We start from the raw sequence: 72,089 nt of genomic DNA, 5'->3' as shown, positions 1-72,089 counted from the left end.
TGGTTTTATAAATTTAGCTTGATTTATTTTCTTTTCACGATTCTCATGTTTTCTAACAAAATCCAGCATCTGCGCACATTCAAATAATGAATTTTTTTGTGATGCCATAACTTGGGAAACTGAATTTAGGAATTTGAATTTTTGTACAAAAGTTGTTATCATATGTTGTACTTTTCCATTTTTGATGAGAGCTTTGTACAACCGTTCAAATATGGACATGAATGTATATGTACATTCCTTCCTACCAATCCTTAGTTTCTGCAGATCTTCTATGTTGGGAAAATCCTTTGTGACACAATAAATCAAATATCTTAATCTGTCCGAATCATTTTCCCATCCATTAGGAGAGTCATTTTCACAGGGCATTAAATGTAAATGTCTGGACAATGTCACAGGAATCCATATTTTAAATAATTGATTCCTCTCCTCATTGGATAAATCAAACTTATCAGAGAAGCTCTCAAATGTCTCTGAATTTCTACAGGCATGGATTTTGACATCACATTTTGGCATGATTTTGTATAATTTCAGCAAATTTTTCCTCATTTTAATTTTGAGTTGCGCCTGGGTAATTCCAGAATTCTCTGATATTTTTAGTGGCTCTTGTACGTCCTTTCCTCCTACGTCACTCACGTCTCCTCCCACATCACCTAGTATGTCGGTTTCTCGTATGTCAGTCATGTATCCTCCCATGTCAGGTTTCTGTATGTCTATCTCTTGGTCAGACCCAAGGTCACCTTCAGTTACAGACACGTGTCTTACTTCTTGTTCATTTTCCACATTACAGTCAGAATCAGTATCACCGTCTGACACTTCTACACTATTTTCCTGCTTAGAAATCTCTAACACAAGACTATGAAAAAAATCTACCAAATGTAGAATATTTCTCAATTTCTGTTTGTCTCTATTTACCAATTTAGAAGTTAACTGTAAATTCTGCAATTCACATTCTTTGTATAAACTGAGCCACAAAACTTCTATGTCATCTCCTACATTAACTTTGAAATTAATATTACTTTGTTTAGCAAAAGAAGAAATTATATCCATATTTTGCTTACCTTAAGATTCCTTGGCTTCTCTTTATCAGCACGTCCTGTCTTCAGTTCGTCTGATTCTTTTCCTGTGTGATTCTGTTCCTTGTTAGTACCTCTGCTTCCTGTCTTTCCTCAGTCTGTAGGTCCTTTCTGCTTACCGTGACAAACTAGTGAATTTACTGACACGTGAACAACAGCTGTTCAGCTCGTCAGGACTCCCTCCTTGTTCACGGAAGAAATTCACTTACTTAATTTAAAAAACAAAAAAACAGGACTGGCTGGCTCACCATTGTAAAATAATACTCTTTCTGTATTATTTTTTTCTACTGAGGACTTCTCAAAGTATCAATATCACGATATTCTTATAAAAAATGTATCTATTTATTCTTGGATTGTCCATTAAAAAGAATCAGATTGCAGCAGGTATATACAATAATTAGTTATAAAGTAATTGTCCATTTGTCCATAATTTGCTTAATTGTTGAGATTCACCCATCTTTCCTTGGATCCTGGCTGGTAAATCATGTCTTTGTCGAGCATGTGTCCAGGCCTACATGTCATCTACTTCTCAGCATGAAGATTCTGTGTCCTGTGGGGTGGGCAGAGCAAGAGAGCCCCCCCTTTCTGTACCATGGGCTTTTATAGCCAGTCGTATGGACACCTGTTCTACATATGGTAGTGAACCAAAAATACACACACAAATAGCGCATGTCAACTAGACACGATGGCTGAGGCATAGAACTCAGAAAAATGATTATCGATTAACATTCCATGAATTTCCATAATTAACCATTTAACAGAGACCGCCTGGGAATGCCAGGTGCTGTAGGCTTTTGCTTTTTCCTTCCTTCCACCAGCAGGGGGCACTCTCTTCTATGCCTTTTTTCCATTCCCTTTCACAAGTGCACTTATTCATTCTCTTTTCTTTTTTTCATTTGCTTTCTCTCTTGCGCTATTTCATCTCTGCAAAATACCAGCATCCTTCTGATCACCGTGGGCCTCCAGCATTGTTGCTTCTTTACTTTTAATACTAGGCTCCTTTTCAACAGGACCAGCGTCTCCCGGGTGGCTGGAGGCAACCACCGGTAACCCCAAGCAGAAGGCCTTTGCAGGCAACACGACCCTCCCCCCTGAAGAGCAGCTCAAAGTCACTGGCAACCATCTCACCCTCTTCCTTCATTCACCCCTGGACGTCTCGCTCAGCCCCCAAGTTACGGGTCCAGCTTGCTCTTTCTGTCACATTACCGAGATGAAGGGTTTAGCCTGCAGGAGACCCTGCGCCGAGCCATTTTTGAAGACACCTGATGCGGCGGGTGAATCACTGCTAAATAAACCACACCTGTAGGGACGGCACAGACTTTGCATGGACCCTTCGGAGCCCGCCCCGTCACGGCCAAATTGATGCCACCAAGCGATCCTGAGAAAGGCTGGCCGGGCGATGGATCGAGCAGCGTCTACTGGCCATACCACCTTGGATACGCCTGATCTTGTCTGATCTCGGAAGCAAAGCAGGGCTGGGCTTGGACAGTACTTGGATGGGAGACCTCCTGGGAACACCGGGTGCTGTAGACCATTTTGATGACGTTTTGCCCTACTGCCCAGCTCGGCTAGCATGGAATGGCGCCTTGCCGGACACTGACCTTAAGTAACTTAGATGATGGAAGCCCCAAGGCCTCTGAGCCAGTTGGCAGCTAAGTACGCTACCCCGCCGCCCTTCACGCAGGCCTGACACCGAGCTCCTTGCCACGGCTAGGAGTGCTTATTGACTCCGCAGCTCGCCGTGTGGAAATGATGGCGATAAAAGCACCCGTGGCCGTGAAGGGGCCAGGCTTTCAGCAGGTGCCCAGGGAAGGATTTGGATGCCGGCCGCCTAGCGAGGACCAGCAGAAGTAACATGTTTCTCTGCAAAGAAGCTTGTGCAACCAAGCCAGACGGCTGACAAAGAGCTAACCTCAGTGCAAGGAAGGCAAAGAAGGTGCGGAAGGAATTGGGGAGGGGGGGGTGATTCCTGCTAGGGCCGTGAAATCATAAAACAGGCAGGAGAGTCTGACGCATGGTGACGGAGAGGTTGTAGGGGCAGATAGGGGGTGTTGTGATGTGCGAGCACGTGTGCATGCTGGCTTGTGTGTGAGAGTGCTCTTCCTAGGTGTGGCGCGCTGCAGACAGTCAAAGGGATTGTTCCCTTTCATTAAAAGTTAATCCCCGGCTGCAGGCTATTAGAAAGCAACTAACCGCGCTCTACTCACCCTACGCGGGTCTACCGGTGAGTCTCGCCTCTGCTCCCGGCCTGTGGCATTGGCCGTGAAGCTGACGTTCCGTCGACAGCGCTGCAGCCGATCAGTGAGCTCAGTGGCTCTGAGTGGGGCGTTGTGTCTACAAGACCTTTTAAGGAAGCCAGCAAAAAAATTGAAGAGAAGGGAAAGCAAAAAAGGACCTGGTCTTGCTGAGCACTGGAAAGGGCAATCGGCAGCCAGCCTTCAAAGTAGAAAAGCAGCAAGTGAGAGGTTTGTCTGTGCCTACGGCCAAACCACCCTGAACACGCCCAATCTTGTCTGATCTTGGAAGATAAGCAGGGTTGGGCCTGGTTAGTACTTGGATGGGAGACCACCTGGGAATACCAGGTGCTGTAGGCTTTTGCTTTTTCCTTCCTTCCACCAGCAGGGGGCACTATCTTCTATGCCTTTTTTCCATTCCCTTTCACAAGTGCACACATTCATTTTCTTTTCTTTTTTTCATTTGCTTTCTCTCTTGCGCTATTTCATCTCTGCAAAATACCAGCATCCTTCTGATCACCGTGGGCCTCCAGCATTGTTGCTTATTTACTTTTAATACTAGGCTCCTTCTCGCCAGGACCAGCCTCTCTCACGTGGCTGGAGGCAACCACCGGTAACCCCAAGCAGAAGACCTTTGCAGGCAACACGACCCTCCCCCCTGAAGAGCAGCTCAAAGTCACTGGCAACCATCTCACCCTCTTCCTTCATTCACCCCTGGACATCTCGCTCCGCCCCCAAGTTACGGGTCCAGCTTGCTCTTTCTGTCACATTACCGCGATGAAGGGTTTAGCCTGCAGGAGACCCTGCGCCGAGACATTTTTGAAGACACATGATGCGGCGGGTGAATCACTGCTAAACAAACCACACTTGTAGGGACGGCACAGCCTTTGCATGGAACCTTCGGAGCCCGCCCCGTCACGGCCAGATTGCTCGCCACCAAGCGATCCTGAGAAAGGCTGGCCGGGAAATGGAACGAGCAGCATCTACTGGCCATACCACCTTGGATACGCCCAATCTCGGAAGCAAAGCAGGGCTGGGCTTGGACAGTACTTGGATGGGAGACCTCCTGGGAACACTGGGTGCTGTAGACCATTTTGATGACGTTTTGCCCTACTGCCCAGCTCGGCTAGCATGGAACGGCGCCTTGCCGGACACCGACCTTAAGTAACTTAGATGATGGAAGCCCCAAGGTCTCTGAGCCAGTTGGCAGCTAAGTACGCTACCACGCAGGCTTGACACCGAGCTCCTTGCCACGGCTAGGAGTGGTTATTGACTCCGCAGCTCGCCATGTGGAAATGATGGCGTTAAAAGCGCCCGGGGCCTTGAAGGGGCCAGGCTTTCAGCAGGTGCCCAGGAAAGGTTTTGGATGCCGGCCGCCTAGCGAGTGCCAGCAGAAGTAACATGTTTCTCTGCAAAGAAGCTTGTGTAACCAAGCCAGACGGCTGACAAAGAGCAAACCTCAGTGCAAGGAAGGCGAGGAAGGTGCGGAAGGAATTGGGGAGGGTTGGGGGTGATTCCTGCTAGTGCCCTGAAATCATAAAACAGGCAGGAGAGTCTGACGCATGGTGACGGAGAGGTTGTAGGGGCAGATAGGGGGTGTTGTCACGTGCGAGCACGTGTGCATGCTGGCTTCTGTGTGAGAGTGCGCTTCCTAGGTGTGGCGCGCTGCAGACAGTCAAAGGGATTGTTCCCTTTCATTAAAAGTTAATCCCCGGCTGCAGCCTATTAGAAAGCAACTAACCGCGCTCTACTCACCCTACCCGGGTCTACCGGTGAGTCTCGCCTCTGCTCCCGGCCTGTGGCATTAGCCGTGAAGCTGACGTTCCGTCGACAGCGCTGGAGCCGATCAGTGAGCTCAGCGGCTCTGAGTGGGGCGTTGTGTCTACAAGACCTTTTAAGGAAGCCAGCAAAAAATTTGAAGAGAAGGAAAAGCACAAAAGGACCTGGTCTTGCTGAGCATTGGAAAGGGCAGCCGGCAGCCAGACGTCAAAGTAGAAAAGCAGCAAGTGAGAGGCTTGTTTCTGCCTACGGCCACACCACCCTGAACACGCCCGATCTCATTTGATCTCGGAAGCTAAGCAGGGTCGGGCCTGGTTAGTACTTGGATGGGAGACTGTAAAATAATACTCTTCCTGTATTATTTTTTTCTACTGAGGACTTCTAAAAGTATCAATATCACGATATTCTTATAAAAAATGTATCTATTTATTCTTGGATTGTCCATTAAAAAGAATCAGATTGCAGCAGGTACATACAATAATTAGTTATAAAGTAATTGTCCATTTGTCCATAATTAGCTTAATTGTTGAGATTCACCCATCTTTCCTTGGATCCTGGCTGGTAAATCATCTTTTTGTCCAGCATGTGTCCAGGCCTACATGTCATCTGCTTCTCAGCATGAAGATTCTGTGTCTTGTGGGGTGGGCAGAGCAAGAGAGCCCCCCCTTTCTGTACCATGGGCTTTTATAGCCAGTCGTATGGACACCTGTTCTACATATGGTAGTGATCCAAAAATACACACACAAATAGCGCATGTCAACTAGACACGATGGCTGAGGCATAGAACTCAGAAAAATCAATATCGATTAACATTCCAAATGAATTTCCATAATTAAACATTTAACATTTCCCCCTTTTTTGAGAATAAAAGGACTTTAACTTCTCAAAAGAAGATACATTCATCAATCATTTTTTCTTTCCTTCTTCCTTGGCAATATCATTAAATTTCTATAATAATAATAATAATAGTAATAATAGTATCAATATCGGATTATTGTTATATAATGATGTGAATTCATGTTATGGTAAGCCGTGACTAATATTCATTTAATATGTATAATTATACTTCCCTATATCTAAAGTGAAGCAATCGCGGGTTCAATCATCATCATCTGATGTCATCGGGTCGTCGTCTCGTCTTCTTCTTGGTTCTTTTATAACACAGTCTTTAGATGAAAACTCCTTTGAAATAAATTACAGCATGTAGATATTGTACAGTCCATAATTGTGTTCATTATTGTTCAGTCCATAAACTGTACTCTTTATTAGAAAGATCATGTGTGTCAGTTGATAAGAAAACAAAGTCCATGGATGAAATGTAGCTTTAATATCTGTGCAGTGTCACCTGGACTTACGTTGGATCGTCTTTGGAATCTTCCGTGTGTCCGCACTGGTCTCGTGTCACTTTTGGAACAGATGTGACGTCTTTGGTCAGTAAAGCAAGGGTTAACTTGACACTTTCCTGCTTTATATAGCACCATAACCAGTACTCAGTCCTTTATATACAGGACACATATGCCAGGTATTACCTGTTCACCAGCTTTCATTGAAGCGTTGCAGGTGATAAGAAAGCACTGGAACGTGATGAAACTTAAACACAACACAGTACATATAGGATCATCGTCCTCTGCCGTCCTGGTGATCAGTGGTGTGAATTGTATTGTATGTAATGGACACAGTCTATTAAAACGCTCAGCATTCACACCTGTTACCTTCTGAGACGTCCGGATATCAGTTGCTTCTTCTTGTAACTTTTGAGAATCTCTTTGATTTATAAAAATTAAAAGTCTTTATTAAGATAGAATTCATAATTGCGATGTCTTGATTGAAGTCTTCATTCCCTAATCTGATACCAAATCTGGCAGTTTTTCCTAACATATAATATCACAGCGTACCATAGCAATCAGTAATATCCATCTAATTATTATCAAAATATTAAAATAAATTATGTTTGGAATAATAAACAATAATAGATAATAATTCATTATCAATCAAGTTCTCCATATGATAGAACATTTTTATGTCATAGGTGTAATTACCTTTTCCAACCCATAGGTGTCAGTGTATTTTGAAAAAACAAGTTTTTATATCTTTATTAAACCAATAATATCAAAGAATGTATACTCCTGAACCAAAATGAATAAATATATGAATGTATGAATGAATGAATGAATGAATAAATGAATGAATGAATTGTTGTGTTTACTCAGAAAATGTAAACATTTTTTTCCTTAGCAATATATATTTAATGAAGCAATACTCTTGTATTAGACATTACTTTATTAAATATTAATGTGTTTTCTCAATTGAGATATTGAACTGAAATAAAATCAAATGAGAATTAAAAAATGAAAAAATAGAAAAATAAGAAGTATAAAGTAAGAATAAAATTTTAAAAATGAAAAATAAAATTAAGAGTAAAAATAAGAATAAAAATAAAAATAAGGCCTTTAAATTTTAATGACAAATGCAGAGTAATTATATTCTCCATAAAAAATACCCTTATAGCTCCATTATCTGGATGATTTCATATTTGTCCTAACCTTGTACCACCAAAAAATATTAAATTATGCAACTTTGCATGTAATACCCTTCTTAATTATACCATAGTACCTTATTATTATTTCTTCTTTATTAAAATGTGTGGAAAATAAGTATTGATCAAAAGTGATTATGTAATCAGGATCAAAAACAAATTTTCCCCCTTAATACCAAAAATATTATTTTATAAAATTTATGTATATATCAGAACCAAATTAAAAATAATTATTCTTCTAGAAATATTGTGCATAAATTTCATATCGATGAGTAGCATAGATTTGACTAAAGAGAGGTGTGTACCTATTTAGGTAACCATTAAAAATAATATTATAGTTATTCAAGAATATTATCATGTGGAAAATTATTCTAAATTTAAATTTGCTTTGTAAACCATTTTGATGTGTGGTTGCCCTTATCCACTATTAGTTAAATCAAGAAATAATAATTATTAAAGAAATATAGAAATATATATATGTAGATAATACCTAATTATGTATTATAATTTCCTCAGAATTAAATATATTTTTGTACCTTCACATAAAGAAACATTTTTTTATTTTCAAACATACAAACATACGAGACCTCTGTCACATCAATCACACTTAGCAGCTGCTGATTTACTCATCTGTCACCTTCACTCTGACATTCACAGATCTGTTCAACTCAAACATTCCACATATGAAGTTTTAGATATACAGTACAGACCAAAAGTTTGGACACACCTTCTCATTTAAAGATTTTTCTGTATTTTCATGACTATGAAAAGTGTACATTCACACTGAAGGCTTCAAAACTATGAATTAACACATGTGGAATTATATACTTAACAAAAAAGTGTGAAATAACTGAAAATATGTCTTATATTCTAGGTTCTTCAAAGTAGCCACCTTTTTCATTGATGACTGCTTTGCACACTCTTGGCATTCTCTTGATGAGCTTCAAGAGGTAGTCACCGGAAATGGTTTTCACTTCACAGGTGTGCCCTGTCAGGTTTAATAAGTGGGATTTCTTGCCTTATAAATGGGGTTGGGACCTTCAATTGTGTTGTGCAGAAGTCTGGTGGATACACAGCTGATAGTTCTACTGAATAGACTGTTAGAATTTGTATTATGGCTAGAAAAAACCAGCTAAGTAAAGAAAAACGAGTGGCCATCATTACATTAAGAAATTAAGGTCAGTCAATCTGAAAAATTGGGCAAACTTTGAAAGTGTCCCCAAGTGCAGTTGCAAAAACCATCAAGCGCTACAAAGAAACTGGCTCACATGAGGACCGCCCCAGGAAAGGAAGACCAAGAGTCTCCTCTGCTTCTGAGGATAAGTTTATCCGAGTCACCAGCCTCAGAAATCGCAGGTTAACAGCAGCTCAGATTAGAGACCAGGTCAATGCCACACAGAGTTCTAGCAGCAGACACATCTCTTCAACTACTGTTAAGAGGAGACTTTGTGCAGCAGGCCTTCATGGTAAAATAGCTGCTAGGAAACCACTGCTAAGGACAGGCAACACGCAGAAGAGACTTGTTTGGGCTAAAGAACACAAGGAATGGACATTAGACCAGTGGAAATCTGTGCTTTGGTCTGATGAGTCCAAATTTGAGATCTTTGGTTTCAACCACCGTGTCTTTGTGCGACGCAGAAAAGGTGAACGGATGGACTCTACATGCCTGGTTCCCATCGTGAAGCATGGAGGAGGAGGTGTGATGGTGTTGGGGTGCTTTGATGGTGACACTGTTGGGGATTTAATCAAAATTGAAGGCATACTGAACCAGCATGGCTACCACAGCATCTTGCAGCGGCATGCTATTCCATCCTGTTTGCGCTTAGTTGGACCATCATTTATTTTTCAACAGGACAATGACCCCAAATACACCTCCAGGCTGTGTAAGGGCTATTTGACCAAGAAGGAGAGTGATGGGGTGCTAGGCCAGATGACCTGGCCTCCACAGTCACCAGACCTGAACCCAATCGAGATGGTTTGGGGTGAGCTGGACCGCAGAGTGAAGACAAAAGGGCCAACAAGTGCTTAGCATCTCTGGGAACTCCTTCAAGATTGACGGAAGACCATTTCTGGTGACTACCTCTTGAAGCTCATCAAGAGAATGCCAAGAGTGTGCAAATCAGTCATCAAAGCAAAAGGTGGCTACTTTGAAGAACCTAGAATATAAGACATATTTTCAGTTGTTTCACACTTTTTTGTTAAGTATATAATTCCACATGTGTTAATTCATAGTTTTGATGCCCTCAGTGTGAATGTACAATTTTCATAGTCAAGAAAATACAGAAAAATCTTTAAATGAGAATGTGTGTCGAAACTTTTGGTCTGTACTGTATATATATATATTTAACCCAAAATTGTTGTATCCCAATTTATTAATGCGCATTGCCATATCAATTGAATATCTTTATATTTCTTTGAATATTCCCCAAGTACATATTATATAATATGAGAGTAAGTCACTGGAATTTCAGACACTTGAAAAAACTCTTGTCTTAGATTCTTTTTTCACTGGCTGCCCGGTCTTAAGTTACATCAGTTGAAAATAGAATAAATGGGATCCTATACTATTAGCTCAAAGTTCAAAGGCCGCAGCTGTCACACGTCATGCTGTAAAGCTACTTTAATTTGCACGAACACTTCATGCACAGAAAATATTAGCAACACAAAAGAATTAATAAGTATTACATATATATTATAGTTCAACTAGATATATTGTTATTATTTTAAAAAGTTATACACATAAAATCATGCAATTTTTTCACTTCCTGTGTGAATAAAGAAATAAATCCATTTTAGAGTTCTTTGATCAAATCCTGCTTTGGAATGAAAATTCTAAGGAAATATAAGAAAATAAAATTAAATATCAAATTCATACAGAAACAGAATTATTTAAATATCTTATACATATATTGGATGGTTCTAATGTAATTCAAAATATTGCTACTTAAATTTATATATATGAAGTTCTAATTTATTAATTAATATATATATATATATTTTATAAACGTATATATAAATACAATTATGCGCAATCTCTACTTAGACAAGTGTATATATATATATATATATATATATATATATATATATATATATATATACAGTCATATGTAAAAGTTTGGGCACCCCTATTAATCTTAAGCTTAATGTTTTATAAAAATTGGTGTTTTTGCAACAGCTATTTCAGTTTGATATATGTAATAACTGTTGGACACAGTAATGTTTCTGCCTTGAAATGAGGTTTATTGTGCTAACAGAAAACTTGCAATCTGCATTCAAACAAAATTTGACCGGTGCATAAGCATGGGCACCCTTATCATTTTCTTGTTTTAAATACTCCTGCCTACTTTTTACTGACTTACTAAAGCACTTTTTTTGGTTTTGCAACCTCATTGAGCTTTGAACTTTATAGCCAGGTGTATGCAATCATGAGAAAAGCTACTTAAAGTGGCCACTTGCAAGTTGTTCTCCTGTTTGAATCTCCTCTGAAGAGTGGCATCATGGGCTCCTCAAAACAACTGTCAAATGATCTGAAAACAAAGATTATTCAACATAGTTGTTCAGGGGAAGGATACAAAAAGCTGTCTCAGAGATTTAACCTGTCAGTTTCCACTGTGAGGAACATAGTAAGGAAATGGAAGAACATAGGGACAGTTCTTGTTAAGGCCAGAAGTGTCAGGACAAGAAAAACATCAGAAAGGCAGAGAAGAAGAATGGTGAGATCAGTCAAGGACAATCCTCAGACCACCTCCAGAGAGCTGCAGCATCAACTTGCTGCAGATGGTGTCACTGTGCATCGGTCAACTATACAACGCACTTTGCACAAGGAGAAGCTGTATGGGAGAGTGATGCGAAAGAAGCCGTTTCTGCAAGTACGCACAAACAGAGTCGGCTGAGGTATGCAAAAGCACATTTGAAGAAGCCTATTTCTTTTTGGAAGAAGGTCCTGTGGACTGATGAAACCAAGATTGAGTTGTTTGGTCATACAAAAAGGCGTTATGCATGGTGGCAAAAAAACACAGCATTCCAAGAAAAACACTTGCTACCCACAGTAAAATTTGGTGGAGGTTCCATCATGCTTTGGGGCTGTGTGGTCAATGCCGGCACTGGGAATCTTGTTAAAGTTGAGGGACGCATGGATTCCACTCAGTATCAGCAGATTCTTGGCAATAGTGTTCAAGAATCAGTGATAAAGTTGAAGTTACGCAGTGGAAGGATCTTTCAGCAAGACAATGATCCAAAACACCGCTCCAAATCTACTCAGGCATTCATGCAGAGGAACAATTACAATGTTCTGGAATGGCCATCCCAGTCCCCAGACCTGAATATCATTGAACATCTGTGGGATCATTTGAAGAGGCTGTCCATGCTCGGCGACCATCAAACTTAACTGAACTGGAATTGTTTTGTAAAGAGGAATGGTCAAAAATACCTTCATCCAGGATCCAGGAACTCATTAAAAGCTACAGGAAGCGACTAGAGGCTGTTATTTTTGCAAAAGGAGGATCTACTAAATATTAATGTCACTTTTCTGGTGAGGTGCCCATACTTATGCACCTGTCAAATTTTGTTTGAATGCAGATTGCACATTTTCTGTTAGTACAATAAACCTCATTTCAAGGCAGAAACATTACTGTATCCAACAGTTATTACATATATCAAACTGAAATAGCTGTTGCAAAAACACCGATTTTTATAAAACATTAAGCTTAAGATTAATAGGGGTGCCCAAACTTTTTCATATGACTGTATATATATATGAACTATTAGAAACTATGTAACTACAATTTTACTGTATAAGATTATAAATAAATATTGAGACATTGTATTACATTTTGATACAACATTATAATTACAGTTTTTCCTTAGCCGCTCCCTAAACCAAATCTTCTGTCTCTCTCAAATATCTCCAGGAACGCCCTATTTAGGAAAGACAGTTTTCTATTCTTCAAAACCTCAGAGAACTGCCTGTTCTTCTGTCCACATTCCATGACGTCACTGTGAGTTGGTCGTCTCACCTGTCTCTGTCCATCAGTTTCAGCCATTTTCCTTTTTAGAGAATCACAGTTCTGACTGAGAATTAACTCATTCTGTGGAGAGATGGATCTTTGCACTGGCTGATATGGCTTATAACATATATGAAATCTTCTGCGTATTTGATAGAGTTCACTATGGGGATGACTCAGTCTAGGAGAGTTTGATATTGGCTTTTGGTAAGATTTTACCTTTAGTGGTTTTATAAATTTAGCTTGATTTATTTTCTTTTCACGATTCTCATGTTTTCTAACAAAATCCAGCATCTGCGCACATTCAAATAATGAATTTTTTTGTGATGCCATAACTTGGGAAACTGAATTTAGGAATTTGAATTTTTGTACAAAAGTTGTTATCATATGTTGTACTTTTCCATTTTTGATGAGAGCTTTGTACAACCGTTCAAATATGGACATGAATGTATATGTACATTCCTTCCTATCAATCCTTAGTTTCTGCAGATCTTCTATGTTGGGAAAATTCTTTGTGACACAATAAATCAAATATCTTTATCTGTCCGAATCATTTTCCCATCCATTAGGAGAGTCATTTTCACAGGGCATTAAATGTAAACGTCTGGACAATGTCACAGGAATCCATATTTTAAATAATTGATTCCTCTCCTCATTGGATAAATCAAACTTATCAGAGAAGCTCTCAAATGTCTCTGAATTTCTACAGGCATGGATTTTGACATCATATTTTGGCATGATTTTGTATAATTTCAGCAAATTTTTCCTCATTTTAATTTTGAGTTGAGCCTGGGTAATTCCAGAATTCTCTGATATTTTTAGTGGCTCTTGTACGTCCGTTCCTCCTACGTCACTCACGTCTCCTCCCACATCACCTAGTATATCGGTTTCTCGTATGTCAGTCATGTCTCCTCCCATGTCAGGTTTCTGTATGTCCGTCTCTTGGTCAGACCCAAGGTCACCTTCAGTTACAGACACGTGTCTTACTTCTTGTTCATTTTCCACATTACAGTCAGAATCAGTATCACCGTCTGACACTTCTACACTATTTTCCTGCTTAGAAATCTCTAACACAAGACTATGAAAAAAATCTACCAAATGTAGAATATTTCTCAATTTCTGTTTGTCTCTATTTACCAATTTAAAAGTTAACTGTAAATTTTGCAATTCACATTCTTTGTATAAACTGAGCCACAAAACTTCTATGTCATCTCCTACATTAACTTTGAAATTAATATTACTTTGTTTAGCAAAAGAAGAAATTATATCCATATTTTGCTTACCTTAAGATTCCTTGGCTTCTCTTTATCAGCACGTCCTGTCTTCAGTTCGTTTGATTCTTTTCCTGTGTGATTCTGTTCCTTGTTAGTACCTCTGCTTCCTGTCTTTCCTCAGTCTGTAGGTCCTTTCTGCTTCTCGTGACAAACTAGTGAATTTACTGACACGTGAACAACAGCTGTTCAGCTCGTCAGGACTCCCCCCTTGTTCACGGAAGAAATTCACTTACTTAATTTAAAAAACAAAAAAACAGGACTGGCTGGCTCACCATTGAAAAATAATACTCTTCCTGTATTATTTTTTTCTACTGAGGACTTCTCAAAGTATCAATATCACGATATTCTTATAAAAAAATGTATCTATTTATTCTTGGATTGTCCATTAAAAAGAATCAGATTGCAGCAGGTACATACAATAATTAGTTATAAAGTAATTGTCCATTTGTCTATAATTAGCTTAATTGTTGAGATTCACCCATCTTTCCTTGGATCCTGGCTGGTAAATCATGTTTTTGTCCAGCATGTGTCCAGGCCTACATGTCATCTGCTTCTCAGCATGAAGATTCTGTGTCTTGTGGGGTGGGCAGAACAAGAGAGCCCCCCCTTTCTGTACCATGGGCTTTTATAGCCAGTCGTATGGACACCTGTTCTACATATGGTAGTGAACCAAAAATACACACACAAATAGCGCATGTCAACTAGACACGATGGCTGAGGCATAGAACTCAGAAAAATGATTATCGATTAACATTCCAAATGAATTTCCATAATTAACCATTTAACATTTCCCCTTTTTTGAGAATAAAAGGACTTTAACTGAAAAATCTCAAAAGAAGATACATTCATCAATCATTTTTTCTTTCCTTCTTCCATGGCAATATCATTAAATTTCCATAATAATAATAATAGTAATAATAGTATTAATATCGGATTATTGTTATATAATGATGTGAATTCATGTTATGGTAAGCCGTGACTAATATTCATTTAATATGTATAATTATACTTCCCTATATCTAAATTGAAGCAATCGCGGGTTCAATCGTCATCATCTGATGTCATCGGGTCGTCGTCTCGTCTTCTTTTTGGTTCTTTTATAACACAGTCTTTAGATGAAAACTTCTTTGAAATAAATTACAGCATGTAGATATTGTACAGTCCATAATTGTGTTCATTATTGTTTAGTCCATAAACTGTACTCTTTATTAGAAAGATCATGTGTGTCAGTTGATAAGAAAACAAAGTCCATGGATGAAATGTAGCTTTAATATCTGTGCAGTGTCACCTGGACTTACGCTGGATCGTCTTTGGAATCTTCCGTGTGTCCGCGCTGGTCTCGTGTCACTTTTGGAACAGATGTGACGTCTTTGGTCAGTAAAGCAAGGGTTAACTTGACACTTTCCTGCTTTATATAGCACCATAACCAGTACTCAGTCCTTTATATACAGGACACATATGCCAGGTATTACCTGTTCACCAGCTTTCATTGAAGCGTTGCAGGTGATAAGAAACCAATGGAACGTGATGAAACTTAAACACAAAACAGTACATATAGGATCATCGTCCTCTGCCGTCCTGGTGATCAGTGGTGTGAATTGTATTGTATGTAATGGACACAGTCTATTATAACACTCAGCATTCACACCTGTTACCTTCTGAGACATCCGGATATCAGTTGCTTCTTCTTGTAACTTTTGAGAATCTCTTTGATTTATAAAAATTAAAAGTCTTTATTAAGATAGAATTCATAATTGCGATATCTTGATTGAAGTCTTCATTCCCTAATCTGATACCAAATCTGGCAGTTTTTCCTAACCTATAATATCACAGCGTACCATAGCAATCAGTAATATCCATCTAATTATTATCAAAATATTAAAATAAATTATGTTTGGAATAATAAACAATAATAGATAATAATTCATTATCAATCAAGTTCTCCATATGATAGAACATTTTTATGTCATAGGTGTAATTACCTTTTCCAACCCATAGGTGTCAGTGTATTTTGAAAAAACAAGTTTGTATATCTTTATTAAACCAATAATATCAAAGAATGTATACTCCTGAACCAAAATGAATAAATATATGAATGTATGAATGAATGAATGAATGAATAAATGAATGAATGAATTGTTGTGTTTACTCAGAAAATGTAAACATTTTTTTCCTTAGCAATATATATTTAATGAAGCAATACTCTTGTATTAGACATTACTTTATTAAATATTAATGTGTTTTCTCAATTGAGATATTGAACTGAAATAAAATCAAATGAGAATTAAAAAATGAAAAAATAGAAAAATAAGAAGTATAAAGTAAGAATAAAATTTTAAAAATGAAAAATAAAATTAAGAGTAAAAATAAGAATAAAAATAAAAATAAGACCTTTAAATTTTAATGACAAATGCAGAGTAATTATATTCTCCATAAAAAATACCCTTATATCTCCATTATCTGGATGATTTCATATTTGTCATAACCTTGTACCACCAAAAAATATTAAATTTTGCAACTTTGCATGTAATACCCTTCTTAATTATACCATAGTACCTTATTATTATTTCTTCTTTATTAAAATGTGTGGAAAATAAGTATTGATCAAAAGTGATTATGTAATCAGGATCAAAAACACATTTTCCCCCTTAATACCAAAAATATTATTTTATAAAATGTATGTATATATCAGAACCAAATTAAAAATAATTATTCTTCTAGAAATATTGTGCATAAATTTCATATCGATAAGTAGCATAGATTTGACTAAAGAGAGGTGTGTACCTATTTAGGTAACCATTAAAAATAATATTATAGTTATTCAAGAATATTATCATGTGGAAAATTATTCTAAATATAAATTTGCTTTGTAAACCATTTTGATGTGTGGTTGCCCTTATCCACTATTAGTTATATCAAGAAATAATAATTATTAAAGAAATATAGAAATATATATATGTAGATACAGTGCCTACAAGTAGTATTTAACCCCCTGCAGATTTAGCTGGTTTGATAAGATGCAAATAAGTTAGAGCCTTCAAACTGCAAACGAGAGTAGGTTTTATGAACAGAAGCATAAATCTTACAAACCAAAAAGTTATGTTGCTCAGTTGAATTTTATTAAATTTTAAACATAAAAGTGTGTGTCAATTATTATTCAACCCCTATGTTTAATATTTTGTGGAATAACCCTTGTTTGCAATTACAGCTAATAATCGTCTTTTATAAGACCTGATCAGGCCGGCACAGGTCTGTGGAGTTATCTTGGCCCACTCCTCCATGCAGATCTTCTCCAAGTTATCTAGGTTCTTTGGGTGTCTCATGTGGACTTTATTCTTGAGCTCCTTCCACAAGTTTTCAATTGGGTTAAGGCCAAAATCTCCAGGTAGGCCGTGCTATCCATATTCCCATGGATGCGGACCAGATGGCCAGGCCCCTTGGCAGAGAAACAGCCCCACAGCATGATGCTGCCACCACCATGCTTGACTGTAGGGATGGTATTCTTGGGGTCGTATGCAGTGCCATCCAGTCTCCAAACGTCACGTGTGTGGTTGGCACCAAAGATCTCGATCTTGGTCTCATCAGACCATAGAACCTTGAACCAGTCTGTCTCAGAGTCCTCCAAGTGATCATGAGCAAACTGTAGACGAGCCTTGACATGACGCTTTGAAAGTAAAGGTACCTTACGGGCTCGTCTGGAACGGAGACCATTGCGGTGGAGTACGTTACTTATGGTATTGACAGAAACCAATGTCCCCACTGCCATGAGATCTTCCCGGAGCTCCTTCCTTGTTGTCCTTGGGTTAGCCTTTGTAACAGGTCTGGGAGGCGGAACCTCTGAGCTACTATACAAGGGGGCGGTCCTTGTAAGGGAGCGGGTGGCGACCAGGCAGGCAGTCACAGCAGGTGACCGGGACAGTCTCTAGAAGAACGGGCAGGAGGTCACGGCAAGTGACCGGGGCAGTCTCTGGATGAACGGGCAGATGGTCACGGCAAGTGACCAGGGCAGTCTCTGGGTGAACGGGCAGATGGTCACGGCAAGTGACCGGGGCAGTCTCTGGGTGAACAGGCAGATGGTAACGGCAAGTGACCGGGGCAGTCTCTGGGTAAAGGGTTGGTACGACCTGTGGCGGCTGATGGTAGACGTGAGCTCCCAGGTGAGCAGGCGAGAGTCTCTGGATAAACGGGTGGTCACAGCATGTGACGGCGGAGCCTCCAGGAAGACCAACAGACAGGCGGCAGATGAGCGCTCCCAGGTGAGCGGGCAGAAGTCTCTGGACAGGCGGGTGGTCACAGCACGTGACGGCAGAGCCTCCAGGTAGGCTAGCAGACAGGCAGCAGATGAGCGCTCCCAGGTGAGCGGGCAGGAGTCACTGGACAGGCAGGTGGTCACAGCACGTGACGGCAGAGCCTCCAGGTAGGCTAGCAGGCAGGTAGCAGATGTGCGCTCCCAGGTGAGCGGGCAAGCTGGTCCATAGACAGACTGACAAGAGTTGGAAGGCAGACCTTCGGACCTCAGGCAAGCAGGCAGGTAGTTGATGTGCGCTCCCAGGTGAGCGGGCAAGCTGGTCCTTAGACAGCCTGACAGGAGTAGTAAGGCAGACCGTCGGACCTCAGGCTAGCAGGCAGGTAGCAGAATATCAGGCAGTAATAAGACAGCAAGCTGGCAGGAATCTGGCAGGTATCTGGCAGGTAACTGGCAACGGGACCTGAGGGCTGAAGCAGAGTAGTGAACAGTGAAACAACATTGCTCGGGCACCTCCATTTTGGAGGAGGTGCCTTATATATGGTGAAGTCCTCCGGCCATTGGCCGGGGACTCCTTAGGACGGCGCGCGTGGCCCCTTTAAGAGGGAGAGCGCGCGCGCCCTAAGCACAGTGGCCGGGAAGGAGCGCGCGCTACCAGCAGAGCGGGAGGAGGACGCCGGGCACGGAGCAGAGAGGTGAGGGGAACAGCGTCCCTGCCTAGCAGAGGGCAGGGACGCCGGCGCTACAGTGCCCCCCCTTTAGGCCCCCCCTTTTTTAGGCCAGACAGAAATTTAGCAAGGATGAGCGGGGCATGGATGTTCTCCCGGGGCTCCCACGTTCTCTCCTCAGGACCAAACCCCTTCCAATCTACTAGAAAAAAGGTCTTTCCTCTTACCCTTTTGGTGGCAAGAATGTTCTCTACCTCAAACTCGTCCTCAGCAGAAACCGGAGCATGAGGCGTACCTGTAGACTTGGAAAAAGAGTTAAGTACCACAGGTTTGAGGAGAGATACATGGAAGGAGTTAGGGATCCGTAAGTTGGCCGGGAGTTTCAATTTATAGGCCACTGGGTTGATCTGACTGATGACCTCCAGAAGACCGATGAACCGAGGCCCTAACTTGTAAGAAGGTATCTTGAGTCGGACATATTTAGATGAGAGCCAGACTTTATCTCCAGGACGAAATTGTGGAGGATCCAGGCGTTATTTGTCAGCGTGTCTTTTCATCCGTTCGGACGACTGAAGGAGTGCGGATCGGGTATTCTCCCAAATGGAGGAAAATTTGCTAACGAGAGATTCCGCAGCCGGGTTGTCCACAGAGGTGGAGACAGGAAAAGGAATCCGAGGATGCTGACCGAAGACTACAAAAAACGGGGATTTGGAGGAGGATTCGCTCTCGTGATTGTTATAAGAGAACTCGGCCCATGGTAGGAGATCCACCCAGTCTGAATAATGGGCATTAACGAAGTGCCGGTGGTAACTGGTCAGGTTCTGATTGATCCGCTCCACTTGACCATTGGACTGTGGGTGGTAAGCAGAAGAGAAGTCCAGGGTGACGTCTAGCAGTTTACAAGTGGCTCTCCAGAAGCGTGAGGTGAACTGTACCCCACGATCCGACACGATGTGGAGGGGCAGGCCATGAAGACGAAAGATGTGACGAATAAAGTCTTTAGCTAGCTCGGGTGCAGACGGGAGGCCTGGCAGGGGAACGAAATGAGCCATCTTGGAGAAGCGGTCAGCGACCACTCAAATGACCGTACAACCGGCAGAGACTGGGAGGTCAGTTATAAAGTCCATTGCTATATGCTGCCAGGGGGCAGCAGGTACAGAAAGCGGAAGGAGGCGACCGGCTGGCAGATGTCTCGGAACCTTGTTGCGGGCGCAGGACACACAGGCAGAAACAAAGTCTATTACGTCCTTGTGCAGGCTAGGCCACCAGTGGTGCCGGGTAATAAGCTGGAGGGTCTTTTTCTGACCGGCGTGGCCAGCCAGTTTAGACGAGTGACCCCAGTGAAGGATCTTCTCCCGATCAGGTACTGATACGAACGTCTTTCCGGGAGGGAGACGATTTAGACTCACGGGAGCCACCTGCATTACTCTGGCGGGATCGATGATGTGTTTCGGATCTTCCTCGAAATCAGACACCAGAAAGGATCGAGACAAGGCGTCCGCCTTGACGTTTTTGTCAGCCGGGCGAAAATGAAGAACAAAATCAAAGCGAGCAAAAAACAAGGACCACCGGGCTTGGCGCGGGTTAAGTCTCTGGGCATGCTGGAGGTAAGCCAAGTTCTTGTGGTCAGTGTAAATTATTACTGGGTGAAGAGCCCCCTCGAGCAGGTAACGCCACTCCTCCAATGCCAGTTTGATGGCCAATAACTCTCGGTCTCCTATGGAATAATTGTGCTCTGAGGAGGAGAAGAGTTTAGAGAAGAAGCCGCAAGTTACCATCCTCCCGGAAGATGATTTTTGAGTAAGTACCGCTCCGGCTCCAGAGGAGGAGGCGTCAACTTCCAGGAAGAACTGCTTGTTGGCGTCCGGGCGATGCAGCACCGGGGCGGAAGAGAAGGCCTGTTTTAAGGAAAGAAAGGCCTCCTCTGCTTCGGGCGGCCACTCTTTGGGATTAGTACCCTTACGGGTGAGCGCGGAAATTGGGGCAGTCCGGGAAGAGAAGTGCGGTATGAAGAGGCGGTAGTAGTTGGCGAAGGAAGCCCAGGGACCGCTGAATGGCCTTCAACCCCTCCGGTCGAGGCCATTTCTCGATGGCAGACAGTTTCTCTGGATCCATTCGTAGGCCGGTCTGAGAAATAATGTAGCCCAAAAACGGAAGCGAGGTCTGCTCAAAGAGGCACTTCTCGTATTTAGCGAAGAGGTGATTCTGCCTGAGCAGGACCTGACGAACGTCCCTCCGGTGAGTCTGGAGATCCGGAGAGAAGACCAAGATGTCGTCCAGGTACACCACTACGCAGGAGTAGAGAAGGTCCCGGAAGATGTCATTGACCAACTGTTGAAAGACGGCAGGAGCGTTACAGAGACCAAAGGGCATTACCAGATATTCATAGTGGCCGTCCCGGGTGTTGAATGCCGTCTTCCATTCATCCCCCTGACGGATACGAACCAGGTTGTACGCCCCACGGAGGTCCAGTTTGGTGAAGATTCTAGCCCCCCTCAGACGATCAAATAACTCCGGAATGAGCGGAAGGGGGTACTTATTCTTCACCGTGATCTGGTTAAGGCCTCTATAGTCTATACAGGGACGGAGAGAGCCGTCCTTCTTTTTGACGAAAAAGAAGCCTGCTCCCGCCGGGGAGGTAGATTTCCGGATGAATCCCCTGGCCAGATTCTCCTCAATATATTCGGACATCGACCGGGTCTCAGCAGCGGATAATGGATAAATACGCCCACAGGGAGGAGTAGTACCAGGTAACAGGTCGATAGGGCAGTCGTATGGTCTATGAGGGGGTGGTGTCTCTGCCTCCTTTTTATTAAAGACATCAGCATAAGACCAATAAGGAATCGGAAGTCCAGGTAGATTAGCTGGGGTAGGAGAAGGACGGACGGGATGGACGGGAACCAGACAGGTCTTATGGCAGTCCTGTCCCCAGCGAAGGACTTCTCCGGTCTGCCAGTCAACCACGGGTGCATGTCTCTGGAGCCAAGGTAGACCTAGCAAGAGGGCGTGAGAGAGTCCAGGCAGAACATGAAAGGAGATACTCTCAGAATGCAGCATTCCCACCTGCAGAGTAATGGATTCGGTGATGAGTTGGATGGGGCGTGGTAAGAGACCCCCATCCACGGCAGCAACAGACAAGGGTACAGCCAGAGGTTTGGTGGGGATGCGGAATTTCTCTACCAGGGACTGTGAAATAAGATTCCCGGCTGCTCCAGAGTCAAGTTGGGCTAGTTCGAAATAACGGTTCTCCCCGCAGACGATTGATACTGACAGCAGCAGAGATGGAGAGGATTTATTCTTGTCTAGGTCGACCTCTCTGAGCGAACCTAGACACAGGCGTTTCCCGACCTCTCCGGGCAGGCACGGATCCGGTGCTCCTTACTGCCAGAGTAGAAGCAGCTCCCCTCGGCACGGCGTAAGTCCTGACGGGTTTTGACCATCTTGGTCTGGTCGACCTGCATAGGCTCAGGAGAGTGTACCTGGGGAGAGACGGATTTCTGAAAAGTAGGAGCTAGACATGGAAACCTCCTCTCACGGGTGACCTCTTTGGCACGCTCCTGGAACCGTAGGTCAATCCGGGTGGCAAGAGTTATTAGGTCATCGAGAGTGGTAGGAATGTCCCGACCGGCAAGTTCATTTTTAATACGGCCGGACAGACCCTCCCAGAAGACGGATACCAGAGCGTCGTTATCCCAGGCCAGCTCCGAGGCAAGGGTACGGAACCGTATGGCATATTGGCCCACGGTGAGACTTCCCTGACGGAGGCGTAGCAGTGATGATGCGGATGAGGTCTTCCGTCCGGGTTCGTCGAAGACTTTCCGGAAAGCCATGAGAAAGGCAGGCAAGTCGGACACCAGGGGGTCTCCTCTCTCCCATAGAGGATTTAGCCAGGCCAGGGCCTCCCCGGTGAGATGGGACATGATGAAGGCAATTTTGGCCTGGTCGGAGTTAAACTGGTGGGACAGGAGTTCAAAGTGCAGGGTGCACTGATTTATGAAGCCCCGAGCCTGGGCGGAGTCGCCTCCGAAGCGAGGAGGTGCAGAAAGCCGGGGTCCGGGGTAGGATACCATGGTATTAGTGGACTGCGGAGCTGCCGGATTGCGAGTCATGGCACTGGCGGAGGTTGCTGGCAGAGCAGTCAGAGTGTCCAGGCGAGAATTGACATTCCGCAGGTGACCCAGGATGGACTCCTGTTGGGACCTCTGACGGGACAGTTCATGACACAGGACCAAGAGCGAGGGAGCTTGGGTGCCACCGGGTTCCATGGCCCGAGCAAACTGTAACGGGTCTGGGAGGCGGAACCTCTGAGCTACTATACAAGGGGGCGGTCCTTGTAAGGGAGCGGGTGGCGACCAGGCAGGCAGTTACAGCAGGTGACCGGGACAGTCTCTAGAAGAACGGGCAGGAGGTCACGGCAAGTGACCGGGGCAGTCTCTGGATGAACGGGCAGATGGTCACGGCAAGTGACCAGGGCAGTCTCTGGGTGAACGGGCAGATGGTCACGGCAAGTGACCGGGGCAGTCTCTGGGTGAACGGGCAGATGGTCACGGCAAGTGTCCGGGGCAGTTTCTGGGTAAAGGGTTGGTACGACCTGTGGCGGCTGATGGTAGACGTGAGCTCCCAGGTGAGCAGGCGAGAGTCTCTGGATAAACGGGTGGTCACAGCATGTGACGGCGGAGCCTCCAGGAAGACCAACAGACAGGCGGCAGATGAGCGCTCCCAGGTGAGCGGGCAGAAGTCTCTGGACAGGCGGGTGGTCACAGCACGTGACGGCAGAGCCTCCAGGTAGGCTAGCAGACAGGCAGCAGATGAGCGCTCCCAGGTGAGCGGGCAGGAGTCACTGGACAGGCAGGTGGTCACAGCACGTGACGGCAGAGCCTCCAGGTAGGCTAGCAGGCAGGTAGCAGATGTGCGCTCCCAGGTGAGCGGGCAAGCTGGTCCATAGACAGACTGACAAGAGTTGGAAGGCAGACCGTCGGACCTCAGGCAAGCAGGCAGGCAGTTGATGTGCTCTCCCAGGTGAGCGGGCAAGTTGGTCCTTAGACAGCCTGACAGGAGTAGTAAGGCAGACCGTCGGACCTCAGGCTAGCAGGCAGGTAGCAGAATATCAGGCAGGAATAAGACAGCAAGCTGGCAGGAATCTGGCAGGTATCTGGCAGGTAACTGGCAACGGGACCTGAGGGCTGAAGCAGAGTAGTGAACAGTGCAACAACATTGCTCGGGCACCTCCATTTTGGAGGAGGTGCCTTATATATGGTGAAGTCCTCCGGCCATTGGCCGGGGACTCCTTAGGACGGCGCGCGCGGCCCCTTTAAGAGGGAGGGAGAGCGCGCGCGCCCTAAGCACAGTGGCCGGGAAGGAGCGCGCGCTGCCAGCAGAGCGGGAGGAGGACGCCGGGCACGGAGCAGAGAGGTGAGGGGAACAGCGCCCCTGCCTAGCAGAGGGCAGGGACGCCGGCGCTACAGCCTTGACTCTTCGGACAAGCCTGGCCTCGGCACGGGAGGACACTTTCAAAGGCTGTCCAGGCCGTGGAAGGCTAACAGTAGTTCCATAAGCCCTCCACTTACGGATGATGCTCCCAACAGTGGAGACAGGTAGGCCCAACTCCTTGGAAAGGGTTTTGTACCCCTTGCCAGCCTTGTGACCCTCCACGATCTTGTCTCTGATGGCCTTGGAATGCTCTTTTTTCTTTCCCATGTTGACCATGTCTGAGTGCTGTTCACAAGTTTGGGGAGGTTCTTAAATAGTCAGAAAAGGCTGGCAAAAGAGATCTTTAATCCACACATGTGAAGCTCATTATTCTTGGAGCCTGAACTACTTCTTAATACTTCAGGGGGACCAAACAGAATTCTTGTGGTTTGAGGGGTTGAATAATAAATGACACTCTGAATTAACTTTTAACATTTTAAAAAAACAAAAAAACAAAAAAAAAGTTGCTGCAGTGCATTTCCCACTTCCAGACTGATCTACAGTACAAATGTCACAATGCCAAGTTTATTCCGCATGTGTCAACCACCTAAATCTGCAGGGGGTTGAATACTACTTGTAGGCACTGTAATACCTAATTATGTATTATAATTTCCTCAGATTTAAATATATTTTTGTACCTTCACATAAAGAAACATTTTTTTTTCAAACATACAAACATACGAGGCCTCTGTCACATCAATCACACTTAGCAGCTGCTGATTTACTCATCTGTCACCTTCACTCTGACATTCACAGATCTGTTCAACTCAAACATTCCACATATGAAGTTTTATATATATATATATATATATTTAACCCAAAATTGTTGTATCCCAATTTATTAACGCGCATTGCCATATCAATTGAATATCTTTATATTTCTTTGAATATTCCCCAAGTACATATTATATAATATGAGAGTAAGTCACTGGAATTTCAGACACTTGAAAAAACTCTTGTCTTAGATTCTTTTTTCACTGGCTGCCCGGTCTTAAGTTACATCAGTTGAAAATAGAATGAATGGGATCCTATACTATTAGCTCAAAGTTCAAAGGCCGCAGCTGTCACACGCCATGCTGTAAAGCTACTTTAATTTGCACGAACACTTCATGCACAGAAAATATTAGCAACACAAAAGAATTAATAAGTATTACATATATATTATAGTTCAACTAGATATATTGTTATTATTTTAAAATGTTATACACATAAAATCATGCAATTTTTTCACTTCCTGTGTGAATAAAGAAATAAATCCATTTTAGAGTTCTCTGATCAAATCCTGCTTTGGAATGAAAACTCTAAGGAAATATAAGAAAATAAAATTAAATATCAAATTCATACAGAAACAGAATTATTTAAATATCTTATACATATTTTGGTTGGTTCTAATGTAATTCAAAATATTGCTACTTAAATTTATATATATGAAGTTCTAATTTATTAATTAATATATATATATATATATATTTTATAAACGTATATATAAATACAATTATACGCAATCTCTACTTAGACAAGTGTATATATATATATATATATATGAACTATTAGAAACTATGTAACTACAATTTACTGTATGAGATTATAAATAAATATTGAGACATTGTATTACATTTTGATACATTATAATTACAGTTTTTCCTTAGCCACTCCCTAAACCAAATCTTCTGTCTCTCTCAAATATCTCCAGGAACGCCCTCTTTAGGAAAGACATTTTTCTATCCTTCAAAACCTCAGAGAACTGCCTGTTCTTCTGTCCACATTCCATGACGTCACTGTGAGTTGGTCGTCTCACCTGTCTCTGTCCATCAGTTTCAGCCATTTTCCTTTTTAGAGAATCACAGTTCTGACTGAAAATTAACTCATTCTGTGGAGAGATGGATCTTTGCACTGGCTGATATGGCTTATAACATATATGAAATCTTCTGCGTATTTGATAGAGTTCACTATGGGGATGACTCAGTCTAGGAGAGTTTGATATTGGCTTTTGGTAAGATTTTACCTTTCCTGGTTTTATAAATTTAGCTTGATTTATTTTCTTTTCACGATTCTCATGTTTTCTAACAAAATCCAGCATCTGCGCACATTCAAATAATGAATTTTTTTGTGATGCCATAACTTGGGAAACTGAATTTAGGAATTTGAATTTTTGTACAAAAGTTGTTATCATATGTTGTACTTTTCCATTTTTGATGAGAGCTTTGTACAACCGTTCAAATATGGACATGAATGTATATGTACATTCCTTCCTACCAATCCTTAGTTTCTGCAGATCTTCTATGTTGGGAAAATCCTTTGTGACACAATAAATCAAATATCTTAATCTGTCCGAATCATTTTCCCATCCATTAGGAGAGTCATTTTCACAGGGCATTAAATGTAAACGTCTGGACAATGTCACAGGAATCCATATTTAAAATAATTGATTCCTCTCCTCATTGGATAAATCAAACTTATCAGAGAATTTATCAAATGTCTCTGAATTTCTACAGGCATGGATTTTGACATCATATTTTGGCATGATTTTGTATAATTTCAGCAAATTTTTCCTCATTTTAATTTGGAGTTGAGCCTGGGTAATTCCAGAATTCTCTGATATTTTTAGTGGCTCTTGTACGTCCGTTCCTCCTACGTCACTCACGTCTCCTCCCACATCACCTAGTATGTCGGTTTCTCGTATGTCAGTCATGTCTCCTCCCATGTCAGGTTTCTGTATGTCCGTCTCTTGGTCAGACCCAAGGTCACCTTCAGTTATAGACACGTGTCTTACTTCTTGTTCATTTTCCACATTACAGTCAGAATCAGTATCACCGTCTGACACTTCTACACTATTTTCCTGCTTAGAAATCTCTAACACAAGACTATGAAAAAAATCTACCAAATGTAGAATATTTCTCAATTTCTGTTTGTCTCTATTTACCAATTTAGAAGTTAACTGTAAATTCTGCAATTCACATTCTTTGTATAAACTGAGCCACAAAACTTCTATGTCATCTCCTACATTAACTTTGAAATTAATATTACTTTGTTTAGCAAAAGAAAAAATTATATCCATATTTTGCTTACCTTAAGATTCCTTGGCTTCTCTTTATCAGCACGTCCTGTCTTCAGTTCGTCTGATTCTTTTCCTGTGTGATTCTGTTCCTTGTTAGTACCTCTGCTTCCTGTCTTTCCTCAGTCTGTAGGTCCTTTCTGCTTCTCGTGAAAAACTAGTGAATTTACTGACAAGTGAACAACAGCTGTTCAGCTCGTCAGGACTCCCCCCTTGTTCACGGAAGAAATTCACTTACTTAATTTAAAAAGCAAAAAAACAGGACTGGCAGGCTCACCATTGTAAAATAATACTCTTCCTATATTATTTTTTTCTACTGAGGACTTCTCAAAGTATCAATATCACGATATTCTTATAAAAAAATGTATCTATTTATTCTTGGATTGTCCATTAAAAAGAATCAGATTGCAGCAGGTACATACAATAATTAGTTATAAAGTAATTGTCCATTTGTCCATAATTAGCTTAATTGTTGAGATTCACCCATCTTTCCTTGGATCCTGGCTGGTAAATCATGTCTTTGTCCAGCATGTGTCCAGGCCTACATGTCATCTGCTTCTCAGCATGAAGATTCTGTGTCTTGTGGGGTGGGCAGAGCAAGAGAGACCCCCAATTCTGTACCATGGGCTTTTATAGCCAGTCGTATGGACACCTGTTCTACATATGGTAGTGAACCAAAAATACACACACAAATAGCGCATGTCAACTAGACACGATGGCTGAGGCATAGAACTCAGAAAAATGATTATCAATTAACATTCCAAATGAATTTCCATAACTAACCATTTAACAGAGACCCCCTGGGAATGCCAGGTGCTGTAGGCTTTTGCTTTTTCCTTCCTTCCACCAGCAGGGGGCACTCTCTTCTATGCCTTTTTTCCATTCCCTTTCACAAGTGCACACATTCATTCTCTTTTCTTTTTTTCATTTGCTTTCTCTCTTGCGCTATTTCATCTCTGCAAAATACAAGCATCCTTCTGATCACCGTGGGCCTCCAACATTGTTGCTTATTTACTTTTAATACTAGGCTCCTTTTCACCAGGACCAGCATCTCCCGGGTGGCTGGAGGCAACCACCGGTAACCCCAAGCAGAAGAACTTTGCAGGCAACACGACCCTCCCCCCTGAAGAGCAGCTCAAACTCACTGGCAACCATCTCACCCTCTTCCTTCATTCACCCCTGGACGTCTCGCTCCGCCCCGAAGTTACAGGTCCAGCTTGCTCTTTCTGTCACATTACCGCAATGAAGGGTTTAGCCTGCAGGAGACCCTGCGCCGAGCAATTTTTGAAGACACCTGATGCGGCGGGTGAATCACTGCTAAACAAGCCACACCTGTAGGGACGGCACAGCCTTTGCATGGACCCTTCGGAGCCCGCCCCATCACGGCCAGATTGCTCGCCATCAAGCGATCCTGAGAAAGGCTGGCCGGGCGATGGATCCAGCAGCGTCTACTGGCCATACCACCTTGGATACGCCCAATCTCGTCTGATCTCGGAAGCAAAGCAGGGCTGGGCTCGAACAGTACTTGAATGGGAGACCTCCTGGGAACACTGGGTGCTGTAGACCATTTTGATGACGTTTTGCCCTACTTCCCAGCTCGGCTAGCATGGAACGGCGCATTGCCGGACACCGACCTTTAGTAACTTAGATGATGGAAGCCCCAAGGCCTCTGAGCCAGTTGGCAGCTAAGTACGCTACCCCGCCGCCCTTCACGCAGGCCTGACACCGAGCTCCTTGCCACGGCTAGGAGTGCTTATTGACTACGCAGCTCGCCGTGTGGAAATGATGGCGTTAAAAGCACCCGGGGCCGTGAAGGGGCCAGGCTTTCAGCAGGTGCCCAGGGAAGGATTTGGATGCCGGCCGCCTAGCGAGGGCCAGCAGAAGTAACATGTTTCTCTGCAAAGAAGCTTGTGTAATCAAGCCAGACAGCTGCCAAAGAGCTAACCTCAGTGCAAGGAAGGCAAGGAAGGTAAGGAAGGTGCGGAAGGAATTGGGGAGCAGGGGGTGATTCCTGCTAGGGCCCTGAAATCATAAAACAGGCAGGAGAGTCTGCCGCATGGTGACGTAGAGGTTGTAGGGGCAGATAGGGGATGTTGTCACGTGCGAGCACGTGTGCATGCTGGCTTGTGTGTGAGAGTGCGCTTCCTAGGTGTGGCGCGCTGCAGACAGTCAAAGGGATTGTTCCCTTTCATTAAAAGTTAATCTCCGGCTCCAGGTTATTAGAAAGCAACTAACCGCGCTCTACTCACCCTAACCGGGTCTACCGGTAAGTCTCGCCTCTGCTCCCGGCCTGTGGCAATGGCCATGAAGCTGACGTTCCGTCGACAGCGCTGCAGCCGATCAGTGAGCTCAGTGGCTCTGAGTGGTGCGTTCTGTCTACAAGACCTTTTAAGTAGTGTTGAGCCACCCCCGTAGTGTTCGAGTTCGGTTCGGTTCGTCGAACACCCGTGTGTTCACCGAACTGTTCGTCGAACTGTTCGTCGAACACCTTCGAACACCGTTAAAACCAATGGCAGGCAAACAAAAACACATAGAAACACATAGAAAACACCTTCAAAGGTGTCCAAAAGCTGACAAACTGCTCAGAAGACACAACTAACACATGGAAAAGTGACAAGTACATATAGTCATGCGAAAAGAAAAGAGGTGGAGGAGTAAAAGGAGGGGGAGACACAGATATAGGCATGTCATGCCCTTCTAAAATCCAAAAAGTGAGAAGCCGAGACGGCCAGTCCGCTCCTGCCCGTGCCACCTCCGTGTCGCCGGGTTTGTGCCAGAGCAGCGGTGAACCCAGACGGCCAGCCCCCCTCTCCCAATACTGGTGCCTGTCCGCTGGTGGGTCGAGAGAGCCCCCCTGTGGTGGAGGCAGCTCTAAGCTTTTTAATTTAAATTGTCCCTCTAATTTGAATGAATACACTTTAAATCCATTTACAAGGATCTATTGGAGGGCAAGTCTCATGCCAGCAGCCGCGTAATTCCAGCTCCAGTAGCGTCCACTAAAGCTGCTGCAGTTAAAAAGCTTTTATAAGGATCGAGCTCGGCTGTCCACCGCAAGGCATCCTAGTGCCAGTCCCAGCCCCTATGCCTTGGGGTGCCTCCTGATGCTCTTCACTAAGTATCCCGTGGTCCCGAAGCATTTCCTTTGAAAAAATTAAGTGTCCAAACTACAGGTGGTGTAGCTTGCTTAACAGCCGGGATAATCCGCTGACTAGCAGACACTGCTACTAGGCACAAAGTATTTCCTGGGCTAGATGCAGTTAAAAATTTGTAAGTAGATACTCTCGTTGGATGCTGAGAAAGCATTCCATAGAGTCTCCTGGCACGCCATATATGATTCTCTTAAAAAGCTTGGGGTAGGGGTCTAGGGGACCCTTTTATAGCCAAAATCACGGCCCTGTATCACAATACGTCACCTAGGCTGAAGATAAATGGAACTGTAGCACCGAGGGCTCAGTTGCTACAGACGTATTGCACCTCACCCAGAGGTGTGATATCTCACTCTCAGATAAGGATGGAGTGTGGATCAGGACCCGACACCTGCATGCATTACACCACATTGCCGTGGGGCAGGGCGACCAATATGCCCCTGAGATGGGCACGACAGTCCCTGTCCCTGGCTGGAGTGGGGGGAGGGAACACTGAGGAAGGGGAACCCTGCAGTGCAGGAGCAGGGAGGAAGCAGTTCCTGGGTGCATTGAGAAGGGAGTATAAAAGGTGGGCACCATCTTAGTTCAGTGCAGAGAAGTCTGAGCAGAAGTGGCAGGGAGCAGGGGCTCTGCATGAGCTCTGCTCCGGAGGCGGGCCTAGTAACAGAGGCCCAGGCCTGCAAGAGGGAGAAGGAAGGAAGAGGAGCGGAGAAGGCTCCAGGAACGAGGAATGAAGGGATCCCAGGGGTGCGGACGGGCGAGTCGCCACCGCACGCCCGAATCCACCTGCGTGGAGGGGTCAGGCCAAAGGGGGAGACCGGTCCCCGAACTAGTGGAGGCAGGAAACGACCCTCAGCTAGAAACCGGAGGCTCTGACATTTTATGTGGCGCAGCCCCTTGCTCCACCCGCTAGGAAGGCACCACATAGGGTCAGGGAAACTGGCGCCAAGTTTACCAAGAGGAGGCCCGAGGCAGCCGGACAGAAGTGTTGGTAAGAAAGGCCAGACAAAGGACACACAAAGGGGGTCCTGTGAAGCGCTCCAAAGTTATCTGGGAGTTGTCTGAGCCCCTCACCTGGTGAGCACAGTACGACGTGGGCAGCCGTTACCTGCAGACGTGGTCTGGATAATAAGAACTGTGAGTAAAGGCCCTGAACTGCATCACTGACTCCGTGTCGTTACTGCTGCTGCCCTGCACCATCACCCCCATCCTCCGCATACACTGCCCTGAGGCTATACTCCTCCCGTGGGGAGTTATGCTACGCTCTGCTGCACCCACAACACCAGCCTTAGCGGTCTGCCCTGTAGCGGCGGTTCACTCTGACCGCAATCCACGGGTGGCGTAGTCGGACATTTAAACATCAAAACCACATAAATAGTTCCGCCACTGGTTTGACCGCCCTGAGCCACGGAACCAGATCGCCGCCACGAAGACTACAACCACCAGCATCCACCAAAAAGGGTCCGGCTCCGGGTGTCCCAAGGCCCAGGGGGTGCGTCAGAACATTTTCATCACCTTTCACAATCACCAATGGGACAAGGCAGGGATGTCCTCTGTCCCCTATCTTATACATCCTAGTGACGGAGCACCTGCTCTCATCAATTCGCCATAACCCCAATATTAGGTGGATTGAGGTGGGAGGCACCGAGTACAAGTGCTCTCTATTTGCTGATGATGTCCTAGTATATATCACTCAATCACATATATCCATCCCTGCTGTTATGGCTGAAATAGACCACTTTGTTACATGGTAAAATTTTAAAATCAATGCAGCGAAGTCTGAGGCCCTCGATGTCTCCCTCCCTAAATCCATATAGGATTCCATCCAGTCCAACTTTCCCTTTGCCTGGCCCTCACAGGGTATCAAATACATAGGAATTCCTATTCATAGAGACCTCTCCCATCTATGTTATCTTAATTTTGGGCCCTTTATTGAACAATTCCATACAGACCACGGTTGGCAAGTTAGAACTGTAAGATTCACTACGTGAACCACTGGTGTTTTGTGGAAAAGCACATGTACACCGCGTTCCAAATTATTATGCAAAAAGTGTTTAGGAGTGATAAGGGAAGAATTTGTTTGTTTGTCAGTTAAACTCATTGATGGTGATGTGTGTCAGGGCTCTTTATATCACTGTAAGCAATTGCAGACACCTGTGCTAATTAGTTTGGCAGGTGTGTCCAATGAAAGGCAAGACTACTTAAGAAGGCTCTCTCACATTATTAAGCAGCCTACATTTTCTGCCAAAATGGGAAAGAAAAAGGATGTGTCGGCTGCTGAGAAGCAACAAATTGTGGAGTGTTTAGGTCAAGGCATGACTACAATCAACATTGTGCGATGATCAGGATGAAGTGTCTTGGCAATCAAGAAGTATGTAGCTGATTCACAGTACACACGTGTGCGTGCTGATAAGGGCAAATTGAGGACTCTTTCCTACAGGCAATTACGTCAGGTTGAAAGAGCAGCGGCAAAAAAGCCTTGTCATAGCAGCAGACAAGTTTTTGAAGCTGCTTGTGCCTCCAACGTCCCCCGAACAACAAGATGCAGGGTCCTTCAGAGGTTTGCAGCTGTGCATATGCCATCCTGTCGACCTCCTCTATCCACTTCACACAAGCAGAAACGGCTCCAGTGGGCCAAACATTACATGAAGACTGATTTCAAAACTGTTTTGTTCACGGATGAGTGCCGTGCAGCGCTCGATGGTCCAGATGAATGGAGTGGAGGATGGCTGGTTGATGGACACCCCACGCAAACACGGCTACAGCGCCAACAAGGATGAGGTGGAGTAATGTTTTGGGCTGGAATCATGGGGAGAGAGATTGTCGGCCCCTTTAGGATCCCTGAAGGCGCTAAAGATGAACTCCATAATGTATGTGGATTTTCTCAAACAGCACTTCCTGCCATGGTTCAAGAAGAAGAACCGTGTATTTCACAGCAAGATCATTTTTCTGCATGATAATGCACCATCTCATGCTGCACATAAAACATCTGCATCTCTGGCTGATATGGGCATAAAAGGGGACAAACTTATGGTGTGACCCCCATGCTCCCCTGACCTCTACCCCATTCAGAACCTTTGGAGCATCATTAAAAGGAGTGTCTATGATGGCGGGAGGCAGTTCACATCTAAGCAACAGCTCTGGGAGGGTATTCTGTCCTCATGCAAAACAATTGAAGCAGAAACCATCCAAAACCTGACAAATTCAATGGACGAGAGAGTTCAGAAGCTCCTTTCGAACAAGGGGTCCTATGTGAAAATGTAACATCACCTAGAATAAAGTTTTGAGTTGAAAACTGTTTGATTTCAGTTTCTAACAACCTGCTAATGCTTATAATTTCAAAAATGACCATTTTTTTGGTCTTTATTAAAATGAAAAGGTTGATCGAAAAGTTTGGGGGATCTAAGAGTGTGGCAACCCAGTAGTCATGATTACTTCGAATTCTGACAATATGAGGGTCATGCTGCAGGTAGTGCAGCAAGAAGGCACTTATGTGTCTTGCGCATCTCGGAGCCCCAAAATTATTTTCCGGGCTAGATGCAGCTAAAAATTATTTTTAATTTTAAATCTGGTGAAGCTTATTATAGATGGCCTAATAGGATCAGTGCTGCACACTGCTACAAAGCCCAAATTATTTTCCAGTCAAGATACAGATAAACATGATTAGTAATTTGAAAGCTTAAAACGGTTGGTAGGGTGATTTTAACCAATCATCAAGCTTTTACTCTCCCCAGGATGACACAGGGGTAGAAAAGTCGTTTCGGATCCATGATTTGTTCATCTTTATGAACGTGAGTCTGTCTACATTATCAGTGGAGAGCCGCGTGCGCTTATCTGTCAGCACACCACCAGCAGCGCTGAACACACGTTCAGACAGAATGCTGGCTGCGGGGCATGACAAGATCTCCAAGGCGTAAGTGGCTAGCTCCGGCCATTTATCCAGATTGGAAGCCCAAAAAGAGCAAGGGTCCAGTGACACAGTCGTGGCTTCAATGTTTACTTGGAGATACTCCTGTACCATCGTCTCTAGGCGTTGACTATGTGTCAGACTTCTTGTCTCCTGTGGCCTTGCAAAGGATGGGCTAAAAAAGTGGTGAAATGATTCCGCAAAATTGATGTTACCAGCAGATACTGTGGTTCTGTTACGGTTTGAGTGCTGAACACTTGACGGTCCCACGGTTGGCAAGTTGGAACTGTGAGATTCACTACGTGCACCACTGGTATTTTGTGGAAAAGCACATGTAAGATTCTGCAACAGTCTCTGCTGATACTCCTGCATGCGTGCATCCCTTTCTATGGCAGGAATAATTTCTGCAAATTTACTTTTGTACCGGGGATCTAACAGTGTGGCAACCCAGTAGTCAGGATTATTTCTAATTCTCACAATTCGAGGGTCATGTTGCAGGTAGTGCAGCAAGAAGGCACTCATGTGTGTTGCGCATCCATGAGCACCAAGTCCCTGTTGTGTTGGTGGCGAGGTAACAATCATGCTTCCTTCCTCTGTCCTCTCCCCCCAACCTCGCACAACAGAAATGTGATCAAGGTCTCCCTCATCTGATGAGTCTTCCATCAGTTCGTCCTCCACTTCTTCCTGGGCTCCTGCACCTTCCTCACTAGTTTGGCTGCTACCATGCGCCCTGGTAAAATCATCTCCCCCACCCTCACATGCCTGCCGCCCTGGTGCTGCCGACCGTCTGGACCTTGCAGATGTTAGCCCTTCCGCATACAACTCCTCCTCCTCTACTTCCTCCACCTCCTCTTGTGCCACCACCTGACTCCGAATTCTGTTTAACATGTGCTCCAGCATGTAAATCACCGGAATAGTCATGCTGATAATGGCATCGTCAGCACTAAACATCTTCGTCGCCATTTCAAAACTGTGCAGAAGGGTGCATAGGTCCCTGATCTGAGACCACTCCTCCAGCGTGATTTGCCCCACCTCTGAATCTCGTTGGCCCAGGCTATACGTCAGAACGTATTGCACCAGGGCTTGTCGGTGCTGCCACAGTCGCTGCAACATGTGCAGAGTTGAATTCCACCGGGTAGGCACATCGCATTTTAGCCGGTGAAGTGGCAGGCCCAACGACTTCTGTAGAGATGTAAGTCGCTGAGCTGAGGGATGCGAACGGCGGAAGTGAGCACACAGCGACCGTGCCCTCTGCAGAAGGCCATCTAGTCTGGGATAGTGGGCTAAAAATTGCTGGACAACCAGGTTCAACACGTGAGCCATACAAGGCACGTGTGTGACATTGCCCCGGCGAAGGGCCGCACCCAGGTTTGCAGCATTGTCGCACACGGCCTTCCCTGGTTTCAGGTCCAGTGGAGACAACCATTCATGAAATTGGTTCTCCAGAGCTGACCACAACTCCTCAGCTGTGTGACTCACATTTCCCAGACATTTCAATGTAAAAACCGCCTGATGACGTTGAGCCCTACTGCCAGCATAGTAAGGAGGTGTGCAGGATCCCTTCTGGGCAGTTAGAAAGCTTGTGGCATGACCAGACAGGCTTTGGGTGCAGGTGGAAGACCGAGAGGAGGTTGAGGAGGCAGAAGCAGTGGAGGAAAAATGACATAAAGAGGATTGACGCACAACTCGTGGGGACGGCAAGACTTGGACAGCAGCCCCTTGTCCTGCTGTCACCATAGTTACCCAGTGCCCAGTCAGCGACATGTAACGCCCCTGTCCATGCCTACTCGTCCAAGTGTCTGTGGTGAAATGCACCCTGTCACACACAGAGTTTCTCAAAGAAGCGGTGATGTTGTGTGCGACATGCTGGTGGAGCGCAGGCACACCTTTCTTTGAGAAGTAGTGCCGACTGGGCATCTGGTACTGGGGCACTGCGACGGACATAAGGTCTCGAAAATCCTCTGTGTCCACCAGGCGGAAAGGCAGCATTTCTGTAGCCAAGAGCTTGCAGATGGTGAAATTCAACCTCTTAGCTTTCTCATGGCTAGGAGGAAATGGTCTTTTACTTGTCCACATCTGAGGGACCGAGGGCTGGCTATTGTGCTTAGACGGGGTTGATAAGGGTGTCCCCGGCAAACTGCCGGTCTGTGAGGAAGATGCAGGCGGACATGTTAGGTTGCCTTGATCCAAAGGTGGTGCTATCGATGTCGGACAGCGCTCAAGACCAGCTGGTGTTACCACCTCCAAAGAAAATGATGACCTGCCAATCACGCTGGCTGTTGCGGGTAAAGAGGTGGCAGGTCTGCGCCCCAAAACAGGTGTGACTGCTGTCCCCCCAGTCACAGAGGATGAAGAGGCCGCGGATGCACAAGATATGGCAGACGGTGGTTGGCCCGGCCGGCTAGACCGCATTGTAGCACACTGAGCTTCCCACTGCAACTTATGCTTCATGTCCATGTGCCGGTTCATGCATGAAGTACTCAAACTATGTATTTTTTGGCCTCTACTTAGCTTTTGCTGACAAATGTTACAGATAACACGAGTTGGGTCATCTTTATCGATCTGAAAAAATGCCCAGGCTATGCAAGGCTTAGCACCCATGCGACCTGAAGAGCCACCACGACTTGTGGTGAGAGGCAGAGTTGTGTTTGAGGATGCAGTTGTTGACGTGCTTCCAGTACTACGTCTCTGTCCAGGAAGGCGCAACCTGACCTCGTCGTCACTAGCATCTTCCTCCACCTCCTCTGCTGACCTCATCTCTTGGCTGACTGTGGGTTGACAGTAAGTGGGATCTCCGACCTCATCATCATCACCCTGTGCGTTATCACACCCGTCGTCCTCAGAGCCAACCTGTTCCTGCCCTGACAAAAAACTAAAGTTGTCGCTCCAATCAGGTATTTGAGTCTTATCATCGTCTTCCTCATTGTCTCCACCAACAGGAGTTACAGTTTGGGAATGAGGGTCTACATTATGGTCAGAACCTTCTGCGTCTGGTCCTGGATCCGACTCATAAAGATTCTGGGCATCAGTGCAGATCATTTCCTCGTCTGGATTCACAGAAGCGCTGGAGTCGACCTCTGATTCCCAGGCTATAGTATGAGTAAACAGCTCTGCAGACTCAACCATCTGTTCTACCTCATACTCAGACGGGCAGCTGGAGATTTGGGAGCTGTGAGGAAGCAAGTGCGATTTGGGTGACACCTTTGAGGACTGGAGTATTTGTGATGTTGAAGTTGATGTGGAGGAGAGCCCACTTAAAGGAGCACTTGATATCCGTTGAAGCACCTGCTGTTTTTGTGCCTCATCTGGAATTTGTAGCGATTGGCGTGGCCGTAAGAAAGGGATCTTATCACATTGTCCGCTAAAAGAAGTAGACATTTTAGTTTGGCTGGAAGATGGTCTTTCTTCTGCACCTACCCCATGGACACAACCTTTTTTCCCCTTCCCAACACGCCTATTCCCCTTTCCACCAGCAGCAGGCCTTTTTCCACTCATTTTGGTGGTTAACTAATTCACAACTCTGGAGTTGTTTGCACAAAAAAACAATGGATGGTAACCGAGCAGAGCTGAGTGGCCAAACTGTGGTATTAGGCCAAAACTATTGGCTGGGTTAGATGCAGAAAAAAATTATTTTTAATTTGCAACCTGATGGAGGTCAGTATAGATGGACTAATAGACCAAGTCCCACACACCGCTAGAAGCCCAAATATTTTTTCAGAGCTAGATGCAGAAATTTTTTTTATTCAATTTGCAACCTGATGGAGGTCAGTATAGATGGACTAATAGACCAAGTCCCACACACTGCTAGAAGCCCAAATATTTTTTCAGAGCTAGATGCAGAAAAAAATTATTTTTAATTTGCAACCTGATGGAGGTCAGTATAGATGGACTAATAGACCAAGTCCCACACACCGCTAGAAGCCCAAATATTTTTTCAGAGCTAGATGCAGAAAAAAATTATTTTTAATTTGCAACCTGATGGAGGTCAGTATAGATGGACTAATAGACCAAGTCCCACACACTGCTAGAAGCCCAAATATTTTTTCAGAGCTAGATGCAGAAATTTTTTTTATTCAATTTGCAACCTGATGGAGGTCAGTATAGATGGACTAATAGACCAAGTCCCACACACTGCTAGAAGCCCAAATATTTTTTCAGAGCTAGATGCAGAAAAAAATTATATTCAGTTTGCAACCTGATGGAGGTCAGTATAGATGGACTAATAGAATGATGCTATGCCCAAAAGATTTTACTTCACTAGGTGCAGTAAAAAAATTGGTATTCTATACACAGGTGGTATATCTTGCAACACAGATAGGCTACTCCACTGACTAACACACTCTGCAATAGGCCAAAAAGGATTAGCTTTGCTAGATTCAGCCAAATGCTGTGAAAAAAACTTGCACAGCACTGGCACAGACCTGCCTGGCAAAAACTGATAGGAACTGATGTAACCTAGTCCTGAAAAGGACTCCAATTACAATTAGTCTTTACTCCCACAATCTATCTATTTAAGAGCACAGACCTGCCTGATAAAAGTCGTAGGAAATGCTGTAACCTAGTCCTTAAAAGGACTGCAATCACATCTATTCCCTACTCCCAAGCTATCTGTATATTTGTGCGAAAATTGGCTTGAAATTAACAAGGTATAGCGCACACAGCAACAGCGGTGCCGTCTAACACGCAGCTGCAGCAGTGAGAAAATGGTGGCGACGGGGAAAATGGCTTGGTCTTATAGGGCAAGGACATGTGACATACACTGCCAATCACACATGCCCTTGCTTGTGTGAAAAAAAGCACTTCGCTCCGTGTGTGCGCTGCTGATAGGCTGACAGATTGCACCTCCCCACTGCAAATGCGGGAAAGAGAAAAAAAAATGGAGATCTTCATTGTTCCTGCAGAGATCCATCCCCTGCCCCTCCCCCCGCCCGGCTGTACACTCAAACTGCGTATTAACATTAATTTTCATCATTACTGAGAAAAAATCCAGTTATGATTTTGGTGCACGAACAGTTATCGAACATAACCTCGAACAGCCGAATTTTTCTCAAATTGTTCGTGTTCGCCAACCGGCTCGAACACCGCCCAAAACAGCTCGAATTTGAGATTGGCGAACAGTTCGAGTAGAACAACGCTCATCTCTACTTTTAAGGAAGCCAGCAAAAAAATTGAAGAGAAGGGAAAGCACAAAAGGACCTGGTCTTGCTGAACACTGGAAAGGGCATCCGGCAGCCAGCCTTCAAAGTAGAAAAGCAGCAAGTGAGAGGCTTGTCTCTGCCTACAGCCACACCACCCTGAACAAGCTCGATCTTGTCTGATTTTGGAAGCTAAGCAGGGCTGTGCCTGGTTAATACTTGGATGGGAGACCGCCTGGGAATACCAGGTGCTGTAGGCTTTTGCTTTTTCTTTCCTTCCACCAGCAGGGGGCACTCTCTTCTATGCCTTTTTTCCATTCCCTTTCACAAGTGCACACATTCATTCTCTTTTCTTTTTTTCATTTGCTTTCTCTCTTGCGCTATTTCATCTCTGCAAAATACCAGCATCCTTCTGATCACCGTGGGCCTCCAGCATTGTTGCTTCTTTACTTTTAATACTAGGCTCCTTTTCACCAGGACCAGCGTCTCCCGCGTGGCTGGAGGCAACCACCGGTAACCCCAAGCAGAAGACCTTTGCAGGCAACATGACCCTCCCCCCTGAAGAGCAGCTCAAAGTCACTGGCAACCATCTCACCCTCTTCCTTCATTCACCCCTGGACGTCTCGCTCCGTCCCCAAGTTACGGGTCCAGCTTGCTCTTTCTGTCACATTACCGCGATGAAGGGTTTAGCCTGCAGGAGACCCTGCGCCGAGCCATTTTTGAAGACACCTGATGCGGCGGGTGAATCACTGCTAAACAAACCACACCTGTAGGGATGGCACAGCCTTTGCATGGATCCTTCAGAGCCCGCCCCGTCACGGCCAGATTGCTCGCCACCAAGCGATCCTGAGAAAGGCTGGCCGGGCGATGGATCGAGCAGCGTCTACTGGCCATACCACCTTGGATACGCCCGATCTTGTCTGATCTCGGAAGCAAAGCAGGGCTGGGCTCAAACAGTACTTGGATGGGAGACCTCCTGGGAACACCGGGTGCTGTAGACCATTTTGATGACGTTTTGCCCTACTGCCCAGCTCGGCTAGCATGGAACGGCGCCTTGCCGGACACCGACCTTTAGTAACTTAGATGATGGAAGCCCCAAGGCCTCTGAGCCAGTTGGCAGCTAAGTACGCTACCCCGCCGCCTTCACGCAGGCCTGACACCGAGCTCCTTGCCACGGCTAGGAGTGCTTATTGACTCCGCAGCTCGCCATGAGGAAATGATGGCGTTAAAAGCACCCGGGGCCGTGAAGGGGCCAGGCTTTCAGCAGGTGCCCAGGGAAGGTTTTGGATACCGGCCGCCTAGCGAGGGCCAGCAGAAGTAACATGTTTCTCTGCAAAGAAGCTTGTGTAACCAAGCCAGACGGCTGACAAAGAGCTAACCTCAGTGCAAGGAAGGCAAGGAAGGTGCGGAAGGAATTGGGGAGGGGGGGGGGTGATTCCTGCTAGGGCCCTGAAATCATAAAACAGGCAGGAGAGTCTGACGCATGGTGACGGAGAGGTTGTAGAGGCAGATAGGGGGTGTTGTCACGTGCGAGCACGTGTGCATGCTGGCTTGTGTGTGAGAGTGCGCTTCCTAGGTGTGGCGCGCTGCAGACAGTCAAAGGGATTGTTCCCTTTCATTAAAAGTTAATCCCCGGCTGCAGGCTATTAGAAAGCAAGTAACCGTGCTCTATTCACCCTACCCGGGTCTACCGGTGAGTCTCGCCTCTGCTCCCGGCCTGTGGCATTGGCCGTGAAGCTGACGTTCCGTCGACAGCGCTGCAGCCGATCAGTGAGCTCAGCGGCTCTGAGTGGGGCCTTCTGTCTACAAGACCTTTTAAGGAAGCCAGCAAAAAAATTGAAGAGAAGGGAAAGCACAAAAGGACCTGGTCTTGCTGAGCACTGGAAAGGGCAGCCGGCAGCCAGACGTCAAAGTAGAAAAGCAGCAAGTGAGAGGCTTGTCTCTGCCTACGGCCACACCACCCTGAAAACGCCTGATCTTGTCTGATCTCAGAAGCTAAGCAGAGTTTGGCCTGGTTAGTACTTGGATGGGAGACTGCCTGGGAATACCAGGTGCTATAGGCTTTTGCTTTTTCCTTCCTTCCACCAGCAGGGGGCACTATCTTCTATGCCTTTTTTCCATTCCCTTTCACAAGTGCACACATTCATTCTCTTTTCTTTTTTTCATTTGCTTTCTCTCTTGCGCTATTTCATCTCTGCAAAATACCAGCATCCTTCTGATCACCGTGGGCCTCCAGCATTGTTGCTTCTTTACTTTTAATACTAGGCTCCTTTTCACCAGGACCGGCGTCTCCCGCGTGGCTGGAGGCAACCACCGGTAACCCCAAGCAGAAGACCTTTGCAGGCAACACGACCCTCCCCCCTGAAGAGCAGCTCAAAGTCACTGGCAACCATCTCACCTTCTTCCTTCATTCACCCCTGGACGTCTCGCTCCGCCCCCAAGTTACGGGTCCAGCTTGCTCTTTCTGTCACATTACCGCGATGAAGGGTTTAGCCTGCAGGAGACCCTGCGCCGAGCCATTTTTGAAGACACCTGATGCGGCGGGTGAATCACTGCTAAACAAACCACACCTTTAGGGACGGCACAGCCTTTGCATGGACCCTTCGGAGCCCGCCCCGTCACGGCCAGATTGCTCGCCACCAAGCGATCCTGAGAAAGGCTGGCCGGGCGATGGTTCGAGCAGCGTCTACTGGCCATACCAGCTTGGATACGCCCGATCTCATCTGATCTCGGAAGCAAAGCAGGGCTGGGCTCAGACAGCACTTGGATGGGAGACCTCCTGGGAACACCGGGTGCTGTAGACCATTTTGATGACGTTTTGCCCTACTGCCCAGCTCGGCTAGCATGGAACGGCGCCTTGCCGGACACTGACCTTAAGTAACTTAGATGATGGAAGCCCCAAGGCCTCTGAGCCAGTTGGCAGCTAAGTACGCTACCCCTCCGCCTTCACGCAGGCCTGACACCGAGCTTCTTGCCACGGCTAGGAGTGCTTATTGACTCCGCAGCTCGCCATGTGGAAATGATGGTGTTAAAACCACCCGGGGCCGTGAAGGGGCCAGGCTTTCAGCAGGTGCCCAGGGAAGGTTTTGGATGCCGGCGGCCTAGCGAGGGCCAGCAGAAGTAACATGTTTCTCTGCAAAGAAGCTTGTGTAACCAAGCCAGTCGGCTGACAAAGAGATAACCTCAGTGCAAGGAAGGTTATCCTTATCCTCTCTTGCTGACAACTTTATCTTCCAAAAGGTAGGGAAGAAAACAAGGGGATCTGCTACTTTGGATCTAATCCTTATAAACAGGGAGGAAATGGTTAAGGAGGTAAAGGTGGCTGGGACCCTAGGAGGCAGCGATCATGCTATTATAGAATTTTGGATAACTAGAGGTGGAAGACATGTGAAAACTCAAACTTCAAGGTTAGATTTTAGAAAGGCAGATTTTAAGAGACTCAGAAAGAGAATAGGAAGGATCCAATGGCTGGATGTCCTTAAGGACAAAGATGTCCAGGAAGGATGGGAAATTTTTAAAAATGAGATTCTCAAAGCACAATCGTTAACAATCCCGAAAAGTAGGAAGAATGGGAAGCATTTAAGGAAACCAGGATGGATGAACACAGAACTTAAACACATGCTAAAAAGAAAGAAAGAAATGTTTATTAAATGGAAAGAGGGAGGCATATCTAAAGAAGATTATAATGCAGTCTGCAGATCCTGCAGGGCACGTATCAGGTTAGCTAAAGCTGACAATGAATTAAGGCTTGCAAGAGATGTCAAAAGCAATAAAAAAGGATTTTGGGGGTATGTCAAAAGTAAAAGAAAAGTCAAAGATGCTATAGGATTTTTACAGGATGAAAATGGAGAAATGGTAAGAGAGGATGTTGAGAAGGCCGAACTTTTTAATTCCTATTTTGCATCTGTTTTCTCTCAGAAAGAAAATGTAACATCAACTGATCTTCACTGTCCTTTTAAAGGAATAGAGGAATCCAAGTTATCTGTAAACAGAAAGATTGTGAGGGAATATTTAGCTAACATAATGAGTTCAAGTCTCCAGGTCCAGATGAATTACACCCCAGAGTACTGAAGGAGATCGTAGAAGAAATTTTAGAACCACTCTCCATAATCTTTGAAAATTCTTGGAGAACAGGAGAAGTCCCAGAAGACTGGAGAAGAGCAAATGTTGTTCCTATCTTCAAAAAGGGGAAGAAGGTGCACCCAGGGAACTATAGGCCGGTGAGTCTGACTTCTATACCAGGAAAGATCTTTGAACAAATTATTAAACAACATGTATGTAAGTACATGGATAAGAATGAAGTGATTAACCAGATTCAGCATGGGTTTGTAACTAACAAGTCATGTCAGACTAACTTAATTTCCTTCGATGACAGAATCACTGACTGGGTGGATCAGGGAAATGCTGTAGATATAGTATATCTTGACTTCAGCAAAGCATTTGACAAAGTATCTCACACCATCCTTATTGAAAAAATGACCAAGTATGCAATGGACCAGGCAACTGTTAGGTGGATTCATAACTGGCTTAGTGATCGGACTCAAAGGGTGGTTGTAAATGGCTTCACATCCAGCTGGATGAATGTCTCAAGTGGGGTACCACAGGGCTCCGTCCTGGGACCTGTATTGTTCAACATCTTTATCAATGATTTAGATGAAGGAATTGAGGGTAAACTGATTAAATTTGCTGATGACACAAAGCTAGGAGGGATAGCTAATACTAGAGAAGAGAGAGAGAGGATTCAAAAAGACCTAAATAAACTGGAGCAGTGGGCAGCAACCAACAGAATGGTTTTTAACATGGAAAAATGCAAAGTACTACATCTGGGCAATAAAAATGAAAAAAGCATATACAGAATGGGAGGAATAGAGCTAAGCAACAGTACATGTGAAAAAGACTTAGGTATACTAATAGATCATAGACTGAACATGAGTCAACAGTGTGATGCAGCAGCAAAAAAGGCAAATACAATTCTGGGATGTATTAACAGAAGCATACAGTCTAGATCACGTGAAGTCATTATCGGTCTTTACTCCTCTTTGGTCAGACCTCATCTGGAATACTGTGTACAGTTTTGGGCACCACATTTTAAAAAAGACATAGACAAACTGGAGCAAGTTCAGAGAAGAGCGACCAGAATGGTGACTGGTCTGCAAACCATGTCCTATGAGGAACGGTTGCAGGATTTGGGAATGTTTAGCTTGCAAAAAAGAAGACTGAGAGGAGACTTAATAGCTGTCTACAAATATGTCAAGGGCTGTCACATTGTAGAAGGATGATCTTTATTTTCATTTGCACAAGGAAAGACTAGAAGCAATTGGATGAAACTAAATGGGAGGAGACACAGATTACATATTAGAAAAAACTTTTTGACAGTTAGGGTGATTAATGAGTGGAACAGGCTGCCACGAGAGGTGGTGAGTTCCCCTTCAATGGACGTCTTCAAACAGAGGCTGGACAGACATCTGTCTGAGATGATCTAGTGAATCCTGCTTTGAGCAGGGGGTTGGACCAGATGACCCAGGAGGTCCCTTCCAACTCTACCATTCTATGATTCTATGATTCTATGATTCTATGAAGGCAAGGAAGGAATTGGGGAGGGGGGGGTGATTCCTGCTAGGGCCCTGAAATCATAAAACAGGCAGGAGAGTCTGACGCATGGTGACGGAGAGTTTGTAGGGGCAGATAGGGGGTGTTGTCACGTGCGAGCACGTGTGCATGCTGGCTTGTGTGTGAGAGTGCGCTTCCTAGGTGTGGCGCGCTGCAGACAGTCAAAGGGATTGTTCCCTTTCATTAAAAGTTAATCCCCGGCTTCAGGCGATTAGAAAGCAACTAACCACGCTCTACTCACCCTACCCGGGTCTACTGGTGAGTCTCGCCTCTGCTTCCGGCCTGTGGCATTGGCCGTGAAGCTGACGTTCCGTCGACAGCGCTGTAGCCGATCAGTGAGCTCAGCGGCTCTGAGTGGGGCGTTGTGTCTTCAAGACCTTTTAAGGAAGCCAGCAAAAAAATTGAAGAGAAGGGAAAGCACAAAAGGACCTGGTCTTGCTGAACACTGGAAAGGGCATCCGGCAGCCAGACTAAAAAGTAGAAAAGCAGCAAGTGAGAGGCTTGTCTCTGCCTACGGCCACACCGCCCTGAACACGCCTGATCTCATCTGATCTTGGAAGCTAAGCAGGGTTGGGCCTGGTTAGTACTTGGATGGGAGACTGCCTGGGAATTCCAGGTGCTGTAGGCTTTTGCTTTTTCTTTCCTTCCACCAGCAGGGGGTACTCTCTTCTATGCCTTTTTTCCATTCCCTTTCACAAGTGCACACATTCATTCTCTTTTCTTTTTTTCATTTGCTTTCTCTCTTGCGCTATTTCATCTCTGCAAAATACCAGCATCCTTCTGATCACCGTGGGCCTCCAGCATTGTTGCTTCTTTACTTTTAATGCTAGGCTCCTTTTCACCAGGACCAGCGTCTCCCGCGTGGCTGGAGGCAACCACCGGTAACCCCAAGCAGAAGACCTTTGCAGGCAACACGACCCTCCCCCCTGAAGAGCAGCTCAAAGTCACTGGCAACCATCTCACCCTCTTCCTTCATTCACCCCTGGATGTCTCGCTCCGCCCCCAAGTTACGGGTCCAGCTTGCTCTTTCTGTCACATTACCGCGATGAAGGGTTTAGCCTGCAGGAGACCCTGCGCCGAGCCATTTTTGAAGACACCTGATGCGGCGGGTGAATCACTGCTAAACAAACCACACCTGTAGGGACCGCACAGCCTTTGCATGGACCCTTCGGAGCCCGCCCCGTCACGGCCAGATTGCTCGCCACCAAGCGATCCTGAGAAAGGCTGGCCGGGCGATGGATCAAGCAGCGTCTACTGGCCATACCACCTTGGATACGCCTGATCTTGTTTGATCTTGGAAGCAAAGCAGGGCTGGGCTCAGACAGTACTTGGATGGGAGACCTCCTGGGAACACCAGGTGCTGTAGACCATTTTGATGACGTTTTACCCTACTGCCCAGCTCGGCTAGCATGGACCGGCGCCTTGCCGGACACCGACCTTAAGTAACTAAGATGATGGAAGCCCCAAGGCCTCTGAGCCAGTTGGCAGCTAAGTACGCTACCCCGCCGCTTTCACGCAGGCCTGACACCGAGCTGCTTGCCACGGCTAGGAGTGCTTATTGACTCCGCAGCTCGCCGCGTGGAAATGATGGCGTTAAAAGCACCCGGGGCCGTGAAGGGGCCAGGCTTTCAGCAGGTGCCCAGGTAAGGTTTTGGATGCCGGCCGCCTAGCGAGGGCCAGCAGAAGTAACATGTTTCTCTGCAAAGAAGCTTGTGTAACTAAGCCAGATGGCTGACAAAGAGCTAATCTCAGTGCAAGGAAGGCAAGGAAGGTGCGGAAGGAATTGGGGAGGGGGGGGTGATTCCTGCTAGGGCCCTGAAATCATAAAACAGGCAGGAGAGTCTGACGCATGGTGACGGAGAGGTTTTAGAGGCAGATAGGGGGTGTTGTCACGTGCGAGCACGTGTGCATGCTGGCTTGTGTGTGAGAGTGCGCTTCCTAGGTGTGGCGCGCTGCAGACAATCAAAGGGATTGTTCCCTTTCATTAAAAGTTAATCCCCGGCTGCAGGCTATTAGAAAGCAAGTAACCGCGCTCTACTCACCCTACCCGGGTCTACCGGTGAGTCTCGCCTCTGCTCCCGGCCTGTGGCATTGGCCGTGAAGCTGACGTTCCGTCGACAGCGCTGCAGCCGATCAGTGAGCTCAGCGGCTCTGAGTGGGGCCTTCTGTCTACAAGACCTTTTAAGGAAGCCAGCAAAAAAATTGAAGAGAAGGGAAAGCACAAAAGGACCTGGTCTTGCTGAGCACTGGAAAGGGCAGCCGGCAGCCGGCAGCCAGACTAAAAAGTAGAAAAGCAGCAAGTGAGAGGCTTGTCTCTGTTTACGGCCACACCATCCTGAACACGCCTGATCTCGGAAGCTAAGCAGGGTCGGGCCTGGTTAGTACTTGGATAGGAGACCGCCTGGGAATACCAGGTGCTGTAGGCTTTTGCTTTTTCCTTCTTTCCACCAGCAGGGGGCACTCTCTTCTATGCCTTTTATCCATTCCCTTTCACAAGTGCACACATTCATTCTCTTTTCTTTTTTTCATTTGCTTTCTCTCTTGCGCTATTTCATCTCTGCAAAATACCAGCATCCTTCTGATCACCGTGGGCCTCCAGCATTGTTGCTTCTTTACTTTTAATACTAGGACCAGTGTCTCCCACGTGGCTGGAGGCAACCACCGGTAACCCCAAGCAGAAGACCTTTGCAAGCAACACGACCCTCCCCCCTGAAAAGCAGCTCAAAGTCACTGGCAACCATCTCACCCTCTTCCTTCATTCACCCCTGGACATCTCGCTCCGCCCCCAAGGTACGGGTCCAGCTTGCTCTTTCTGTCACATTACCGCGATGAAGGGTTTAGCCTGCAGGAGACCCTGCGCCGAGCCATTTTTGAAGACAACTGATGCGGCGGGTGAATCACTGCTAAACAAACCACACCTGTAGGGACGGCACAGCCTTTGCATGGACCCTTCGGAGCCCGCCCCGTCACGGCCAGATTGCTCGCCACCAAGCGATCCTGAGAAAGGCTGGCCGGGCGATGGGTTGAGCAGCGTCTACTTGCCATACCACCTTGGATACGCCTGATCTCGTCTGATCTCGGAAGCAAAGCAGGGCTAGGCTTGGACAGTACTTGGATGGGAGACCTCCTGGGAACACTGGGTGCTGTAGACCATTTTGATGACATTTTGCCCTACTGCCCAGCTCGGCTAGCATGGAACGGCGCCTTGCCGGACACCGACCTTAAGTAACTTAGATGATGGAAGCCCCAAGGCCTCTGAGCCAGTTGGCAGCTAAGTACGCTACCCCGCCGCCTTCACACAGGCCTGACACCGAGCTCCTTGCCACGGCTAGGAGTGCTTATTGACGCCGCAGCTCGCCGTGTGGAAATGATGGCGTTAAAAGCACCCGGGGCCGTGAAGGGGCCAGGCTTTCAGCAGGTGCCCAGGGAAGGTTTTGGATGCTGGCCGCCTAGCGAGGGCCAGCAGAAGTAACATGTTTCTCTGCAAAGAAGCTTGTGTAACCAAGCCAGACGGCTGACAAAGAGCTAACCTCACTGCATATATTACATAGACATAGTTTATAAGGCCGAAAAAAGACAAGCGTCCATCGAGTTCAGCCTATTTCTTGTGCACTGCAGGTATTCCGCAGCGTTGATCCAGGGGAAGGCAAAAAAGAACCCATGCGGTATAGGCCAATTTACATCATTGAGGAAAAATTCACTTCCCGACTCCAATCTGGCAGTCAGATTAAATCCCTGGATTAATTAACTATCACTAAGCATAAGATGTAATTTTATTGTTCTCAAGAAAGGCGTTCAGGCCTCTCTTGAACTCATTAAGTGAGTTGGACATCACCACTTCCTCTCCCAGAGAGTTCCAGAGTCTCACGGCTCTGACCGTAAAGAATCCCCTTCTATGCTGGTGCAGGAACCTCCTTTCCTCCAGGCGCATAGTGTGCCCCCTCGTCTTTGTCACCATCCTTGGTATAAACAGGTCATGGGAGAGATCTCTGTACTGCCCCCTGATGTATTTATACATGTTTATGAGGTCTCCCCTAAGCCTTCTCTTTTCCAACGTAAATAGGCCTAATTTTGACAACCTCTCTGGGTATTCTAGTCCCTCCATTCCCTTTATTACCTTAGTCGCCCTCCTTTGTACCCTCTCTAGCTCCAATATGTATTTCCTGAGCACCGGAGCCCAGAACTGTGCACAATATTCTAAGTGCGGCCTTACCAGCGCTTTATACAGAGGAAGAACAATGTTCTCATCATATGCCCCTATTCCTCTTCTGATGCATGCCATGACTCTATTTGCCTTCGCAGCTGCTGCCTGACACTGGGCACTCCAATTTAATTTGCTATTAACCAAGACGCCCAGGTCCTTCTCCATGTCAGATTTCCCCAACGGTTTCCCATTTAATATATTTGGGTGACTGCTGTTTTTCTTTCCCATGTGCATGACCTTACATTTATCGGCATTGAACCCCATTTGCCATTTTTTGGCCCAACTCCCCAATTTATCTAAATCCTCCTGTAGCTGTGCCCTATCCTCATCTGTATTAACTACTTTACAAAGTTTAGTATCATCTGCAAAAATTGCTATTTTACTATGCAACCCTTCCACTAGATCATTAATAAATATATTAAATAATATAGGGCCCAAGACAGACCCTTGAGGCACCCCGCTAGTAACCCTGACACACCCTGAGCTTACACCATTGATAACCACCCTCTGCTTTCTATCACTCAGCCAGCTATTTACCCACTTGCACACATTATCCCCCAGACCAAGCATTCTCATTTTATATACCAACCTTTTGTGTGGCACGGTATCAAACGCTTTGGAGAAGTCAAGGTATACAACATCCACTGACTCTCCCCGGTCCAGCTGTAAGCTCACCTCCTCGTAGAAGGCCATCAGGTTTGTTTGGCAGGAGCGATCCCTCATGAGTCCATGTTGATATGGAGTTAGACAGTTATTATCATTAAGATATTCTACAATAGCATCTCTAAGAAATCCTTCAAACAATTTACCCACAACAGACGTTAAGCTGACTGGTCTATAGTTCCCAGGGTCACTTTTAGACCCCTTTTTGAATATTGGTACAACATTTGCTTGGCGCCAGTCAAGTGGGACAGTCACTGTCCATAAAGAGTGCTTGAGTGCAAGGAAGGCAAGGAAGGAATTGGGGAGGGGGGGGTGATTCCTGCTAGGGCCCTGAAATCATAAAACAGGCAGGAGAGTCTGACGCATGGTGACGGAGAGGTTGTAGGGGCAGATAGGGGGTGTTGTCACGTGCGAGCACGTGTGTATGCTGGCTTGTGTGTGAGAGTGCGCTTCCTAGGTGTGGCGCGCTGCAGACAGTCAAAGAGTCAAAGGGATTGTTCCCTTTCATTAAAAGTTAAGTAACTTAGATGATGGAAGCCCCAAGGCCTCTGAGCCAGTTGGCAGCTAAGTACGCTACCCCTCCGCCTTCACGCAGGCCTGACACCGAGCTCCTTGCCACGGCTAGGAGTGCTTATTGACTCCGCAGCTCGCCGTGTGGAAATGATGGTGTTAAAAGCACCCGGGGCCGTGAAGGGGCCAGGCTTTCAGCAGGTGCCCAGGGAAGGTTTTGGATGCCGGCCGCCTAGCGAGGGCCAGCAGAAGTAACATGTTTCTCTGCAAAGAAGCTTGTGTAACCAAGCCAGACGGCTGACAAAGAGCTAATCTCAGTGCAAGGAAGGCAAGGAAGGTGCGGAAGGAATTGGGGAGGGGGGGGTGATTCCTGCTAGGGCCCTGAAATCATAAAACAGGCAGGAGAGTCTGACGCATGGTGACGGAGAGGTTTTAGAGGCAGATAGGGGGTGTTGTCACGTGCGAGCACGTGTGCATGCTGGCTTGTGTGTGAGAGTGCGCTTCCTAGGTGTGGCGCGCTACAGACAGTCAAAGGGATTGATCCCTTTCATTAAAAGTTAATCCCCGGCTGCAGGCTATTAGAAAGCAAGTAACCGCGCTCTACTCACCCTACCCGGGTCTACCGGTGAGTCTCGCCTCTGCTCCCGGCCTGTGGCATTGGCCGTGAAGCTGACGTTCCGTCGACAGCGCTGCAGCCGATCAGTGAGCTCAGCGGCTCTGAGTGGGGCCTTCTGTCTACAAGACCTTTTAAGGAAGCCAGCAAAAAAATTGAAGAGAAGGGAAAGCACAAAAGGACCTGGTCTTGCTGAGCACTGGAATGGGCAGCCGGCAGCCGGCAGCCAGACGTCAAAGTAGAAAAGCAGCAAGTGAGAGGCTTGTGTCTGCCTACAGCTACACCACCCTGAACACATCTGATCTTGGAAGCTAAGCAGGGTCGGGCCTGGTTAGTACTTGGATGGGAGACCACCTTGGAATACCAGGTGCTGTAGCTTTTTGTTTTTCCTTCCTTCCACCAGCAGGGGGCACTCTCTTCTATGCCTTTTTTCCATTCCCTTTCACAAGTGCACACATTCATTCTCTTTTCTTTTTTTCATTTGCTTTCTCTCTTGCGCTATTTCATCTCTGCAAAATACCAGCATCCTTCTGATCACCGTGGGCCTCCAGCATTGTTGCTTATTTACTTTTAATACTAGGCTCCTTTTCTCCAGGACCAGTGTCTCCCGGGTGGCTGGAGGCAACCACCGGTAACCCCAAGCAGAATACCTTTGCAGGCAACATGACCCTCCCCCCTGAAGAGCAGCTCAAAGTCACTGGCAACCATCTCACCCTCTTCCTTCATTAACCCCTGGACGTCTCGCTCCGCCCCCAAGTTACGGGTCCAGCTTGCTCTTTCTGTCACATTACCGCGATGAAGGGTTTAGCCTGCAGGAGACCCTGCGCCGAGACATTTTTGAAGACACCTGATGCGGCGGGTGAATCACTGCTAAACAAACCACACCTGTAGGGTCGGCACAGCCTATGCATGGACCCTTCGGAGCCCGCCCCGTCACGGCCAGATTGCTCGCAACCAAGCGATCCTGAGAAAGGCTGGCTGGGCGATGGATCGAGCAGCGTCTACTGGCCATACCACCTTGGATACGCCTGATCTCGTCTGATCTCGGAAGCAAAGCAGGGCTGGGCTCGAACAGTACTTGGATGGGATACCTCCTGGGAACACCGGGTGCTGTAGACCATTTTGATGACGTTTTGCCCTACTGCCCAGCTCGGCTAGCATGTAACGGCGCCTTGCCGGACACCGACCTTAAGTAACTTAGATGATGGAAGCCCCAAGGCCTCTGAGCCAGTTGGAAGCTAAGTACGCTACCCCGCCGCCTTCACGCAGGTCTGACACCGAGCTCCTTGCCACGGCTAGGAGTGCTTATTGACTCCGCAGCTCGCCGTGTTGAAATGATGGTGTTAATAGCACCCAGGGCCGTGAAGGGGCCAGGCTTTCAGCAGATGCCCAGGGAAAGTTTTGGATTCCGGCCGCCTAGCGAGGGCCAGCAGAAGTAACATGTTTCTCTGCAAAGAAGCTTGTGTAACCAAGCCAGATGGCTGACAAAGAGCTAACCTCAGTGCAAAAAAGGCAAGGAAGGAATTGGGGAGGGGGGGGTGATTCCTGCTAGGGCCCTGAAATCATAAAACAGGCAGGAGAGTCTGACGCATGGTGACGGAGAGGTTGTAGGGGCAGATAGGGGGTGTTGTCACGTGCGAGCCCGTGTGCATGCTGGCTTGTGTGTGAGAGTGCGCTTCCTAGGTGTGGCGCGCTGCAGACAGTCAAAGGGATTGTTCCCTTTCATTAAAAAGTACTCCCCGGCTGCAGGCTATTAGAAAGCAACTAACCGCGCTCTACTCACCCTACCCGGGTCTACCGGTGAGTCTCGCCTCTGCTCCCGGCCTGTGGCATTGGCCGTGAAGCTGACGTTCCATCGACAGCGCTGCAGCCGATCAGTGAGCTCAGCGGCTCTGAGTGGGGCGTTGTGTCTACAAGACCTTTTAAGGAAACCAGCAAAAAAATTGAAGAGAAGGGAAAGCACAAAATGACCTGGTCTTGCTGAGCACTGGAAAGGGCAGCCGGCAGCCAGACTTCAAAGTAGAAATGCAGCAAGTGAGAGGCTTGGCTCTGCCTACGCCCACACCACCCTGAACACGCCCGATCTCATCTGATCTCGGAAGCTAAGCAGGGTCGGGCCTGGTTAGTACTTGGATGGGAGACTGTAAAATAACACTCTTCCTGTATTATTTTTTTTCTACTGAGGACTTCTCAAAATATCAATATCACGATATTCTTATAAAAAAATGTATCTATTTATTCTTGGATTGTCCATTAAAAAGAATCAGATTGCAGCAGGTACATACAATAATTAGTTATAAAGTAATTGTCCATTTGTCCATAATTAGCTTAATTGTTGAGATTCACCCATCTTTCCTTGGATCCTGGCTGGTAAATCATGTGTTTGTCCAGCATGTGTCCAAGCCTACATGTCATCTGCTTCTCAGCATGAAGATTCTGTGTCTTGTGGGGTGGGCAGAGCAAGAGAGCCCCCCCTTTCTGTACCATGGGCTTTTATAGCCAGTCGTATGGACACCTGTTCTACATATGGTAGTGAACCAAAAATACACACACAAATAGCGCATGTCAACTAGACACGTTGGCTGAGGCATAGAACTCAGAAAAATGATTATCGATTAACATTCCAAATGAATTTCCATAATTAACCATTTAACATTTCCCCCTTTTTTGAGAATAAAAGGACTTTAATTGAAATTTCTCAAAAGAAGATACATTCATCAATCATTTTTTCTTTCCTTCTTCCTTGGCAATATCATTAAATTTCCATAATAATAATAATAGTAATAATAGTATCAATATCGAATTATTGCTATATAATGATGTGAATTCATGTTATGGTAAGCCGTGACTAATATTCATTTAATATGTATAATTATACTTCCCTATATCTAAATTGAAGCAATCGCGGGTTCAATCGTCATCATCTGTTGTCATCGGGTCGTCGTCTCGTCTTCTTCTTGGTTCTTTTATAACACAGTCTTTAGATGAAAACTCCTTTGAAATAAATTACAGCATGTAGATATTGTACAGTCCATAATTGTGTTCATTATTGTTCAGTCCATAAACTGTACTCTTTATTAGAAAGATCATGTGTGTCAGTTGATAAGAAAACAAAGTCCATGGATGAAATGTAGCTTTAATATCTGTGCAGTGTCACCTGGACTTACGTTGGATCGTCTTTGGAATCTTCCGTGTGTCCGCATTGGTCTCGTGTCAATTTTGGAACAGATGTGACGTCTTTGGTCAGTAAAGCAAGGGTTAACTTGACACTTTCCTGCTTTATATAGCACCATAACCAGTACTCAGTCCTTTATATACAGGACACATATGCCAGGTATAACCTGTTCACCAGCTTTCATTGAAGCATGGCAGGTGATAAGAAACCACTGGAACGTGATGAAACTTGAACACAACACAGTACATATAGGATCATCGTCCTCTGCCGTCCTGGTGATCAGTGGTGTGAATTGTATTGTATGTAATGGACACAGTCTATTATAACACTCAGCATTCACACCTGTTACCTTCTGAGACGTCCGGATATCAGTTGCTTCTTCTTGTAACTTTTGAGAATCTCTTTGATTTTAAAAATTAAAAGTCTTTATTAAGATAGAATTCATAATTGCGATGTCTTGATTGAAGTCTTCATTCCCTAATCTGATACCAAATCTGGCAGTTTTTCCTAACCTATAATATCACAGCGTACCAGTAGCAATCAGTAATATCCATCTAATTATTATCAAAATATTAAAATAAATTATGTTTGGAATAATAAACAATAATAGATAATAATTCATTATCAATCAATTTCTCCATATGATAGAACATTTTTATGTCATAGGTGTAATTACATTTTCCAACCCATAGGTGTCAGTGTATTTTGAAAAAACAAGTTTTTATATCTTTATTAAACCAATAATATCAAAGAATGTATACTCCTGAACCAAAATGAATAAATATATGAATGTATGAATGAATGAATGAATGAATAAATGAATGAATGAATTGTTGTGTTTACTCAGAAAATGTAAACATTTTTTTCCTTAGCAATATATATTTAATGAAGCAATACTCTTGTACTCTTGTATTAGACATTACTTTATGAAATATTAATGTGTTTTCTCAATTGAGATATTGAACTCAAATAAAATCAAATGAGAATTAAAAAATGAAAAAATAGAAAAATAAGAAGTATAAATTAAGAATAAAATTTTAAAAATGAAAAATAAAATTAAGAGTAAAAATAAGAATAAAAATAAAAATAAGGCCATTAAATTTTAATGACAAATGCAGAGTAATTATATTCTCCATAAAAAATACCCTTATATCTCCATTATCTGGATGATTTCATATTTGTCATAACCTTGTACCACCAAAAAATATTAAATTATGCAACTTTGCATGTAATACCCTTCTTAATTATACCATAGTACCTTATTATTATTTCTTCTTTATTAAAATGTGTGGAAAATAAGTATTGATCAAAAGTGATTATGTAATCAGGATCAAAAACACATTTTCCCCCTTAACCCCTTAAGCCCCGCGGGTGGTTTGCACGTTAATGACTGGGCCAATTTTTACAATTCTGACCACTGTCACTTTATGAGGTAATTACTCTGGAACGCTTCAACGGATCCCCCTGATTCTGAGATTGTTTTTTCGTGACATATTGTACTTCATGATTGTGGAAAAAATTTTTCGATATCACTTGCGTTTATTTGTGAAAAAAATGGAAATTTGGCGAAAATTTTGAAAATTTTGCAATTTTCAAAATTTGAATTTTTAAGCCCTGAAATCAGAGCGATATGTCACACAAAAGAGTTAATAAATAACATTTCCCACATGTCTACTTTACATCACCACAATTTTGGAACCAAAATTATTTTTTGTTAGGGAGCTATAAGGGTTAAAAGTTGACCAGCGATTTCTCATTTTTCCAACAAAATTTACAAAACCATTTTTTTAGGGTCCACATCACATTTGAAGTCACTTTGAGAGGTCTTTATGACAGAAAATACCCAAAAGTGACACCATTCTAAAAACTGCACCCCTCAAGGTGCTCAAAACCACATTCAATAACTTTATTAACCCTTCAGGTGCTTCACAGGAATTTTTTGAATGTGGAAGAAAAAAATGAACATTTAACTTTTTTCACAAAAATGTTACTTTAGACCCAATTTTTTTTATTTTCACAGGGGTAACAAGAAAAAATGGACCCCAAAATTTGTTGTGCAATTTCCCTTGGGCACGCCGATACCCAATATTTGGGGAAAAAATACTGTTTGGGCGCACGGCAGGGCTCAGAAGGGAAGGAGCGCCGTTTGACTTTTTGATTGTAAAATTTGCTTGAATAATTAGCGGACGCCATGTTGTGTTTGGAGAGCCCATGTGTGCCCAAACTTTGGAGCTCCCCCACAAGTGACCCCATTTTGGAAACTAGACCCCCCAAGGCACCTTTCTAGATGCATAATGAGCACTTGGAACCCCCAGGTGCTTCACAAATTGATTCGTAACAATGAAAAAGTGAAAAAAAAAAACACTTTTTCATTTTTATGAATCAATTTGTGAAGCACCTGAGGGTTCCAAGTGCTCACAATGCATCTATATAGGTGCCTTGGGGGGTCTAGTTTCCAAAATGGGGTCACTTGTGGGGGAGCTCCAATGTTTGGGCACACAGCGGCTCTCCAAACGCAACATGGTGTCGCTAACAATTTGAGCCGATTTTCCGTTAAATTTGTTAGAGGACACCATGTTGCATTTAGAGAGTCCCTGTGTGCCCAAACATTGGAGCTCCCCCACAAGTGACCCCATTTTGGAAACTAGACCCACCAAGGCACCTATCTAGATGCATAGTGAGCACTTGGAACCCCCAGGTGCTTCACAAATTGATTCGTAACAATGAAAAAGTGAAAAAAAAAACACTTTTTCATTTGTATGAATCAATTTGTGAAGCACCTGAGGGTTCCAAGTGCTCACTATGCATCTAGATAGGTGCCTTGGGTGGTCTAGTTTCCAAAATGGGGTCACTTGTGGGGGAGCTCCAATATTTGGGCACACAGCGGCTCTCTAAATGCAACATGGTGCCCGCTAACAAATTTAACCCAAAATTGGCTCAAATTGTTAGCGACACCATGTTGCGTTTGGAGAGCTGCTGTGTGCCCAAACATTGGAGCTCCCCCACAAGTGACCCCATTTTGGAAACTAGACCCCCCAAGGCACCTATCTAGATGCATAGTGAGCACTTGGAACCCCCAGGTGCTTCACAAATTGATTCGTAACAATGAAAAAGTGAAAAAAATAACACTTTTTCATTTTTATGAATCAATTTGTGAAGCACCTGGGGGTTCCAACTGCTCACTATGCATCTAGATAGGTGCCTTGGGGGGTCTAGTTTCCAAAATGGGGTCACTTGTGGGAGAGCTCCAATGTTTGGGCACACAGGGTCTCTCTAAATGCAACATGGTATCCGCTAACAAATTGAATGGAATATCGGCTCAAATTGTTAGCGGACACCACATTGCGTTTGGAGAGCCCCTCTGTGCCCAAACTTTGGAGCTCCCCCACAAGTGACCCCATTTTGGAAACTAGACCCCCCAAGGCACCTTTCTAGATGCATAGTGAGCACTTGGAACCCCCAGGTGCTTCTCAAATTTATTCGTAATAATGAAAAAGTGAAAAAAAAAACACTTTTTCATTTTTACGAATCAATTTGTGAAGCACCTAGGGGTTCCAAGTGCTCACTATGCATCTAGATAGGTGCCGTGGGGGGTCTAGTTTCCAAAATGGGGTCACTTGTGGGGGAGCTCCAATGTTTGGGCACACAGGGACTCTCTAAATGCAACATGGTATCCGCTAACAAATTGAATGGAAAATCGGCTCAAATTGTTAGCGGACGCCACATTGCGTTTGGAGAGCCCCTCTGTGCCCAAACTTTGGAGCTCCCCCACAAGTGACCCCATTTTGGAAACTAGACCCCCCAAGGCACCTTTCTAGATGCATAGTGAGCACTTGGAACCCCCAGGTGCTTCACAAATTGATTCGTAATAATGAAAAAGTGAAAAAAAAAACACTTTTTCATTTTTACGAATTAATTTGTGAAGCACCTAGGGGTTCCAAGTGCTCACTATGCATCTAGATAGGTGCCTTGGGGGGTCTAGTTTCCAAAATGGGGTCACTTGTGGAGGAGCTCCAATGTTTGGGCACACAGGGACTCTCCAAATGCAACATGATATCCGCTAACAATTTGAGCCGACAATTTGTTAGCGGATATAATGTTGCATTTGGAGAGTCCCTGTGTGCCCAAACATTGGAGCTTCCCCACAAGTGACCCCATTTTGGAAACTAGACCCCCCAAGGCACCTATCTAGATTCATAGTGAGCACTTGGAACCCCAGGTGCTTCACAAATTGATTCATAAAAATGAAAAAGTGTTTTTTTTTTCACTTTTTCATTTTTACGAATCAATTTGTGAAGCACCTGGGGGTTCCAAGTGCTCACTATGCATCTAGAAAGGTGCCTTGGGGGGTCTAGTTTCCAAAATGGGGTCACTTGTGGGGGAGCTCCAAAGTTTGGGCACAGAGGGGCTCTCCAAACGCAATGTGGTGTCCGCTAACAATTTGAGCCGATTTTCCATTCAATTTGTTAGCGGATACCATGTTGCATTTAGAGATTCCCTGTGTGCCCAAACATTGGAGCTCCCCCACAAGTGACCCCATTTTGGAAACTAGACCCCCAAGGCACCTATCTAGATTCATAGTGAGCACTTGGAACCCCAGGTGCTTCACAAATTGATTCATAAAAATGAAAAAGTGTTTTATTTTCACTTTTTCATTTTTACGAATCAATTTGTGAAGCACCTGGGGGTTCTAAGTGCTCACTATGCATCTAGATAGGTGCCTTGGGGGGTCTAGTTTCCAAAATGGGGTCACTTGTGGGGGAGCTCCAATGTTTGGGCACACAGGGGCTCTCCAAACGCAACATGGCGTCCGCTAACAATTTGAGCCGATTTTCCATTCAATTTGTTAGCGGACACCATGTCGCGTTTGGAGAGCCCGTGATGTGCCTAAACAGTGGAGCTCCCCCACAAGTGTCCCCATTTTGGAAACTATACCCCTCAAAGATTTTATTAAGGTGTATAGTGAACATTTTGAACCCAGAGGTACGGCACATTATTTGTTTACATTAGGTCATCATATTGAATAAGTTGTCATTATTCTTGAGCGCAAGTGCTCGCTACTTGAGTTTGCATCGGGTACTCAGGTATGCACCATGTACAGCGTGTGCTCGAGTGACATGCTCGAGTCCCTGCTCCGCATGTTTCACGGTTATTATACACCCAAAAAAAAACATGCGGGGATCGCTCGTGCATGGCAGGCAATCCCCGTAAAGTTTTTTGGCCGCGAAGCATATGGGGCAGAGACTCGAGCATGTCACTCAAATACCCACGATACTAAATGCATACCAGAGCACCCGATGCAAACTCAAGTAGCGAGCACTTGCTCTCAACACTAGTCGCCATATCGTCATCTTTTTTTCTTACTTTTGAAAAAAATCCCAACCCCAGCCCTAACCCTAGCACAACCCTAGCCCCAGCACAACCCTAGCCCCAGCACAACCCTAGCCCCAGCACAACCCTAGCCCCAAACCCAGCCCTAACCCTAGCCCAATCCTAACTCAAGAGTTTATTTTTGACGCCGTTCCTTGTGCGGTATAAGTGATTAGACGACTTTATTCTTCGGGTCGGTGTGATTACAGCAATGCCAGAATCATATGGGGTTTTTATGACTGACAGCTGTCACACACTAAAAGACGCATTTTTTGTAAAATCTAGTTTTTGCATCGCCATATTTTGAGAGCTATAATTTTTCCAGATTTTGGCAGACAGTCATGTGACGGCTCGTTTTTTGCGGGATGACTTGACGTTGTTATTGGTGCCATTTTCAGGCACGTGACATTTTTTGATCGCTTTCTATTCCGATTTTTGGGAGGCAGAATAAACAAAAACCAACAATTCAGGAATTGTTTTTTTTTTTTTTTTTATTCTGTTCCGCGTGTGGTAAAATTGATGAGGCAGCTTTACTCTTCGGGTCAGTACGTTTACAGCGGTACCACATTTGTATCATTTTTCTATGTTTTGGCGCTTATACACAATAAAAGCTATTTTATAGAAAAAAATATTTTTTAGTATCGCTTTATTCTGAGAGCTATAACTTTTTTATTTTTCGGCTGATGGAGCTATATGGCAGCTTGTTTTTTGCGGGACGAGATGACGTTTTCAGTGGTATCATTTTTATTTATATGCGTCTTTTTGATCGCGTGTTATTCCACTTTTTGTTTGGCGGTATGGTGATAAAGCATTGTTTTTTGCTTGGTTTTTTTTTTTTTTTTTTTACCGTGTTCACTGAAGGGGTTAACTAGTGGGACAGTTTTATAGGTCAGGTTGTTCCGGACGCGGCGATACCAAATATGTGTACTTTTATTGTTTTTTTTTATTTTTTTTATAATAATATTTATTGATGGCTACATTATATTTTTATTTTTGGTGTATTTTTTTTTTATTTTTTTCTAATATTTTTGCACATTTTTTTTTTTTTTTTCCACTTTCACACAGTTTATACACTTTATTACTTTGTCCCACTCTGGGACTTTCACTTTTTTTTTTCTGATCGCCTGCATGGCACAGGAATGGAGCACCATCCCTATGCCATGAAGGCTGTCAGAAGTGCACAGTGTGAAGATTGCTTGGAGATGCACTGCGCATGTCCAAGCAATCTTCCTGCTCTCTGGTGACCCGGATGTTGTCATGACGACATCGAGTCGTCATGGCAACACCCGGGAAGCCTTTGCAGACTGCGCTGGAAGCCGGAAGAGGAGGTGAGTATCGCCGATCACTTCCCCATGCCCCCGCAATGCCGCGATCGACTTCGATCGACTTCGATCGCAGCATCGCGGGGGTTAATGTGCTGGGAGCGGTGCGTGACCGCTCCCTGCACATAGTACCGGGTGTCAGCTGTGACAATCAGCTGACACCCGGCGGCGATCGCGCCCGCACAGCCTGTGTGCGCGCGCGATCGCGATGACGTACTAATACGGGTCTGGCTCTTAAGTCCCAGGGCACAGACGCGTATTAGTACGTCAGATGTTATTAAGGGGTTAATACCAAAAATATTATTTTATAAAATTTATGTATATATCAGAACCAAATTAAAAATAATTATTCTTCTAGAAATATTGTGCATAAATTTCATATCGATGAGTAGCATAGATTTGACTAAAGAGAGGTGTGTACCTATTTAGGTAACCATTAAAAATAATATTATAGTTATTCAAGAATATTATCATGTGGAAAATTATTCTAAATATAAATTTGCTTTGTAAACCATTTTGATGTGTGGTTGCCCTTATCCACTATTAGTTAAATCAAGAAATAATAATTATTAAAGAAATATAGAAATATATATGTAGATAATACCTAATTATGTATTATAATTTCCTCAGAATTAAATATATTTTTGTACCTTCACATAAAGAAACATTTTTTTTTTTCAAACAAACAAACATACGAGGCCTCTGTCACATCAATCACACTTAGCCGCTGCTGATTTACTCATCTGTCACCTTCACTCTGACATTCACAGATCTGTTCAACTCAAACATTCCACATATGAAGTTTTATATATATATATATCTATATTTATATATATATATATATATTTAACCCAAAATTGTTGTATCCCAATTTTTTAATGTGCATTGCCATATCAATTGAATATCTTTATATTTCTTTGAATATTCCCCAAGTACATATTATATAATATGAGAGTAAGTCACTGGAATTTCAGACACTTGAAAAAACTCTTGTCTTAGATTCTTTTTTCACTGGCTGCCCGGTCTTAAGTTACATCAGTTGAAAATAGAATGAATGGGAGCCTATACTATTAGCTCAAAGTTCAAAGGCCGCAGCTGTCACACGTCATGTGTGAATAAAGAAATAAATCCATTTTAGAGTTCTTTGATCAAATCCTGCTTTGGAATGAAAACTCTAAGGAAATATAAGAAAATAAAATTAAATATCAAATTCATACAGAAACAGAATTATTTAAATATCTTATACATATATTGGTTGGTTCTAATGTAATTCAAAATATTGCTACTTAAATTTATATATATGAAGTTCTAATTTATTAATTAATATATATATATATATATTTTATAAACGTATATATAAATACAATTATGCGCAATCTCTACTTAGACAAGTATATATATATATATATATATATATATATATATATATATATGAACTATTAGAAACTATGTAACTACAATTTTACTGTATAAGATTATAAATAAATATTGAGACATTGTATTACATTTTGATACAACATTATAATTGCAGTTTTTCCTTAGCCACTCCCTAAATCAAATCTTCTATCTCTCTCAAATATCTCCAGGAACGCCCTATTTAGGAAAGACATTTTTCTATCCTTCAAAACCTCAGAGAACTGCCTGTTCTTCTGTCCACATTCCATGACGTCACTGTGAGTTGGTCGTCTCACCTGTCTCTGTCCATCAGTTTCAGCCATTTTCCTTTTTAGAGAATCACAGTTCTGACTGAGAATTAACTCATTCTGTGGAGAGATGGATCTTTGCACTGGCTAATATGGCTTATAACATATATGAAATCTTCGGCGTATTTGATAGAGTTCACTATGGGGATGACTCAGTCTAGGAGAGTTTGATATTGGCTTTTGGTAAGATTTTACCTTTCCTGGTTTTATAAATTTAGCTTGATTTATTTTCTTTTCACGATTCTCATGTTTTCTAACAAAATCCAGCATCTGTGCACATTCAAATAATGAATTTTTTTGTGATGCCATAACTTGGGAAACTGAATTTAGGAATTTGAATTTTTGTACAAACGTTGTTATCATATGTTGTACTTTTCCATTCTTGATGAGAGCTTTGTACAACCGCTCAAATATGGACATGCATGTATATGTACATTCCTTCCTACCAATCCTTAGTTTCTGCAGATCTTCTATGTTGGGAAAATCCTTTGTGACACAATAAATCAAATATCTTAATCTGTCCGAATCATTTTCCCATCCATTAGAAGAGTCATTTTCACAGGGCATTAAATGTAAACGTCTGGACAATGTCACAGGAATCCATATTTTAAATAATTGATTCCTCTCCTCATTGGATAAATCAAACTTATCAGAGAAGCTCTCAAATGTCTCTGAATTTCTACAGGCATGGATTTTGACATCATATTTTGGCATGATTTTGTATAATTTCAGCAAATTTTTCCTCATTTTAATTTGGAGTTGAGCCTGGGTAATTCCTGAATTCTCTGATATTTTTAGTGGCTCTTGTACGTCCTTTCCTCCTACGTCACTCACGTCTCCTCCCACATCACCTAGTATGTCGGTTTCTCGTATGTCAGTCATGTCTCCTCCCATGTCAGGTTTCTGTATGTCCGTCTCTTGGTCAGACCCAAGGTCAACTTCAGTTACATACACGTGTCTTACTTCTTGTTCATTTTCCACATTACAGTCAGAATCAGTATCACCGTCTGACACTTCTACACTATTTTCTTGCTTAGAAATCTCTAACACAAGACTATGAAAAAAATCTACCAAATGTAGAATATTTCTCAATTTCTGTTTGTCTCTATTTACCAATTTAGAAGTTAACTGTAAATTCTGCAATTCACATTCTTTGTATAAACTGAGCCACAAAACTTCTATGTCATCTCCTACATTAACTTTGAAATTAATATTACTTTGTTTAACAAAAGAAGAAATTATATCCATATTTTGCTTACCTTAAGATTCCTTGGCTTCTCTTTATCAGCACGTCCTGTCTTCAGTTTGTCTGATTCTTTTCCTGTGTGATTCTGTTACTTGTTAGTACCTCTGCTTCCTGTCTTTCCTCAGTCTGTAGGTCCTTTCTGCTTCTCGTGACAAACTAGTGAATTTACTGACACGTGAACAACAGCTGTTCAGCTCGTCAGGACTCCCACCTTGTTCACGGAAGAAATTCACTTACTTAATTTAAAAAACAAAAAAACAGGACTGGCTGGCTCATCATTGTAAAATAATACTCTTCCTGTATTATTTTTTTCTACTGAGGATTTCTCAAAGTATCAATATCACGATATTCTTATAAAAAAATGTATCTATTTATTCTTGGATTGTCCATTAAAAAGAATCAGATTGCAGCAGGTACATACAATAATTAGTTATAAAGTAATTGTCCATTTGTCCATAATTAGCTTAATTGTTGAGATTCACCCTTCTTTCCTTGGATCCTGGCTGGTAAATCATGTCTTTGTCCAGCATGTGTCCAGGCCTACATGTCATCTGCTTCTCAGCATGAAGATTCTGTGTCTTGTGGGGTGGGCAGAGCAAGAGAGCCCCCCCTTTCTGTACCATGGGCTTTTATAGCCAGTCGTATGGACACCTGTTCTACATATGGTAGTGAACCAAAAATACACACACAAATAGCGCATGTCAACTAGACACGATGGCTGAGGCATAGAACTCAGAAAAATGCTTATCGATTAACATTCCAAATGAATTTCCATAATTAACCATTTAACATTTCCCCCTTTTTGAGAATAAAAGGACTTTAACTGAAATTTCTCAAAAGAAGATACATTCATCAATCATTTTTTCTTTCCTTCTTCCTTGGCAATATCATTAAATTTCCATAATAATAATAATAGTAATAATAGTATCAATATCGGATTATTGTTATATAATGATGTGAATTCATGTTATGGTAAGCCGTGACTAATATTCATTTAATATGTATAATTATACTTCCCTATATCTAAATTGAAGCAATCGCGGGTTCAATCGTCATCATCTGCTGTCATCGGGTCGTCGTCTCATCTTCTTCTTGGTTCTTTTATAACACAGTCTTTAGATGAAAACTCCTTTGAAATAAATTACAGCATGTAGATATTGTACAGTCCATAATTGTGCTCATTATTGTTCAGTCCATAAACTGTACTCTTTATTAGAAAGATCATGTGTGTCAGTTGATAAGAAAACAAAGTCCATGGATGAAATGTAGCTTTAATATCTGTGCAGTGTCACCTGGACTTACGTTGGATCGTCTTTGGAATCTTCCGTGTGTCCGCACTGGTCTCGTGTCACTTTTGGAACAGATGTGACGTCCTTGGTCAGTAAAGCAAGGGTTAACTTGACACTTTCCTGCTTTATATAGCACCATAACCAGTACTCAGTCCTTTATATACAGGACACATATGCCAGGTATTACCTGTTCACCAGCTTTCATTGAAGCGTTGCAGGTGATAAGAAATAGTGTTGAGCCACCCCTGTAGTGTTCGGGTTCGGTTCGGTTCGTTGAACACCGGGATGTTCGAGGAACTGTTCGTCGAACTGTTCGTCGAACACCTTAGAACACCGTCGAACACCGTTAAAACCAATGGCAGGCAAACAAAAACACATAGAAACACATAGAAAACACCTGCAAAGGTGTCCAAAAGCTGACAAACTGCTCAGAAGACACTCTCTTTAAAAAAGCCGGCCGGCAAATTCAGCAGCGGCATACACCGGTACCCGACAATTTAGACAAGAAGGAATAGAGCATCACACATAGATTAGATAGATAGAAACATGTCAGTCACATATATATGAAGTACAGTGACAGTGTTGGTTACTGCACTTGTCATTTAGTGTAAAGGATTTATTAAAAAAAATATTAGTGTTTTCATGCACCGTCTCTTTAAAAAAGCCAGCCGGCAATTCAGCATCTGTACCCGACAATTTAGAACAGAAAGAATAGAGCTTCACACATAGATTAGATAGATAGAAACATGTCAGTCACATATATAATAAGTACAGTGACAGTGTTGCTTACTGTACTTGTCATTTAGTGTAAAGGATTTATTTAAAAAAATAATAGTGTTTTCATGCACTGTCTCTTTAAAAAAGCCTGCCGGCAATTCAGCAGCGGTACCCGACAATTTAGAACAGAAAGATAGAGCATCACACATAGATTAGATAGATAGAAACATGTCAGTCACATTTATAATAAGTACAGTGACAGTGTTGGTTACTGTACTTGTCATTTAGTGTTAAAATAAAGGATTTATTAAAATAAAAATTGGCGTGGGATCCCCCATAATTTTAGGCTCTAGCGGAGGTTAAGCAGACGGCTGGGGCAGATGTTTGAAGCCTCGGAAGGGGGTAATACCCACGGAGCTTACCAGGCTACTAATATCAGCCCCCAGCTGAATACTTAGCCTTTACTAGCTATTAAAATGGGGGACCCCCCCAAAAAATGACGTGGGGTCCCCCCTATTTTAATAGCTAGCAAAGGCTAGGCAGACAGCTGGGGGCTGATATTAATAGCTCAGGAAGGGTGCCATGAATATTGGCCCCCTCCCAGGCTAGAAACACCAGCCGTCAGCCGCCCCAGAAATGGCGCATCCATAGGATGCACCAATTCTGGCACTTAGCCTCGCTCTTCCCACTGCCCTGTAGCGGTGGCAGTGGGGTAATAGGGCTGGGGTTGATGTCAGCTTATAATGCCAGCTGACATCAAGGCCAGGTTAGTAATGGAGAGGCGTCTATAAGACACCTCCATTACTAACCCCATATTCAAAGTTAAAAAAAAACACAAACACCCAGAATAAAGTCCTTTAATTGAAATAAACACACAATTCTTTATTGTTCTAAATTAAACCATACTTACCGTCACGCCCATTCCAGCTGAAGCCAACGATCCCCTGTAATAAAAATAAAATAATAAACCAACATCATCCTTACCTTTCCATGGTTCCCAGGACAGCTCCAGCTCTGCTACATCGAGATGACTGGCTGGATCGCAGCAGAACGCTGCCATCCAGCCTGTCATCCCGCGGACACTGAGAAGCGCAGGCATGCTTGCGCTCCTCACTGTCTCGCTGTGACGGCATCCAGATGAGCCGAGGTCATGTCCAATGAACTCGGCTCACCTCATGCACGTCACTGACAGCGTGGGAAAATTCTCACGCTGAAGCGCTGAGTGCAGGAGAATTTTCCCACGCTGTCAGTGAGGTGCATGAGGTGAGCTGAGTTCATTGGACATGAGCTCACCTCATGCACGTCACTGACAGCGTGGGAGAATTCTCCTGCACTCAGCACTTCAGCGTGAGAATTTTCCCACGCTGTCAGTGACGTGCATGAGGTGAGCCGAGTTCATAGGACATGACCTCGGCTCATCTGGATGCCGTCACAGCGAGACAGTGAGGAGCGCAAGCATGCCTGCGCTTCTCAGTGTCCGCGGGATGACAGGCTGGATGGCAGCGTTCTGCTGCGGTCCAGCCAGTCATCTCGATGTAGCAGAGCTGAAGCTGTCGTGGGAACCATGGAAAGGTAAGGATGAGGTTGGTTTATTATTTTTCTTTTATTGCAGGAGATCGTTGGCTTCAGCTGGAATTGGTGTGATGGTAAGTATGGTTTAATTTAGAACAATAAAGAATTGTGTGTTTATTTCAATTAAAGGACTTTATTCTGGGTGTTGTGTTTTTTTTAAATACTTTACTAGAAATTCATGGCGGTCATGTCTAATACTGGCGTGACCCCATGAATTTTGGGCTTGGGGCCAGCTGATAATACCAAGCTGGCCCTAACCCCTTTATTACCCAGTGAGCCACCGCACCAGGGCCCTGGATGAGTTGGGTACAGCGCCAGAAGATGGCGCTTCTATGAACGCGCCATTTTCCGGGGTGGCTGCGGACTGCAATTTGCAGCGGGGGGGGGGCCAGAAAGCTTGGTCCTCCCTGCGCTGCAGATTCCAGCCCCCAGCTGCCTAGTTGTACCTGGCTGGACACAAAAATAGGGCGAAGCCACACGTAATTTTTTTTTAATTATTTCATGAAATTCATGAAATAATTAAGAAAAAAAGGCCTTCCCTATATTGTTGTGTCCAGCCAGGTACAAATAGTCAGCTGGTGGTTGGGGGCAGCCCGTTCCTGCCTGCTGTACCTGGCTGGACACAAATATAGTGCGAAGCCCCACTTCAATTTTTTTTAATTATTTCATGAAATTCATGAAATAATTAAGAAAAAAAGGCCTTCCCTATATTGTTGTGTCCGGCCAGGTACAAATAGGCAGCTGGTGGTTGGGGGCAGCCCGTTCCTGTCTGCTGTACCTGGCTGGACACAAATATAGTGCGAAGCCCCACTTCAATTTTTTTAAATTATTTCATGAAATTCATGAAATAATTAAGAAAAAAAGGCCTTCCCTATATTGTTGTGTCCGGCCAGGTACAAATAGTCAGCTGGTGGTTGGGGGCAGCCCGTTCCTGCCTGCTGTACCTGGCTGGACACAAATATAGTGCGAAGCCCCACTTCAATTTTTTTTAATTATTTCATGAAATTCATGAAATAATTAAGAAAAAAAGGCCTTCTCTATATTGTTGTGTCCGGCCAGGTACAAATAGGCAGCTGGTGGTTGGGGGCAGCCCGTTCCTGCCTGCTGTACCTGGCTGGACACAAATATAGTGCGAAGCCCCACTTCAATTTTTTTAAATTATTTCAGGAAATTCATGAAATAATTAAAAAAAAATTGACGTGGGGCTTCGCACTATATTTGTGTCCAGTCAGGTGCAGCAGGCAGGAACGGGCTGCCCCCAACCACCAGCTGCCTATTTGTACCTGGCCGGACACAACAATATAGGGAAGCCCTTTTTTTCTTAATTATTTCATGAAATAATTTAAAGAAAATTGACGTGGGGCTTCGCCCTGTTTTTGTGTCCAGCCAGGTACAACTAGGCAGCTGGGGGCTGGAATCCGCAGCGCAGGGAGGCCCAAGCTTTCTGGGCCACCCCCGCTGCAAATTGCAGTCCGCAGCCACCCCGGAAAATGGCGCGTTCATAGAAGCGCCATCTTCTGGCGCTGTACCCAACTCATCCAGGGCCCTGATGCGGTGGCTCACTGGGTAATAAAGGGGTTAGGGCCAGCTTGGCATTATCAGCTGGCCCTAAGCCCGAAATTCATGGGGTCACGCCAATATTAGACATGACCACCATGAATTTCTAGTAAAGTATTTAAAAAAAACACAACACCCAGAAAAAAGTATTTTCATTGAAATAAAAACACAATTCTTTATTGTTCTAAATTAAACCATACTTACCATCACGCCCATTCCAGCTGAAGCCAACGATCTCCTGAAATAAAAGAAAAATAATAAAGCAACATCATCCTTACCTTTCCATGGTTCCCATGACAGCTTCAGCTCTGCTACATCGAGATGACAGGCTGGACCGCAGCAGAACGCTGCCATCCAGCCTGTCATCCCGCAGACACTGAGAAGCGCAGGCTTGCTTGCGCTCCACAGTGTCTCTCTGTGAGGGCATCCAGATGAACCGAGTTAATGTCCAATGAACTCGGCTCACCTCATGCACGTCACTGACAGCGTGGGAAAATTCTCATGCACTCAGCGCTTCAGCGTGGGAGAATTCTCACACTGAAGCGCTGAGTGCAGGAGAATTCTCCCACGCTGTCAGTGACGTGCAGGAGGTGAGCTGAGTTTATTGGACATGAGCTCACCTTATGCACGTCACTGACAGCGTGGGAAAATTCTCCTGCACTCAGCGCATCAGCGTGGGAGAATTCTCACGCTGAAGCGCTGAGTGCAGGAGAATTCTCCCACGCTGTCAGTGACGTGCAGGAGGTGAGCTGAGTTCATTGGACATGAGCTCACCTTATGCACATCACTGACAGCGTGGGAGAATTCTCCTGCACTCACCGCTTCAGCGTGAGAATTTTCCCACGCTGTCAGTGACGTGCATGAGGTGATCCGAGTTCATTGGACATGAACTCGGCTCATCTGGATGCCGTCACAGAGAGACGCTGAGCAGCGCAAGCAAGCCTGCGCTTCTCAGTGTCTGAAGGATGACAGGCTGGATGGCAGCTTTCTGCTGCGGTCCAGCCTGTCATCTCGATGTAGCAGAGCTGAAGCTGTCGTGGGAACCATGGGAAGGTAAGGATTATGTTGCTTTATTATTTTTCTTCTATTGCAGGGGATCGTTGGCTTCAGCTGGAATGGGCGTGATTGTAAGTATGGTTTAGTTTAGAACAATAAAGAATTGTGTCTTTATTTCAATTAAAGGACTTTATTCTGGGTGTTTGTGTTTTTTTTTAACTTTGACTAAGGGGTTAGTAATGGGGGTGTCTTATAGACGCCTCTCCATTACTAACCTGGGCTTGATGTCAGCTGGCATTATAAGCTGACATCAACCCCAGCCCTATTACCCCACTGCCACCGCTACAGGGCAGTGGGAAGAGCGAGGCTAAGTGCCAGAATTGGCGCATCCTATGGATGTGCCATTTCTGGGGCGGCTGATGGCTGGTGTTTCTAGCCTGGGAGGGGGCCAATATTCATGGCACCCTTCCTGGGCTATTAATATCAGCCCCCAGCTGTCTGCCTAGCCTTTGCTAGCTATTAAAATAGGGGGGACCCCACGTCAATTTTTTGGGGGGTCCCCCATTTTAATAGCTAGTAAAGGCTAGGCATTCAGCTGGGGGCTGATATTAGTAGCCTGGGAAGCTCCGTGGGTACTACCCCTTCCCAGGCTTCAAACATCTGCCCCAGCCGTCTGCTTAACCTCCGCTAGAGACTAAAACTATGGGGGATCCCACGCCAATTTTTTTTTAAATAAATCCTTTATTTTAACACTAATTGACAAGTACAGTAATCAACACTGTCATTGTACTTCATATATATGTGACTGACATGTTTCTATCTATCTAATCTATGTGTGATGCTCTATTGCTTCCATTCTAAATTGTCGGGTACAGATGCTGAATTACCGGCCGGCTTTTTTAAAGAGACGGTGCATGAAAACACTATTATTTTTTTTAATAAATCCTTTACACTAAATGGCAAGTACAGTAATCAACACTGTCACTGTACTTCTTATATATGTGACTGACATGTTTCTATCTATCTAATCTATGTGTGATTCTCTATTCCTTCTATTCTATATTGTCGGGTACCGCTGCTGAATTGCCGGCCGGCTTTTTTAAAGAGACGGTGCATGAAAACACTAATATTTTTTTTTATAAATCCTTTACACTAAATGACAAGTACAGTAATCAGCACTGTCACTGTACTTCTTATATATGTGACTGACATGTTTCTATCTATCTAATCTATGTGTGATGCTCTATTCTTTCGGTTCTAAATTGTCGGGTACCGGTGTACCGCTGCTGAATTGCCGGCTTTTCATGTTTCACTGTGAGCACAGTTCCCATCGATTTGGGCAATCACTCTAATGCCACAACCACCATGGCTGTGGCATTACAGTGAGTGGCAGACAATCCCTGCATGATTGGTGCTCTAAATAGCGCCAGACATGCAGGACACGCTTTTGGTGCATGAACAGTTATCGAACATAACCTCGAACAGCCGAATTTTTTGCAAATCGTTCGGGTTCATCGAACAACTCGAACACAGGCCAAAACAGCTCGAATTTGAGATTGGCGAACAGTTCTAGTCGAACACCGCTCATCTCTAATAAGAAACCACTGGAACGTGATGAAACTTGAACACAACACAGTACATATAGGATCATCGTCCTCTGCCGTCCTGGTGATCAGTGGTGTGAATTGTATTGTATGTAATGGACACAGTCTATTATAACACTCAGCATTCACACCTGTTACCTTCTGAGATGTCTGGATATCAGATGCTTATTCTTGTAACTTTTGAGAATCTCTTTGATTTATAAAAATTAAAAGTCTTTATTAAGATAGAATTCATAATTGCGATGTCTTGATTGAAGTCTTCATTCCCTAATCTGATACCAAATCTGGCAGTTTTTCCTAACCTATAATATCACAGCGTACCATAGCAATCAGTAATATCCATCTAATTATTATCAAAATATTAAAATAAATTATGTTTGGAATAATAAACAATAATTGATAATAATTCATTA

At 44.4% G+C, this 72,089-nt stretch overlaps 2 non-coding genes and 12 pseudogenes across 2 annotated transcripts; all 14 read left to right on the top strand.

Annotated features, from left to right (window-relative positions):
• Positions 1-2,486: 2,486 nt before the first annotated feature.
• LOC141267602 (5S ribosomal RNA) lies at positions 2,487-2,606 on the top strand (annotated as a pseudogene).
• A 942-nt stretch (positions 2,607-3,548) lies between these two features.
• LOC141270029 (5S ribosomal RNA) lies at positions 3,549-3,667 on the top strand. Its single transcript, XR_012321564.1, has one exon. It is a non-coding gene; the product is annotated as a 5S ribosomal RNA (ribosomal RNA).
• A 621-nt stretch (positions 3,668-4,288) lies between these two features.
• Positions 4,289-4,398, top strand: LOC141270324 (5S ribosomal RNA; annotated as a pseudogene).
• Positions 4,399-28,783: 24,385 nt separating this feature from the next.
• On the top strand, positions 28,784-28,903 carry LOC141268415 (5S ribosomal RNA; annotated as a pseudogene).
• Positions 28,904-39,666: 10,763 nt separating this feature from the next.
• LOC141269034 (5S ribosomal RNA) lies at positions 39,667-39,785 on the top strand (annotated as a pseudogene).
• A 621-nt stretch (positions 39,786-40,406) lies between these two features.
• Positions 40,407-40,526, top strand: LOC141268102 (5S ribosomal RNA; annotated as a pseudogene).
• A 943-nt stretch (positions 40,527-41,469) lies between these two features.
• LOC141267512 (5S ribosomal RNA) lies at positions 41,470-41,588 on the top strand (annotated as a pseudogene).
• Positions 41,589-42,209: 621 nt separating this feature from the next.
• On the top strand, positions 42,210-42,329 carry LOC141268994 (5S ribosomal RNA; annotated as a pseudogene).
• A 3,315-nt stretch (positions 42,330-45,644) lies between these two features.
• On the top strand, positions 45,645-45,763 carry LOC141270437 (5S ribosomal RNA). Its single transcript, XR_012321673.1, has one exon. It is a non-coding gene; the product is annotated as a 5S ribosomal RNA (ribosomal RNA).
• A 621-nt stretch (positions 45,764-46,384) lies between these two features.
• On the top strand, positions 46,385-46,504 carry LOC141269030 (5S ribosomal RNA; annotated as a pseudogene).
• Positions 46,505-47,452: 948 nt separating this feature from the next.
• Positions 47,453-47,561, top strand: LOC141269137 (5S ribosomal RNA; annotated as a pseudogene).
• Positions 47,562-48,167: 606 nt separating this feature from the next.
• On the top strand, positions 48,168-48,287 carry LOC141268734 (5S ribosomal RNA; annotated as a pseudogene).
• A 3,108-nt stretch (positions 48,288-51,395) lies between these two features.
• LOC141270033 (5S ribosomal RNA) lies at positions 51,396-51,504 on the top strand (annotated as a pseudogene).
• Positions 51,505-52,124: 620 nt separating this feature from the next.
• Positions 52,125-52,244, top strand: LOC141267560 (5S ribosomal RNA; annotated as a pseudogene).
• Positions 52,245-72,089: the final 19,845 nt, after the last annotated feature.

The sequence above is a fragment of the Phyllobates terribilis genome, unplaced genomic scaffold, assembly GCF_046119375.1.
Source record: "Phyllobates terribilis strain yellow unplaced genomic scaffold, ASM4611937v1 Scaffold_4__5_contigs__length_816908805, whole genome shotgun sequence".
NCBI lineage: Eukaryota > Metazoa > Chordata > Amphibia > Anura > Dendrobatidae > Phyllobates > Phyllobates terribilis.
Note: the sequence above shows the minus strand (reverse complement) of the source record. Positions and strands in the feature narration are given on the sequence as shown.